Here is a 72089-nt window from a genome sequence, read left to right on the forward strand (position 1 = left end):
AAGGCTGGCTGCATGGGATTTATTTTCATGCGACTCTGCAGCCAATGGCAATGTTAGTTTTAGGTATAATGCCAGGAGCCGCTTGTGAATTTGACAACTCTAACGCAGTTCCACCTCCGACATCGCCAAAACAAGGACATCGCTTTAAAAAGGATGTCGGCTAAAGCAGATGTGATTGAATAGAGCACTAGACTACAGTTTAAAATGTTAGGTTGTCCTGTTGTTGTTGTGAATCTTAAATTCTGTTTCATTCCTGGGATCTAATCACATTTTCTGTTGTTGGCAGACAGGCTTTGTGTCCCGCTTTGGGCAGAAGCAGGACTTGGAGGGCCAGGTGAAGAAGGTGTGTTGCTGGACTCTACTACTATTGGTCACCAGTATCCTGTCCTATTTCCTGTGGAAACGAATAATATCTTAAACAACACCCCCACCTGGTGACCACAATCAGATCGCTCCAAAAGTCCCCTTATTGAATAAATATTTTCCCAAAGCATATATTTTCCAACTGTATCTCAATGTCCCACTATTGTCTATTTTAAACCATTGAGGTGTGCAATCATGCTGGTAAAAACATTACCCCAGTAATAATGTGCCAGGCAGTTATGGGACTTTGCATTAGACATTGACATAAGTTTCAGGGCTCAACAAACATACAATAGGCTCCCAGTATTAACCAGCCAGCTAGTTTACAACTGAATCATAATTCAGTAGAGATAAGCTTTTCACTGTGTCAGGTGTCAGCCAAGGACATTTGCACAACTGAAACCGAAATGCTCTATCCAACAGTTTTATTTTTTTTTGCTGAAAATGCCCCATCCAGGCAGCCAATTCTGATTTTTTTCCCCCTACATCAGATTGCTTTCAGAGCTGATCTGATTGGTCAAGCGACCAATTAGTGAAAGAAAAAGACCAGATATAGGCTGCTTGTGCAAACGCAGACTTGTTTGTCAAGTTCAACCCATGTCATACATAAATGGTGAATGGACAGGCATATTCTAATATTACTCATATACCTTTGACTTTGTCAGCCAAATTAGCAATAAACTTCATGATAGCCTACATGTGTATATTTATGTGTGCGCTAACATCGAAATAAGGAACTAAAGAGGGTTTATGAAACACCACTTTACTTGCCAATTTGGTCTGTCAACATCACGGGATAAAGTCCTTGGATAACTAGCATGGTTATTAGTGCATGTTGTGTCAGACTAAATCATAGCTTGAATGGATAACAATTGCTAATTCAAAACAGCTTTACCACGAGTTTAGCTCGCTAATCAGATTTCAGAGGCATGGCAAAACATGCAAAAACCTGAGCTATGCCTCAGAGAACTAGCACGATTGTGCTGGGGAACACTGTAGCCCCTCATCTTACTATGTCTAGAAAACATACATGAATGCACCAACAGCTGCGCTAGTTATATGAAACTGTGATTACAATACAATAAATGCATGTCATTTGAATGTTTTCACCACTGAAAACTATTGCCTAGTTGAAGAACTGGTTGTTGTCAGAATAATGTGACGTGATTACTGATGCAACCATTACATTGAGGAATACAGCACATTAAACAAAAGAAATTTTATTGACATGTTTCTGTACAGACAAGAAATGACAGGAATAGCAGAGGTGACAAAACAAAAAGGACTGTAATGGAACACTGGAAAGGTCAAGACTGACATGTCAGTGAATTATCCATATATTTTACAAACATTTAGGCCAGCTCCTCTTCTCCCTCCTCTTCAAACTCTCCCTCCTCCTCAGCGGTGGCATCTTGGTACTGCTGGTACTCAGACACCAGGTCATTCATGTTGCTCTCAGCCTCAGTGAACTCCATCTCATCCATACCCTCTCCAGTGTACCAATGGAGGAAAGCCTTACGCCTGAACATGGCTGTGAACTGCTCTGAGATACGCTTGAACAGCTCCTGGATGGCTGTGCTGTTGCCGATGAAGGTAGCAGCCATCTTGAGGCCACGGGGAGGAATGTCGCAGACTGCAGTCTTGACATTGTTGGGGATCCATTCCACAAAGTAGCTGCTGTTCTTGTTCTGCACGTTCAGCATCTGCTCGTCCACCTCCTTCATGGACATGCGTCCACGGAAGATGGCAGCCACTGTAAGGTAGCGTCCGTGGCGGGGGTCGCAGGCGGCCATCATGTTCTTGGCATCGAACATCTGCTGGGTGAGCTCGGGAACAGTGAGGGAGCGGTACTGCTGGCTTCCCCTGCTGGTGAGGGGGGCGAAGCCAGGCATGAAGAAGTGGAGACGGGGGAAGGGCACCATGTTGACGGCCAGCTTACGGAGGTCAGCGTTGAGCTGTCCTGGGAATCGCAGGCAGGTTGTGACACCGCTCATTGTTGCCGACACCAGGTGGTTGAGGTCGCCGTAGGAGGGAGTAGTGAGTTTGAGAGTACGAAAGCAGATGTCGTAGAGAGCCTCGTTGTCAATACAGAAGGTCTCGTCAGTGTTCTCCACTAGCTGGTGGACTGACAGGGTGGCATTGTAGGGCTCCACCACAGTGTCTGATACTTTGGGTGAGGGCACCACGCTGAAGGTGTTCATGATGCGGTCGGGGTACTCTTCACGGATCTTGCTGATGAGCAGGGTGCCCATGCCAGAGCCGGTTCCACCTCCTAGTGAGTGGGTGAGCTGGAAACCTTGCAGACAGTCACAGCTCTCAGCTTCCTTCCTCACAACATCCAGGACTGAGTCCACTAGCTCAGCTCCTTCTGTGTAGTGGCCCTTGGCCCAGTTGTTTCCAGCACCACTCTGGCCTGCAAAACAAGATATTGGATAAATTATTGTAGTCTAGTGCTCTAGCCAGTTCATGTACAGGCAACATTATGAATATGATACAAATACTGTACAAATATGAAGCAAAGAGACCTACCGAACACAAAGTTGTCAGGTCTGAAGATCTGGCCGAAGGGTCCAGATCTCACAGAGTCCATGGTCCCTGGCTCCAAGTCGACAAGCACGGCACGAGGCACGTATTTACCACCTAGACAACCAGGTGAAAAATAAAGATCAATGTCAGAACCACACATAATCAATTGGGAGAGATAAGGAATTTGACAAATGTGGTTATACATTAGACAGAACAAGGCTTACCTGAGGCTTCATTGTAGTAGACGTTGATCCTGTCGAGTTGAAGGTCACTGTCCCCATGGTATGTACCAGTTTGGTCAATGCCATGTTCGTCACTGATCACCTCCCAGAACTGCAAGAAGAGCATTCGGATTTAGTCTACAGCGCAAAATAGAATTCATATCAGGTAGGCTAATATGCCACTCAAAGTGTGATCCGTTAATCAAATGCGTGGTAGGCCTATGCAGTTACTAGATTGTTTCAATATTCCATTTGATTATGTCAATGGATCAATTCGACTATATTGCATGGTTCATTATAGGTACATACAATGTATGGTTAGGTATCTGGAATGAAAATCTCCCTCCCGTAAAATTTCGCGCGCGCGGCATGACCTCCGATTGGCTGAAATCCATTAGCAAAGGTTTTGAAAATGTCGAATACGTCACTTGATGAAACACCGCTCACATCTGCCAAAAACCGGGCGCGGCGCGCTGTCAACGATACGAATGTGGGTCATAATATGGGATTGAACAAATTTTCCATTCCCCCCAAGAAATATGTTTATTACGACAATAACCGAAATGTAGTCGCTATTTAACAGATTACTTGGAATATGGCATTTGGCATGACTGAGGCCTACTTCCCCTTTTGCGCATTGCAGTAGGGCGAGTAAGTTGTGGTTATCCATACCCACATTTAATCGATCAATTTTACATTTAATAAAACAATTTCTTAATACACATTTTCATGTATATGGTCTCACTCACCAGTAGTCTACAGTGTAAGGATCATTCCAGTCCAAATAAAACCGGTCGAATAAAAATAGAGTAGCGCATAAAAATAATACCAATAACACCCCCCCCCCCCCCCAATCAAAACAATAACGGTAATCAATATAGGTTAGGAATATTAATTGCTTGCATTTCCATTAACAATACAGTTCTTTGGGTGTGGTTAACTGAACACGCATACAAAGAAACTGCGATTTTACGCTCAGTTATTTATCGCACGATTTGCATCAAATTAATAAAACAGATGACAAACCTTAGCTCCGATCTGGTTTCCACACTGACCAGCCTGAAGATGCACGATTTCCCTCATTTTTGCTTTGGAGGTAGAACAACTCTTATGCCGATAAAAACCAGAGGCTTGGCTTCCTTTCTTAGAGTGCGCGGAGAGAATGGTCTCCCTGACTATATAGGAAGACTTTGTGCACGCCCCTTAGAATCTATGTCGCCAAATCTGACAAATCTATTGGCTAATATTTCTCAGACCCAATTATTGACACACTTATAGACCAATCATATTCACAAGGAATGATTTTCATTGGCCTCTTCTGACTATCAATTAAATATACGCAAACGTGTGATCCTCACATAATCTTGAAGATTTGTCCTACATCCTTTATGCCGGCTAAAATCATCTCATTTTAAACTATACTTTCTTTACCATATTTTGATCCAATAAACCACATAGAGTACATGATTAAGAGAGGCACCTGTTGACTATTTAAAATATGTGAAACCTTTTCACATAAAATGGTACAACTAAGAACAACCTCACAGATGTCATGTAAATCCACGTGGCTCATTGTTACGTTGTAACCCTTCCTGGCATAATTATTTCAGCTTCTTGGGGGTGAAACATAGCTATTTCGTTTCTCGATTTACATTTTGTCACGTGAAATGTATCCAACATCATGTCACATGTTTTCTGTCAAGAAAGGGATCTAATATGTCATCAAAGATATGTCAGTTGTTTTGTTATCATAACACAACATAGTCTACAGCCTTCGGTACTGTCCCAGAAACCTGCGATTAGATTATATGTACCCAGATTCATTTATATCCCTAATTCTTATCGTTGTTGTTACATATTTCTGAATATGGGCGCCTCCCTTTTTGCGCATTGTAAAACATGGCTGCCTGGGCTGTATCAGGGCTTTACAGACAGACTACTTGACTGCTCCTTTCCCCTTACAGGCCACAGTGAGAACTTCACAACAGGATTATTATATTTTAACTAAATCGAGACGAAATCCTGCATATACATAGTCTATTGTTGTGAATGAATCCATGTCTGATTTATAAAACGTCAATGTATTACCATTTCCAACAGATGACTCTGACCTGGGGCCCCATTGTAACCATCTCCTTGGTATGTATTACTGATCACAACATAGTCCAGTCATGAAGTGACAGACAGTCCAATAAAATGTTTAATCTTCCATGTTCAATTGTATTAATCTTTGTACTGGCATAGTCTTAATTATATAATATGAAACAACACATAAATAGAGCAATGAAACAGCTGAAATCCAATTTAGCATGAGATGGGGAGGTTGGGCTATTGATCTCAACACCAGCGAGACAGACACTGTCTGGAAGGATGAACAAAACAGGGAGGGGTGTGGCAGCAGCAGAGAAAGCAAGTGGGCTTGGGAGGGAAGCAGTGCATGCCTGTTTTAAAGAGTGCTGGAATTAGGGTAGGGGGGTTTATTGATAGTTAATATGTGTGCCAAGGGGAGAATGTGTCTGAGACGCCAGCGCTTGCTTCCTGCATTGGCAAAGTAGCTGTGCGCTGAAGGACAGAGGAGAGACACCCAGCTGATTCTGTTAGTTTGGACCAATAGCCATTGAACAGACCTTTGTGGAGGACCTATAGGGGCTTTACCTTGAGTCTGATGATCCATGCCCATTCAGCTCTTACCACTGTATCCATAACATGCATTTTCATGTAGATTAAACCTATAGAGTTGTCAAGATGTAGGGATAAGAGCTCTGTGTGTGGAATAGCGACACTCAGAAACAAAGGGCCTAGTTTCAATCTCATTACAGCACAGTAAGTGCATACAGTCCATTCTCACAGCATAGGCTGCCTTTGCAGAGACATTGCTGCTGTGTTCACTCTGTAACTGGGTCATCATACAGTGTACTCTCAGTTTGATACAGCACACAATGACAAAATACTAGGAACACCTTCCTATTATTGAGTGGAAGAGCAGGTGTTCCTATTGTTTTGTACATATATACAGAATATACAGAATACTTTTTTAAATTTAACTAGGCAAGGCAGTTATGAACAAATTCTTATTTACAATGACAGCCTAGGAACAGTGGGTTAACTGCCTTGTTCAGGGGCAGAACAACAGATTTTTACCTTGTCAGCTCAGGGATTCGATCTTCCAACCTTCCGGTCACTAGTCCAACGCTCTAACCACTAGGCTACCTGCCGCCCCTTTTTATGTAAAGTGAATGTGGAGCCCTGTCTAACTCTTCCTGACACCTGCATTCTTCCTCCACGGTAGTGTCTAGTCACAGACGACAGGGAAAGGGTGGGTGTGTTAATAGTAACAAAGGGGGAGAGAGTGGGGCTTTCTTGTGAGGACTGGAAGAAGGTGAGCCTGAGGAGAGACAAAAGGAATCATTCACAAATACATTTCCTGAGTAACATCCTATACAGTGGAAGCAGCTCATTAGGGTTTCATACAACACCTTTCCCATACCATCCTCTGTTTGGGCACACACATCCACATTCTATTTCTATCTCAGCCTTTTTAATCTCAAGACAGGACTGGAGGTGTGAGATTTCCTTTTGATTCAAACCATTTTTATCCCTCTGCAGTAAATTAATTATTCATCTAACTTTGAAGGGGAATAGAGTCTGCCTGTACACTAAGTGGTATGATGTCATGTGATGTGAGGCTGAGCGTGTCTACTGCACATCGGCATAAAAACATCTCCGAGTCAAATTGAGGGCATTTGCTGTCCTCGGCTCTTTATGGACTCATTTATGGACATAATGTCACCTCATTATATGCTTACAGTAACTTGCAGCTTGGCTGTCCCACTAGACTAGAGCTCCCCAGAAGGTTGATGGTTAAATTACCCTGCCCTTACTCAGCATCTTCCCTACATCTTCAGTAGACTACTGCATCCTCTGTGTACTGCCAGATAGTGTAGCAGACAGTGGTACACTACACCCATAGAAAAACGATTACAACTGTAGATATAACAGAATCAGTATTATACTGTATCTCTATGACTTGACTACACTATTCTCAGGGTAGAGTGTGAGGAAGAGTTAGACAGAGCTCCACATTCACGTTACATAACAAAGAGACCATGACTGTGCAAAAAAGACACCCTGGCAGAATGCAAATGCTAGCTAGTGTCAGCTACAATAGTTACTGTGTTGCAGTGGGCATGTTGTGATGCTATTCAAGAACTGTGTTTTCTAGCAGCGAGGAACAAGTACACACAAGTCAATTTATAAATGTATGCTGATTTGCAACAAATTGGCAGTAGAATTCTTAAGCACTGTAAAGTACTTGCCACGCCCTGCCCAGTCCAGCATATTGGTACAGACAGATGCCTACTCTCTACAAGAGGGTTCTACGAACAATTATTTGGGCAACATTTGGTTAACATTTAGAATTTCCAGTGAATATCTGACATCTTTGTAAAGTTTAATTGGAGAACAGCAGAAATCAGAGGTGGTCTTCCCTGGCATGGCCTATACAGTAGAATTGTGGGTGAGCGGGGGGAATGGGCGTGTGGTTAATAATGCAGGCCAGGTGTTGGACAGGAACAGCTGTGTCTCACGCTGATTGTGTACTGTACAGTATGTCTGCTGATGGAGCCCAGTGATTCAGACATATCAGGTTACTCTCCTCAGTATTTACATTTACTCTGGAATGCTGTTACAATAAATGGCTGTGTCTGATCCTGATCTCTCATAGCATAGTAAGCTGTGTTTCACCATATCTGTCCCTAATGAAGAGTAACAATCTGTGAGTGAATGGGTGGGATTCACTATTGTAAGTGCGAGAGGGGGAGGGGCACTCCTTCAGTGGTAGGCTAGGCTGCATTGTGAATAATGGAACAGTGCCCAGATGCAGAGAGGGAATACATAATTCTTCCATTGATTTTCCTGAGATTGGCCAAGCATGCTATCCTTCTGTGCTTTTCTCTCTTCTCACTGTCTCCATGGCTGGTCCACTGGGAGAACAGTCAGTCAGGAAGCACAGCTGATGCTAACGCTGCCAGACACTCAGCTCCAGACTATGCAGCACATCCACTGAGCTTATTGATGATGATGATGCATACGCGGAGAACATACAGTCAGCTGTGGCCCGGGGAAGTCCAGACCTCCGCTGTGACACTTATCAACACAGGCTGGCAATATACTATGCTGGTTATGTAGTGGGCTATCACTGCCACTGGCTGAATGACTGAGTGGGATAATGATGGTGGCTGAGATGGAAGATAATTGGTGTGGTAATGGTAGAACAAAATGGGGGATGGGTTTGTATTGATTAAGGATGAGTCACTGGATCAATTTGGATTTATAGCCTTCTGGAGGGGGTGAAGTAATACTACTGCATCACTCATTTAGGGATTTTGAGATGAAAGTAGATGCGTTCTTTGCCAAAAACAATGTAAATACATTTTCAAGATATCTTGTAATAAATACTGGCCCACTAGACAGCACTTAGCGACAGCCTCATAATCTCGTTTTATGGTTGGATGTGACAGAGCATGTTTTGAGATGTTTATGAGATGTTGAGATGGGTCAAATAATTTTGATCAATCCTGGGAGTGTTCATTCATTGATACATTACATTTGCATTCTTTCAAGTGAGTCTTTAATCAAATGAATGTGGTTTACAAATCAAATGTGGTTTTCTCTGTGGTGTTCTTTCCTTTTTTCTAAGAACTGGGATTCTCTCTAAATGGTTTAAATGAGCTCTATAGTAGTGACATTGATTTGAATCAATCAATCAATGATTTCAATAAATACATATTGCCTACCTTTTCTAGTGTTTTATGTAAGCATCTTGGACACTACTACAGTCACCCATAATGAAACAGTCGGTAATGGGATATGGGTAAACCAATCTTGAAACTGTTACCAAAAGATTATAATCTCTGGGACAGCATTCAAACAGATGCTCATTTGGTATGATGATCTTTTTCAGAGGCCTGCTACTGGAGGCAGCTGCTAAGCAGTCCATTGTGTTTTCGACTCCATACCACCCCCTTATTACAGGCCAACTCCCAACACTTCCGGAGAGCAATAACGTTCAAATCATCTACTGCCATCTTCTGGCTGTATTGAAAACCAGTGTCATGTTTATTGATTTTTGGAAAAATACATCCCAGGAGACTGGCGATCTTGTATGAATTCACAATTTCCAATAGATCCATATTTGGGTGTTTTGGTTCGTCAAAACAAACCTTGATGAAGGTCTATTAAAAACTATAATGAGAAATTGAAGAACATGAAATTAACCATGAGTATGATCATGCTGAATCATTTCAATGTGTTAGATGTAGGGTTTTACTTCCTGTTTTCTCTGACTAGCAGTGTCCCTGTTTCCTAGTGACTATCATCTTGTTGCTTAGTGACTATAATGTTGTTGCCTAGTGACTATAATCTTGTTGCCTAGTGACTATCATCTTGGTTTTGAATTAAGTGAACTCCAACTGTCTCAAGAGGGAATATTGTAGGTTTATCTTATGACAGCATTACATTTCAACACAGATATCTTATAAAGCAAAAGCAAACCTTTATTTTTCTATGTAGAATATACAAAACAGTACCCAGTTGTCATAGAGATAAAACACAAGTACAAGATAATTTGTTTTTACAGTGAAAGTGATTGGGAATGATTTGTGTTGATTGGTAGGCCTGTTGTGTAGGGGAGTAGCTGCTACACAACAGTAAATTTAGCCTACGTGCAAGAGCAGCGTGCATACCGACACTTTTCCCCATGACTCTTTACCGTAACAGAGCATGAATGGCATGGTGATATTCAATTCAGGAGAAGATCATTGATTTTGAATTGAAAAAATCCGATCAGTTACCTGCAGTGAGGATGTTATCCTTACAGTATCAGTATCCCTGGGTTGTACTGGCCCAGCAGGAAAATTATCTCCATTAACCCATAAGAGTCTAAGCCAGGGGTGGGGGGTTCTACTAAGCTATATGGAATTGTTTTAAGAAGGTGATACCAAGGATCATTTAGTTATATGATTTTGATTTTAAGACCCCTTGAAGTATCAAAAAAATATAGATGAAAAAATTATTTATTTTTGGCTTTAGCACTATTAACCCATTCAAACGCATTTAATAACAAATTCACTACATGGAACAACAGATAGTCCCTCCAAAAATCTAAATAAAGTTAATTCTGAAGTGTCTGTCCTATATCTGAAAGATATAAGAAAGATCAGAGAACATTTGTTTTTATTTCTATTTTTTACATGTATTTAACCCCTTATTTTCAACTAGTACCTGAGAAAACTAGTACCAACTAGTACCTAAAAACCTGTTTTTGCTTTGTCATTATGGGATATTGTGTATAAATGGATGAGAAAAAACGATTTAATCCATTTTAGAATAAGGCTGTAACGTAACAAAATGTGGAAACAGTCAAGGGGTCTGAATACTTTACGTATGCACTGCACGACTTAAAACCTCCACATTCCTACATAATTCCTCCATGTTCATAAAACAAGAAATACGTTTATACAAACTTAATTGTATTTTTAATAATAAAACATATTACATTAATTTAATTAATTACAACACTTTTAATCAATTTGAGGTCTTCATTCAGCTTTGACATCGCTATCTTGAGATCCTCTTTTTTGCTGCAGCCACATTTCTCCACAAGAGAAAATCAATTATAACTTAAGCCATTACCAATCACCTGCTGACTGTGTTCACATAAGACAACACGGAAAAACATTTGATAAACAATGTTAATCGTACCAACAATGGCCTCCAGTTTTATGTCGAGGTCCTTGACAACAGGTCAAAAGGGGTAAGTAGAATGTGTAAGTATACTAATGTGAAAATACTGTACATGTGCATACTAGTGGTGCACGGGTCAGGTGTTTGTTCACCCACACCCGCCGCAATTGCTAATAACCCATCCGCAACCACCTGACTATATGTGATAAAGTGAAAATCTGAGGCCCGCACCTGATCCTAACCCGCAAATATAGAAAATGTGCTATAGGCTACAGTCAAAGACTGCAGAACAAGGGGTTGCAGGACTTAGATATGTTTCTGCTTATAATTTCTGACATGCTGGTAGGCTATTTGTTAGTCAATTTATCTATAATTAGATACATGTAGCTTTTCTTATGTGTTTCTTTTTGAGTTTGCATCTCAATATTACATTTTATACTGTGTACATCACAGAAGACTGAAATATAACAAAACCAATTGACAGAAACAGGTTTTTTTCAGCTGTTAAAAAAAAGAAGGTTTATAATTTAGGATATTATGGAAAATATTAGTAACATTCCACCCATGAGGTCACTAGAGGGCAATTTGGTCATTTGACTCCAGGATAGGGCTACACGCTTGATGCCATCTCTAGTGTAAAAGCCCCATCAGGCGTGAGCTGCTTGTCTAAATCGTGTCTCACTCTTTGCAAAAGTTAGGCCTATGCGTTTCATTTGATGGAGCAGGCAAGTAAAACAGATTTTTCTGCTACCTTATTGTTGTTTTATTAAGAGACTGACAAGTTATAGCATTTCTGTGTGTAAACAACTACTTTCCCATTTCTGTGCAAGTGAACATAATCTTCAGGCAATCAAAAAATACTGCTGATTTGGCAGATGGGAAAGTACCTTTCTGACCTTAAAATCAGTCTCTGTGTGGGGCATGACAGTGATTAATCAGATGTAAAACGGTTTTATATGAGCTTTGATGAGAACAGAGTTTTTCTAATCAGGTCACAGTTTTAAACTTCTGGAAAAACTCCTGGACCTGTAGGGAGGATGAAACCCCTATCAAACTGCAGCAACCTTGTACTTGTTCATACTAATTCTCTTTTAAAACTTACTGGGGGTTTCAGTTACACAGACACAACTGGAATTTGACAATATAACTAACAGGGATGAGCAAGAGCGTAGAATAACGGATGAATTTACAAACGCCAGTTCAATATTTTAATATGTTTTAAAATGTAACCTTTATTTAACTATGCAAGTCAGTTAAGAACAAATGCTTATTCATAATGACAGCCTACTGGGGAACAGTGGTTTATCTGCCTTGTTCAGAGGCAGAACGGTACATTTTTCCCTTGTCAGCGCAGGGTTTCAATCCAGCAACCTTTCGGTTACTGGCCCAACGCTCTAACCACTAGGCTACCTTCCGCCCAATGATCAGTTAGCAAGTCTGAAATGTCATAATTTCCTAGTTCCGACTAGCACATGAACAAAGTATTCCTCACTTAATTCAATGAGGATTACAGTTGCGTTTGCTATTCATTCTTTACCCTTAACCTAGCGATTACATTACCAAACGTGTGCACTTGAATAGTGATGGGAAACCAAGGCTTTCTGAAGGCTTCAGCACTTTCACCGAAGGTACCACGTTCATCTGTACAGACAATAGTACGCAAGTATAAACACCATGGGACCACACAGCCGTCATACTGCTCAGGAAGGAGACGCGTTCTGTCTCCTAAAGATTAATGTACTTTGATGCGAAAAGTGCAAATCAATCCCCGAACAACAGCAAAGGACCTTGTGAAGATGCTGGAGAAAACGGGTACAAAATGATCTATATCCACAGTAAAACAAGTCCTATATTGACAACCTGAAAGGCTGCACAGCAAGGAAGAAGCCACTTCTCCAAAACCGCCATAAAAAAAGCCATACTGCGGTTTGCAACTGCACATGGGGACAAAGATTGTTCTTTTTGGAGAAATATCCTCTGGTCTGATGAAACAAAAATAGAACTGTTTGGCCATAATGACCATCGTTATGTTTGGAGGAAAAAGGGGGATGCTTGCAAGCCGAAGAACACCATCCCAACCGTGAAGCGTGGGGGTGGCAGCATCATGTTGTGAGGGTGCTTTGCTGCAGGAGGGACTGGTGCACTTCACAAAATAGATGGCGTCATTGTCAGGACCCGGTGTGAGAAAGTCACTAATAATCGGCAGAACCCAGAAGATGAGGCAGACACAGCAGTACTAGAGACGGTAGTTTAATCAAAGGAAAGATCTTCCGTCAAAAATATAAATCCACAACGTCCAAAACAAAAGCCAAGAGACAAAAATAGATATCTTCCAAAATACAAAGAAAATCCACAAAGTGGTAAGAACAGCAAGGGAAAAAACAAACCTCAAAAGACTAATCCAAAATAAACAAGAACAATACCAGAGAACCTCTGGAAACTCCAACAAGAGAAAAAGTTAACAGCAGGGCTGGGGCTGGGTGCTAACGTACAAACACTGAGCAAAGAACTGAGGAACACACAGGGTTTAAATACTAACAAGGGAACGACACACAGGTGCAAACAATAATAGAGCAAGGAAAAAACAAAAGGTTCAAAAAAGGTGCAATGGGGACATCTAGTGACAAAAACCAGAACAGTCCTGGCCAAAACCTGACAGTCATGAGGGAGGAAAATGTGGATATATTGAAGCAACATCTCAAAACATCATTCAGGAAGTTAAAGCTTGGTTGCAAATGGGTCTTCCAAATGGACAGTGACCCCAAGCATACTTCCAAAGTTGAGGCAAAATGGCTTAAGGACAACAATGTCAAGGTATTGGAGTGGCCATCATAAAGCCCTGACCTCAATCCTATAGAAAATTTGTTGGCAGAACTGAAAAAGCGTGTGCGAGCAAGGAGGCCTACAAACCTGACTCGGTTACACCAGCTCTGTCAGGAGGAATGAGCCAAATTTCACCCAACTTATTGTGGGAAGCTTGTGGAAGGCATTTGACCCAAGTTAAACAATTTAAAGGCAATGCTACCAAATACTAATTGAGTGTATGTAAACTTCAAAACCACTGGTAATGTGATGAAATAAATAAAAGCTGAAATAAATCATTCTCTCTACTATTATTCTGACGTTTCACATTCTTAAAATAAAGTGGGGATCCTAACTGACCTAAGACAGGGAATTTTTACTAGGGTTAAATGTCAGGAATTGTGAAAAACTACATTCTTATCACACACATAATATGAAATGACCTAACATACAATCAGAGATGTCATGGCTATCCTACTGTGAACATTAAGATTGTAATCTTTACCTTACAGCTCTCCACACCTGGTACATTTCAGAGCGAGAATAAGCATCAATGGACAGCCAATCAGCAAAGAGCTCTTCACCAAATACTTCTGGGAGGTGTAAGCCCAGTTAAAGGCTACAAAGTTCTTCATAGAGAGTTGAAGAATGAACACTGATGTAGCCCATCACTCTCAAAGGAACTCTCTGACCATTTCTTGTTATGACTGTGTCACTGCACTGATCCTCAATACTCTCATGGAGTTAGTATGCCGGCCTATCTCCGCTTCCTCACGATCCTGGCGTTCCATGTCTTCCTATAGCAGAGGGTAACATTCACATACCCTGTCACATGTACAGTTTGTTTACAAATGTGTGTTTGTTTACAAACGACCAAATCAATTGAGAACAGTTGTAAACCATTCTGAGCAGTATCTTTCTATATAACAGATGGATTTATCTGTAGAGGTTGTGATTTGAAGGGCCTATGACTGTGCAAACATCATCAGGTAATTTTGCTGCATATCATAAAGGCTATATTATCAAAGTCAAACATAAGATTGATTAGTTACAGAATCCGTATTCACGTATTTTTCTTTCTGATATTTGGTGAACAGGAAGCCATGGGTTTGTGGGATCTCCTCCTTAGGAATTGATCAAGTATACTAGGAGACACCATAGAGGAGAAAGCATGTATATTTCAGGTGAGAGTAATGCATGTTGTGTTGTGTGAGGTCAACCTATGAACTGTGTACCTGCCTGTGGCATTATTCTTACTATCTATTTTTTTTTAATTGTTTTATTTAACCTATATTTAACTAGGCAAGTCAGTTAAGAACAAATTCTTATTTACAATGACGGCCTATCCCGGCCAAAACCAGACGACGCTGGGCCAATTGTGCGCCGCCCTATGAGACTCCCAATCACAGCCGGATGTGATACAGCCTGGATTCGAACCAGGGACTGTAGTGACGCCTCTTGCACTTTGATGCAAGATGCAAGTGCCACTCAGTCTGTCTGCAGGGGTGAATGTAGTAGAATAAAGTCCTTTCTCTCCTCAACCAAGGGGTGCCAGCGTTCACTGTGAGGCAGCATACTAGGCCCATGACTTTTCTACCGGACAGAGCCGAAGAGACTGGGGTGAGTCACTGGGGACTTTTCTCATGGCTTTGGCATAAAACTAGTAGATTTGCATTGATTTTGCTATGCATTTATTTGAGTGCGCCCATATTTCACATGCTGAGTTGACCCCCTCTCCCCTGCCTTGTGTAGTGTCCCCTGTGGGTATGTCCAGATCTGGAGCAGTATGAAGTTGGGGCTGACCCTCTGTGTCTAGGCCTGGCTGGACAACAGCAGCGCTGCAATGCATCACTTGCCCTGCAGCACAGCAAGACCTGGCTACACTGCTACCAACAGTCTGGTGTGTGTGTGTGGATGTGTGTGCGTGTGTGTTAGATTAAAACTCGCAAAGTATGACAATGTTATTCTAGCTAGTGTGGGAACGTATTTCTCAAAATAACAGTACACATTCCAATTGTGATGAGGTTCAGTGACTGTGTGCCTCTGCTTACTTGCAGATGACCAGCTCACTACCCCAGTAGTGGAGAACAGGCTGGTCTCCCAGGCAGCAGCCTTTCAGCCCAGCATCATGGTTAAAGGTCAATAGCATATTTTCACCCATGGAACAACCAGATATAAAAATGCCTGAATGTACAAAATAAATAATAATCTATCTCACCCTTCCCACACTTCTCCACTAATTGCCCTCTGTCTCCTCTGTCTCCAGGTCTGATGGCGCAGGCGTAAATCAAAATGCCTGAGCCGGGGGAAGAGACCCTGTAAACTGGAGATTGCGGTTTGACTGACCCCGCTGAGGGTGGTCCTTCCTCAGGCTTTTCTACAGTGGCCTGTATTGGTCAAACGATTGTGGAAAATTGTAAGCTCATATAACTGTAGGAAATAGTTGCATTGCACCAAACATCAGCACGCACCTGAAAACAATGCAGGTGGGTTATCTTCTCTCTCTGGGCTCCTCTGTCAGGGGTTTTAACAGACAAGTCATGCAAATAAATGTTTATTTACTGAAGCATAACTGCCACAATAAATATATGATTACACAAGTTGGAATATTTGTTTTCTTGGCTGTGTAAAAAAACATGCTACCACATTCATTGTCCAGCTCTGAAAAATGTCATAGATGTGTGTGTAGTCCTTTACTCTCTTTGTGTGCTCTGCTCTTTTACAGATCAGCAGAATGTCAATGTGTTGATGGAGAACATGCTCACCCGTTGCCTGGACAACGAGAGCAGCTAGCAGAGCCTGAGTGGGAGAGAGAAGCAGCAGGGATCTGAGTCAGAGCTGCTGATACAGGACAAGTTCCCCCTGCTGGCCAAGACCAGGAGACACACCCCTGCATCCTCAGCGCCCTCCAGTGGATCAGTCAGGGAAAGGACACTGCTGGCTACTGCAGGGAGCCACTATCTCAAATCAAATTGTATTTGTCACGTGTGCCGAATACAACAGGTGCAGCTTACTGTGAAATGCGTACATACAAGCCCTAAAATTAAGCAACAATGCAGTTCAAGAAATAGAGTTAAGAAAATATTTACTAAATAAACTCAAGTGAAAAAATAATAATAATGAATTAATATATATATTTTTTAAAGTAAAAAGTAACAGAAGAAACATAACAATAACGAGGCTATATACAGGGGGTACCAGTACTGAGTCAATGTGCCGGGGGTACAGGTTAGTCGATGTAATTTGTAAAGTGACTATGCATAGCTAATAAACAGCGGGTAGCAGCTGTAAATAGTCCGGGTGACTAATTGTTCAGCAGTCTTCCAGTACAACCCAGTGTCATGGCAAAAGCAGCAGCACTAAGAGAGGCAGCCCACATCTCTGGCCTGGTCACAGGTAGTCTACACTTAGTAGGAGTGGCTCTGAATCACCTGGACCCCTCGCTCGAGTCTTAATGGATTACTGACACAGTGGTTTGGATTCTGTTTGGATCAGTAGTTAGTTTGGATCCGTCTGGCTGTTTTTTATGTAGAACATTGAGATACAGTCAATGTTTGACAGGTATAATATCTGAGGTGTTTACAGCTAAGGGTCATCTTGAATAGAGGTGTGCTCCTTGTCTAGTGCGCTGTACTCAAGTTGCTCTGTCAGTGCAGGATCCCTGAGCTTTTATACTATGAAGTTACAGCTGTTGGCCTACTGTCAGCAAGTAATATTTCTTTCTGATAGAACTTTAAGTTTATTGATTTTCTCAGGGTGATTAACTTCTGATTGAGTTGGATTGTATTTTCTCTTAGAATTATTGTTTTGACTAATGTAAATAACGAAAATGAAAGTACAAATTGTTTCTAAATAGTTTATTTAAAAATGTTATTAATTGTGAGTAAAGATTTATTTTCATGTTCATTTGTACCCTAGCCTAGCACTGACTGTTCATACGTACAGACTGCCACATATTCCCTGACCTTTGCTAGAGTTGCCCTGAAACAGAACAACATGCCTGTCTGTCTCTGTCTGCATGCCCCCTCAGTGAATGAATTCCCTGTAATGTCTTAGGTAAGCTTACAGACAGACACAATCTTAAAAGCTAAATGGAATGCAATATTTTGCCATTAGCTTTACCTTCAAAATATTACAAGAGGAAGTTTGCTCCAATCCCCTTATCCTGTCTGAATCCTTTCATTACTTCAGCATCTGAGGGGGGTATCGCTATGGCCAGGCCCGTGAAAGAAAGGGTTAAAGTGGGATGTTTGTGTGGGTTCAGGGCCCCGCTAGGGGACGAGTGTCTCTCTCTCGCTTATTAGCCTCTCATCAAGATTACCATAGACACAAGGTCATAGGAGAGGAGCTCTACAATCTTAGGAAAAAATGTGCTAACTAGAACCTAAAAACGAATCTTCCTGAACTTTGAATAGAAAATATGATTAGTGGCATTTAATGAAACTGTTCTACGAATCAGTAAACATTTTCATGCTGAGCACAGAGATTTAGCCATACATCCTCTCAGGATATATTGGATATTGCTGCTGGACTGCATGTTACAGTGGATTGAAAGCCCCGGTGACAAGCACATCAAAAGAGCAGAATATACACCAAACACACAATGAAACTAAAAAGACGATCCAATAGTATGTTACATTGAACATATACATTTCAATACATTTAGTCAATAGGATTTCAGAGGCAATAGAGTAATTAGAAAGGCTAGTTCTGATGAGGATATTAGTGTAGCTGCAGCGCCTCTGCTCTCTGAGAAGATTGTACTATTTAGAATTCAATTACAGCAGGGACTCCCATTACAGGTCCCTGACTGAAGCTCTGGGAGTGGTGGGCGGTAAGCAGACCGCAACACTGCAGTTATACTGTCAAAGTAGGGTGTCCAATCCTAAACATATTTTGAGCAATGGGTAAAACAATATATTGTGTAGACAATTCTCTAAGAAAACCAATGGTCCAAACTTAAAGTTATTGGAGTGTTTACCCTTGTAGGATGGCAGAATTAAGGTGACTTAATAATCAATTGAGGCTAGAGAAGAAAAAAAATGGAAAATTGCATGGCGTCAGCTAGGCTGCAAGAATTAACGCTACTGGCTACCTAACAGACTCCCTTTCCCATTGAACTCCTCATCTTTCTCCTCAAATCCGCGGGACATAAAACAATATATAGGTAAGATGGATATCGACTTTGAGTCATGATGTAGTATTTTTCATATTTTAGAATACGCTTTTCATATTAATTCAAAATACCGTTCTTTTTTGAAGATTTAGAATATGGTGTAATTGCAGACCACAATTTGGGGTGTTTATTGATGTGGGTGTTCCCTGATATCAGGAAACGCCCATTGATACACTATATGACCAAAGGTGGAAACCTGCTCGTCGAATTTCTCATTAATATGGAGTTGGTAACCCCTTTGCTGCTATAACAGCCTCCACTCTTCTGGGAAGGCTTTCCACTAGATGTTGGAACATTGCTGTGGGGATTTGCCACAAGAGCAATAGTGATGTCGGGCACTGATGTTGGGCATTTAGGCCTGGCTCGTAGTCGGCGTTCCAATTAATACCAAAGGTGTTTGATGGGGTTGAGGTCAGGGCTCTGTGCAGGCCAGTCAAGTTCTTCCAAACCGATCTCGACAAACCATTTCTGTATGTACCTCGCTTTGTGCACGGGGGCATTGTCATGCTGAAGCACAGAATCGTCTAGAATGTCATTGTATGCTGTAATGTTAAGATTTCCCTTCACTGGAACTAAGGGGCCTAACCCGAACCATGAAAAACAGCCTCAGACCATTATTCCTCCACCAAAATGTACAGTTGGCACTATGCATTGGGGCAGGTAGCGTTTTCCTGACATCCACTAAACTCAGTTTAGTCTGTTGGACTGCCAGATGGTGAAGCGTCATTCATCACTAGAGAACACGTTTCCACTGCTCCAGAGTCCAATGGTGGCAAGCTTTACACCCCTCCAGCCAATGCTTGGTTTGCGCATGGTGATCTTAGGCTTGTGTGCGGCTGCTCAGCCACATAAACCCATTTCATGAAGCTCCCAACAAGCAGTTATTGTGCTGACGTTGCTTCCAGAGGCAGTTTGGAACTCAATAGTGAGTGTTGCAACCGATGACACGATTTTTACGTGCTATTGGTCAGTTCCAATGTTATGAGACTGATGGGTTCTCGACACATATGATTTGTTTACATAGTAGGTTAGGTGAAATAGCGTGGCAGGTTAGGTGAAATAGCGTGGCAGGTTAGGGTGAAATAGCGTGGCAGGTTAGGTGAAATAGCGTGGCAGGTTAGGGTGAAATAGCGTGGCAGGTTAGGGTGAATTAGCATGGCAGGTTAGGTGAAATAGCGTGGCAGGTTAGGGTGAATTAGCATGGCAGGTTAGGTGAATTAGCATGGCAGGTTAGGTGAAATAGCGTGGCAGGTTAGGTGAAATAGCGTGGCAGGTTAGGGTGAATTAGCATGGCAGGTTAGGTGAAAAAGCGTGGCAGGTTAGGTGAAAAAGCGTGGCAGGTTAGGTGAAAAAGCGTGGCAGGTTAGGGTGAATTAGCATGGCAGGTTAGGTGAATTAGCATGGCAGGTTAGGTGAAAAAGCGTGGCAGGTTAGGTGAAATAGCGTGGCAGGTTAGGTGAATTAACGTGGCAGGTTAGGGTGAATTAGCATGGCAGGTTAGGGTGAATTAGCATGGCAGGTTAGGTGAAAAAGCGTGGCAGGTTAGGTGAAAAAGCGTGGCAGGTTAGGTGAAATAGCGTGGCAGGTTAGGGTGAATTAGCATGGCAGGTTAGGTGAATTAGCATGGCAGGTTAGGTGAAAAAGCGTGGCAGGTTAGGTGAAATAGCGTGGCAGGTTAGGTGAAATAGCGTGGCAGGTTAGGTGAAATAGCGTGGCAGGTTAGGGTGAATTAGCATGGCAGGTTAGGGTGAATTAGCATGGCAGGTTCGGAGACTGAGGTTTAGGTTAAGAAAAGGTTTAGGGTTATTATCACAAAAACAAGCGTATCTCTGTGAAATGTCAACGGAGCACTGAGTTACCTACCTGTTAGCCCTGTTACCTTACTGTTTTTATTTATTTACTTTTCTGCTCTTTTGCACACCAGTATCTCTACTTGCACATGATCATCTGAGGATTTATCACTCCAGTGTTAATCTGCTAAATTGTAATTATTCGCTCCTATGGCCTATTTATTGCCTACCTCCTCCTGCCTTTTGCACACAATGTATATAGACTCATTTTTTCCCCCTACTGTGTTATTGACTTGTTTATTGTTTACTCCATGTGTAACTCTGTGTTGTTGTTTGTTCACACTGCTATGCCTTATCTTGGCCAGGTCGAACTTGTTCTCAACTAGCCTACCTGGTTAAATAAAGGTGAAATAAAAAATTTAATAAAAATAAAAGTGTATATCAAGCTTTTTATTTTCAAAGCCTTTTACATGTAATTCTGCTCGTGTCATGTTCATTTAGCTTTTTGCAACCCGCAAACAACTTTGAAGAGGACAACCACGAAAATGTAAAATCCTCAAAAGTTGTTATGAGAAACCAGCACCGCTATGTCAGCAGAATTCTGTGCTTGCTATGTCTTAGGTTACGACATCCGACTTTTTTTTATATAATGTTAATGATATGTTAGAAAAAGACCCCACTGAACGATTGAGAACACAAATAATCATATTTGTCTCGGTAAAATGTATTTTATAACATAAGGAATTGAAATGTCATCTTCTGTGTGGACACCCTAATCAGAGGCTCAGTACTCTGTGAGGTGGCAGCACTGCAACTACTGAAGTAATTTAGGAGAAGAAAATACGATTTTAATGGCGAGAAAACATTCTCCTTCTTCAAAGTGTAGCTGCTGTGGATGTAATCAGATTAATGTGAGACAACAAAGGTAATGTTGGATTATATATCCAATGGGGTCTGAATGCCCTCCAGTCTTCTGCTGTTCCTGCATTCTCTGTTGTTAAAATGAAAAAGAGGAAACTATGAGCCAGTGGAGCTGAGGGTCACAAGGCGTACCGACCTCTTTGAGATGTCAAAATTGTTTAGGGTCAGGCTTGAATTGAAGTTCAGCAACTTTTCTAAGGTCTCCATGTGAATATGTGTGTGTGTGTGTCTGCATGCACGTGTGTGCTTTAGGGAGGACAGTGCAGAGTGTGTGATTGAGCAGGCAGATGAAGATCCAGTCTGGGCCTTTATAAGAAGTCTCATAAATCCTGGGGGTTCCCCATCTCTAAGAAAGGTGGGCAGTGTCAGATGGCACTTGGTCTGTGAAAGCTCAGCCCCAGAGGCCATCACTCTTTCTCTCAGCATCACTCATGCATGCTCTATTCCCTCTCAATGGCAGTAAAAGTGTAGTAAAAGTGTTAATAAATTCAGTGGCATGAGATCATAGCAGAGGGAAGTCGGGGTGCTGAAAAATCTGATTTGTTTTTTAAAATTAATAATAAATAAATACATACCACAAATGTAGTGCACTGGGCATTTAATAGTCCTGTATTAGTGTTATTAGCAGACCGATATAGCTTTCTGCAGTCTGCCCCCCCCCCCCCCCCCCCCCCCCCTTATTTCCATGGCTATGCATGAGATACGCAGCCATAAACCTGTATTATTGCTTAATGACAGAATTAGCATTAGTTGGTCATCACCTCCCCATACTCATCCTTCCACCCCCTGTAAACGACCCACTGTTAAAACCTGCTTGTTATAACAGCAAGCCAGAATTCAGTCACTGGTCTTCCTGTAGATTCTCAATATTACGGTGCCAGTGCCACCCATATCAAGGAACAGCACCTATAAACAGGAAGCCGTCATTGATTCACAACATTTCCATACAATGCTGCTGTAAAGTCAGAGGTGCTTTGGGCTTCCTGTCACAATGGTAATCTCAGAGGCACAGAGCAGAGGGGATGTCATGGTATGCCGTGTCACACGGCATGTGTGTGTTTTAATCAAAGTCTAATGGTCATGTTTGTTTGCTCACAGACCACCTAGTTTAAAAAAGGGGTTTTCTCTCTAAAGCCTCTTCTCGATCACTAGCCCAGCAGCCCAGCCCAGCAGCCCGTATGGTATATGACTGGTAAACTGGAAACTCCATAGTGGGCAGACAGATTTGTTGTGCTGCCAGCACTAATCTGGGTAGTATACTGTTTTATGGTGTAGGATAACTACCCTTATCACGGTTACCCAAATTCCTGGTGGGACTGGGATTAGTGCATATAGCTTTTCCGTAGTACATCACTTCTCTGCAGTAGATCTTGTTTCACTAGTTTATTTTTAGCAGGCTAAACACTGATAAGCTCCTGACTTATCATTCACATAATAAGCTGTTTATGTTGATCAATAACAACATTTAGACCCTATGTATGACCAATTGTTATAGACTTCAGATAATAACTTCATCGACTTTCTATAATTATTATAAACATGTTTCCCGGATTTCAGCAGTTTTATTAAAATTCCTGTCTTTTTACTCAGACTAGGGAAGAAGATTACCTCATCAATCACGTCTGCCCACAGACCCTTGACCACATATAACAAACATTGGTCTGGGGGTGTGTCTATGACTGAGGAGGACCTACCCAGGCACAGCTATAAATCTAATGATAAAGCATGTGGCCAGGGTCCTACAATAACAAACATCCTCTTAGATAAGGCGTTTCACACTAACCTGAAGATTAAACATAAGTAACACAAGTAATTTTATAATAAAGTTTTCAAATGTTCCAATTACCATAAGAACTATTTTAAAAAACGATAATTTTTCAGAGATCTAAAGGGACAATTAGTCTAGTGATCTTGAAATTGTTTCTACTTTACAACATCCACTCTAACAGACCAACTATTCAAATGCTTAAATGCTTCTTCTCATGATTTCTTCATCTTTCTGTGCTCATTACTGAGTTGGCCGAACAACTGACAAACTGGGACTGTCTTTAGGTCCTTCTCTCTCTTTTGTCTTGGTGCTTAATGAAAGCTGCAAGACGTCACTGTGATCCTGCCAGGCAGTAATGCTGAGAGGTGCTCTGCTCTGCAGTGACCCTGTCTGTCACTCTGTCACTCTCAGGCTCCCATACTGCAGGTTGGGTTTGCGTGTCGCTGGGATGAATGGAGCTAGACTTATCTCTGGCCTGCTCTGGTGCCAAGTGTTTCATTAAACTCTGTGTCATTCCAATCCCAGTATGCTGTAGTTAAGCCTGGCCTGGACTTATGGCTGCTCTGGGGTGTGGAGGGGCTACCCAGCTGCCATGGGGGCCTGCTCTGTCCCGCTAGGTGTTAGAGCGCGGTGGGATAAGCCCCCCACTCACAAAGGACCCGGCTAGCCATTGATGGACCCCTCGTACACTCATTAAACCTGGACTGGACCTCTCTCCACTCCAGAGACTGTTGTAAGGCCAGTGCAGGAGGCTATAGTGACATTAAGGTCTGGCTTAACACATTTATAAAAGAGGCAGGGATACTTTTGAGAGAAAAATCTTGTTAAAGTGGGTTCAGTATCATGGTCTACTTTGATTCATATCAACAGGTGCATTTGTTGTTGGTCCACACTGCCATAAAACTACACTGAACAAAAATCTAAACACAACATGTAAAGTGTTGGTCCCATGTTTCATGAGCTGAAGTAAAATATCCCAGAAATGTTCCGTATGCACAAAAAGCTTATTTCTCTCAAATTTGTTTACATCACTGTTAGTGAGCATTTCTAATTTGCCATGATAATCCATCCACCTGACAGGTGTGGCACATCAAGAATCTGATTAAACAGCATAACCATTACACAGGTGCACCTTGTGCTGGGGACAATTAAAGGCCTCTCTAAAATGTGCAATTTTGTCACACAGCACAGTGCCACAGACGTCTAAAGTGTTGAGGGAGCATGCAATTGGCATGCTGACTGCAGGAATGTCCACTAGAGCTGTTGCCAGAAAATGTCAAGTTAATTTCCATACCAACAGCCTCAACGTCGTTTTAGAGAATTTGTCAGTACGTCCAACCGGCCTCCCAACCGCAGACCACGTGTATGGCATTGTGTGGGCGAGCGGTTTGCTGATGTCAATGTTGTGAACATAGTGGCGTGGGGTTATGGTATGGGCAGGCATAAGCTACAGGCAACAAACACAAGACCATTTTATGGATGGCGATTTGATTTGATTTGCAAGTTGAATGCACAAAAATACCATGACGAGATCCTGAGGCCCATTTTTTTTATGTGTCTGTGACCAACAGATGCATATCTGATTAGGGCCAAATGAATTATTCTCCTCATATGAACTGTAACTCAGTCAAATCAATGAAATTGTTGCATGTTGTGTTTATGTTTTGTTTCAGAAAGTGAAATAAAGTGGGAGAGAGGAATGAAGAGAGAGGAGGAAAGAGGACAAAGGGGTGTAGTAGAAAGAGAGAGTGCTAGAGAGAGAAACAGTCCATGTCAGTGAATCCAGGCCATGTTTTCTTTGGCCTCTCTCTGCAGGGTGATTACTCTGCCTTACTCTAGCCAGCCAAGCTCTATCCCCAGAGAGCTCACACACACACTCACACTACTGACTACTGACCAAGCATGGAGAGCCTGCAGCACACTTCCAGCTAACGTCTATTAGAGCAGAGAGTTGATCGGCTGGACCAGTATGCTGGGCGGGGACCCTGTGGAGGAGTGACAGGCAGCAGTTCTCAGGCTGGACGTTACGGAACCCAGTGGGTCCCATCACTGCCATGGAGTTTGGGAGGTTTCTTTTCAAGTCCCAAAGAACTTTGCTGCTCAGCATGATAATGTTCAAACTGGGTAGGACTGTTGATCAACTACTAGGTGTATGAATACTACAATATTCCATGTGTTGTTGTGAGTGTGAATAGTGAGAAGTGTGTGTGCACTTGTATGTGTGAGTATTAATGGAGAAAGTAGTGATGTGGAAATGTGTGTGTGTGTGTGTGTGTGTGTGTGTGTGTGTGTGTGTATATATGTGTGTGTGTGTAGGAGATAGGGACAGGGCTGTAATAGGGCATTAGCAAGGTGGGAAGATGTTACAGGAGGACAAGTGGTTAGAGGCCAGCTGGCAGACAGGTTGTTGTAGTTGATGTTAAGCTGAGTGCAGTCTCCCTTCAATAAGTTATTTATTCTTTAATTATACGGCTGGTCCTATTCATCCTATTTATCCATCTCTTTAAGAGAACCAAGATAGACTTGCCCCAAGAAGAGAGCTATCAAACATTTGTAACATAGCATACATAAAACAAGAATTGTGGTAAAACGTATGTCACTATAATTTATCATCCATTACTATGTAAGACAATTGAAGATATAATTGTCTTGAGCCCTTATCATTAATTAATTCGTCGTTCACAATCAACTAACACAGTGAGATAGTTGGCTTTTGTTATTAATCTCTGATAACCCATGTCTTCTATGATAGAAGCATTAAGATCAGCAGAGAGATGAAGACAGGAGGGATTGTGGGGTGGGATTGGGGTGCCGTTGGGTGGAGGATATTTTGAACCCCACCTAATGATGCGTTGACCCATTTTTCCTGCGGCCCTGTGGGAAGCGTCTGAACCTCGTTAAATTGGACAGACTGACAGGACGGGACGGCTAGAGCGGATTGCATGCAGGGGCCATTGTTACCATCACCATGGTGACGGGTTAAGAGTCTGCACCACTTTTTGTCTAAACTATGAATGGAGAGAGAGGCAATCTTCGGAGAAGTGTGGAAAAACAAACAGTATATTTAGATTTTATGGCTGATGGAAAAGTATCTACAATATTGAATCAACAATTGTTCATATAAGATACTATCTTGACGACAATATGGCTCCTTTAATGTTAAACCCACACGAAACACAAACCTTTAAATCTCTGACTGACATCACAGGATAACTGTGACTAAACGTGTGAGAATTTGTGCTTTTTAAAGCAAAGTGAATCACCACAGTGTAGCCTTTTGAGTATGAATACAGTTTAGGAGAAAGCTCAACACTGGCATGGCTTGGCTAGCAGTCCCCTGTGGTGACCAAATAGAATTCCTCTAACTAGAACTTGTGCTAGAGCCAGGAGCGTCCTCTCACATTAGTCATGGCATCATTGGTCCATATCTCACAGTGTGGGTTTCAATTGACATTTGACTTGGAGTATATGTATGTTATGTATGTTATGTTGGCTAACTATTGTTGGTAACTGTTATCACGGGGCAGGGGAAAGAAGTTCTCCTATATTATAACTATTAATCATCTATTATCTTCCTGCTGCGTTCTCCCACACTGTTAGAGGGATGCTCTGACAGACTCACTCTAGAGTTGGGGCTGGGATCCATCTCTGCACAGACAACTGACAACTCTCTGTTCTTTTACTCTACCTACGTACTAAGTTAGGATGGTCCCATGACAAGTACCTGGCTCTGCTCTGTGTTTATCTTCATTCCTGGGGTCAAGTGCTTGGTGCAGTGCAGTGCCAGAGAACAGTGCCGTAATCTGCCCATAACCATGATTTATGAACTGTTTCATGACACGGGAGGCAGCAATGACATCAACACATTGGAATGTTTCAGGGATGACTGGTCTGGCTGCAGCAGGATAGACCAGTCAGAGACCCCCGCTGTCTAAACCAATCACCACCCCCCACACTACTACTAGTCTGATATGGGGTCCATGTGTACCAGCTACACTACACTACTTAAGCATCTTTAGGTCTTATAAAAGCGCTATATACACTGAGTGCACAAAACATTAGGAAAACCTTCCTGATATTGAGTTGCAGCACCTTTTGCCTTCAGAACAGCCTCAATTCGTCAGGGTCATGGACTCTACAAGGTGTTGAAATTATTCCACAGTGATACTGGCCCATGTTGCTTCCAATGCTTTCCACAGTTGTGTCAAGTTGGCTGGATGTCCTTTGTTCTTAATGTTTTGTATACTCAGTGTATATACGATATTACCTTACTGACATACTGCTCTTCCCCCAGGTATCACTAACGGCACCTTTGAGAGCAATGCTCTGCAGTACACTGCTAACCGCTCGCTATTTGCCTCTGTGACCAGTACCTGCTCCTAATGTTTTGTACACTCAGTGTAAATCCTATGCATTATGATTATGTCTGGAGGAGGAGAGTGTTAACATGTGTGCATGTTAAACACACTCTCTAATATAAAGGGAACACCATGAGTTAAGGGAAGCTTGTGGGTTGATGGGTTGAGAGTAGGAGGAACTGATTAAACTGGGGGCTGACACCAACATTCCAGTGTGTCTGGGGTATCAGGGCATTAGTAGAGATCAGGGAAGGTGTTTCGAACAGACAGATTACAGCAGGGGAAGCAGACTGACTGACAGCAAGTAACTGTGACACATTGCCTTACAGGAGGACATTATCAGTGGTCAGTGGTCTCCAACACTTGTCATGGAGAGCAACAAGTTGTGCTGGCTTTTGCCAATAATCACAAACCTGATCACACACAGCTAATCTGTGTGATGATAAGTTTATTAATTGAATCAGGTGCTGAACTCGATCAAAAGCCTCCCCACCCTGCAGCTCTTCAGCACTATGGGTGGTCACATTATAGTAACAGATAGGTGTTAGGGGTGACAAAGGAACTGTATGTAGACGTGCTAAATGGTATGGGGTGGCAGGTAGCCAAATGGTTAGAGTGTTGGAACGTTGCAAGATCGAATCCCCGAGCTGAGGTAAAAAAAATCTGTCGTTCTTCCCCTGAACAAGGCAGTTAACCCACTGTTCCTAGGCCGTCATTGAAAATATGAATTTGTTCTTAACTGACTTGCTGTAACGGGCGTCCTAGTAGGGATTTGACCAGACGGGCAGTTCAGGCGCCGTTGGGCAGACGGCAGACTCTGGCCGGCTAAGACGCACTGTAGGCCTGGTGCGTGGTGCCGGAACTGGAGGTACCGGGCTAAAGCTACGCACCTTCAGGCTAGTGCGGGGAACAACAACAGGGCACACTGGACTCTCAAAGAGTACTATAGGCCTGGTGCGTGGTACCGGCACTGGTGGTACCGGGCTGAGGGCACGCACATCAGGGCGAGTACGGGGAGAAGGAACAGTGCGTACAGGGCTCTGGAGACGCACAGGAGGCTTGATGCGTGGTGCCGGAACTGGAGGCACTGGGCTGGATACACACACCACAGGGAGAGTGCGTGGAGGAGGAACAAGGCTCTGGAGATGCACTGGAAGCCTTGTGCGTGGTGTAGGCACTGGTGGTACTGGGCTGGAGCGGGGAGGTGGCGCTGGAAATACCAGACCGTGCAGGCGTACTGGCTCCCTTGAGCACTGAGCCTGCCCAACCTTACCTGGTTGTATGCTCCCCATCGCCCGACCAGTGCGGGGAGGTGGAATAATCCGCACCGGGCTATGTAGGCGAACCGGGGACACCATGCATAAGGCTGGTGCCATGTAAGCCGGCCAGAGGAAACGCACTGGTGGCCAGATGTGTAGAGCCGGCTTCATGGCATTTGGCTCAATGCTCAATCTGGCCCGGTCGATACGAGGAGCTGGTGTGTACCGCACCGGGCTGTGCACACGTACAGGAGACACCATGCGCTCTACTGCGTAACACGGTGTCTGCCCGTACTCTCGCTCTCCACGGTAAGTACAGGGAGTGGGCGCAGGTCTCCTACCTGACTTCGCCACTCTCCCTTTTAGCCTCCCCTCCAAAAAATTTGGGGGCTTTACTCACAGGCTTTTCGGGCTTCCAGCCACGTCTCCTTGCTGCCTCCTCAAACCACCGCTCCTGGGCTTTAGCTGCCTCCCTCTCTTCAACAGAGCGGCGATATTCCCCTGTCTGAGCCCAGGGTCCTTTTACGTCCAATATTTCCTCCCATGTCCACGAGTCCTGGTTTCTTTGTTGCGCTCTCCCACGCCGCTTGGTCTTTGGTTGGTGGGTGATTCTGTAACGGGTGTCCTCCTCCTCTTCAGGCGAAGAGGAGGAGTAGGGATTTGACCAAAACGCAGCATTGTGATACGACATGAATATTTATTAAACAAGACGAAAACTAAACATACTTGAGAATATACAAAATAATAAACGAAGTCAAACAGACCCGAACAAACGAACTTACATAACACGAAGAACGCATGAACTGGTACAGACGACACAAACGAACGAACAAACGAAACAGTCCCGTGTGGTGCACAGACACAGACATGGAAGACAATCACCCACAAACAAACAGTGTGAACAGCCTACCTTTATATGGTTCTCAATCAGAGGAAATGTCAAACACCTGTCCCTGATTGAGAACCATATAAGGCTAATTACAAGTGACCTAAACATAGAAACACAAAACATAGAATGCCCACCCCAACTCACGCCCTGACCAACTAAACACATACAAAAATAACAGAAAACCCGGTCAGGAACGTGACACTTGCCTGGCTAAATAAATGTCAGTCGTAGGTGTTACTATGGATAGAGGGATAGGTGTTTATAAGGAGGGGTGACTAACAACCCCCTGGCATACACTGGTTGTTTCCACGCCATTTAAATTAAATTACGTTCAACCAATGTGGAATAGACATTGAATTGACATCTGTGCCCAGTGGGAAGGGACAGAGAAGATAAGCTGTGAGTGACGGAAACTACTCTCATGTAAACATATGTTAAAAATCCCTTCTAATGAACTTTGTTAAATACAATATAAACAATACCAGTATATTGAATAACTCTGATAAGCCAGTCGATACTTTAGTAATCTAATCAAATCAGGATTTAAGACAACATACACATTCCATAAACGTAATGTTTTATGAGGAACACATTATCAGAACTCACACAGCATTTACATTTGACATTTTAGTCATTTAGCAGACACTTTTATCCAAAGCAATCACCTATCTATCTTAAGATAAATGCACATCTTACAGTTAGTGGTTTATCTTAAGATAGATAGATAGATAGATAGATAGATAGATAGATGAGACAACCACATAAGTACATGTTTCTTCAATAAAGCAGCTAACAGCAAAGTCATACTCTTTGAAGAGGTAGTGTTTCAGATGTTTTCGGAAGATGGGAAGGGACTCTAGCTTCAGGGGGAAGCTGGTTCCACCATCCACCAGTTTGACTGGGCTGAGCGGGAGGGGTAGGAGGGCCAAGAGACCAGAGGAGTACTTGGGTTGGGGTGTAGGGTTTGAGTATACCCTGAAGGTAGGGAGGGGCAGTTCCACAGTTTTGTCCTCTTCATATTCAAATATTTTAGCACTGTAAGCTTATTCTTTTCCATAAAGGAAATTCTGCAAAGATAGTGTTTGCTATGTCCTCAACAACTATAGCGGGAAATCGAACCAGGGTCAAACAGTCTGTGATTATTAAACTAGTGAATGACAACCTGATGCATTGTGTATGACGATGGGCCATGCGGTCTGAACCAAGTTAGAGAAGTAGTGGTCAGAGTGAAGGGAACTAAATTGATGAAGTCTCAGGTAACAGCTGCTCACACAATGATTGTGTAATGAAGTTGTGCTGTGTTCACTGTAGAGACTAGAGAGAGAGGGAAGTGGGCTTTTTACTCTTCATTAAGAGAGTGCTCTGTAAGCGCCTCAAAATCAGAGACAAAGGGAGAGGTCAAATGTACTGTAGCTGGTGTATTAGTCTACTAATGAGCTTGTAGGATGTCACGCCTATAAGAACTCTCAGTGCTACTACTTGGTAATCTCATTGGCAATGTTCCCTCCAAAGAATTTAGGCACTGAGCAAATTTCAGGTCTGCTGAGCGCAAACTTGAACCTTGTGAAAATTCTGTGCGACTTCTGGCACGGGTTTATTGTGAACACTAAGGCTGTACCCGCTTTAGGCTACTGTGGCTATTTGATCATAATGTAGGCCTATCAGAGTGGCCTACTATCAAAATCAATGGTTCTATCATTCAGCCTACAGTAGCAGCCGATGTGTGTTGTTCAATGTAGGCCTACATTCCATGAGACCTTTTGAAAAAATATGCAGGGCTTGACATTAACCTGTTTATCCACTTGTCCTTCAGACAAGGAGGTGACTGACAATATGTTGTTTGATGCAAGAAACCACTTTACAAAATAAAGTCCATTATTATCAGATCCACATAGGACAATTTGGACATTTGCATATAGGGATACTGCAGCTCTGATTGGTTATGTCACACTTGTCTTTGGAGTATGGGCTGAGTCATGCCTGTCAATTCAATAGAATCCTACTTTGGTGCTTTCTGCCTACAATAAAATATCTTGTATGGTTAGTTTTGCAACACTAAGTCTTGCATAGTTTGTTTTGTTTCAGTATGTTGCATTGAAAGTGGCTAATATTGTCTATTCCCACTGTAGAGGCAAATGTTGATAGTGTTAACTAAAGGGGAAAACTAGAAAGTTGAGTGTAGTTCAATCTCGTGCTTCTCTGCTGGGGCTGATGTTACTTCTGCACTGCAGTCCCAAGGGAGCTGTGTGCCCACAAGTGCACAGCTTACCAGACTTTACCAGTGATTTTCTCACAGCAGTTTCCTCAAGTCAAACTTTGGAGCTTGATAAGGTCTACTCATTCATGTTAAATACTGAGTCTTTTATTTCTTGCAAACAGGTATACTGTGCACAGCAGCAGACCAGTGTCTGTCATCCCCGTGTCAGAATGGAGGTACGTGTTTGGACTATATGGGTAACTACACGTGTCTCTGCCCCAGCTGGCCAGTCCACTACACGGGGAAGGAGTGTAAGGAGCTGTACGACCCCTGTGTCTACGATGCCCCTTGCACCAACTGTACCAGCACACTGGGCACAGGGGTCTACACCTGCCACTGCCTTGTCGGCTTCGCAGGGACCAACTGCACACTCAACATCAGCAGGTGTTTGAGCAACCCATGTAAAGGGGATGTCAGGTCTCACTGTGTGGACAGGGTGGACGGCTACACCTGCCACTGTCCCCCTGGCTATGGAGGAGAAGAGTGCCAGGAGAGGATCAGGGACTGCTCTGAGGAGCCGTGCCATAACGATGCCACCTGTGTTGGCACACCGGATGGGTACGTGTGCCAGTGTGGCCCGGGTTTCCAGGGGAGGGACTGTGAGGAGAACATAGATGACTGTAAGTCACTCCCCTGTCAGAACGGAGCCATCTGTAAAGACGGCGTCAACGGATACCAGTGCTTCTGTGTGCCTGGTTTCCAAGGCTACCACTGCGACCTGGACATTAACGAGTGTGCGTCACAGCCGTGTTTGAACAACGGGACCTGTGCCAATGAGGTGGACCACTATGAGTGCAACTGTCTTCTTGGATTCAAAGGTGAGACGGTCTCTGTTTAGGTCAGTGCAATACATCCTGCTGTCTTAGAGAGTTAGGGAACTAGCCTTTCTTCTTAATTCAGTGCCTTTAGTTAAGAGTTCACTACTAAACCAACCTCATATAGAAACTACACATGTTTGATACACCATGGTTAATGTTGCTCCAATAGACCTCAGAGCTCAGTTGTTTTCCTCATGGTGAAACACATCATATGAAGCTGTGTCTGTGCTGTGTGTGGCAGGGGTGAACTGTGAAGTGGAGATAGATGACTGTGAAGAGCAGCCCTGCCAGAATGGAGCCAGCTGCCATGACCATGTGGGTCTGTACATATGTGAGTGTGTGTCCGGGTACGAGGGCCATGAATGTGAGCTGGACATTGATGAGTGTGCCAGCGGACCCTGTCTCAACGAGGGCAACTGCACAGACCTGGTGAACAGGTAAGGCGGCTCCTACTCTTTCTCCTCTTATATGCTGAATCAGCTGCTTAACCCCAATGTGTCGGTGAGCAGTATGTCAGCCGAGGGATTCCTTCCAGACACTAAAGTTTAACAGGGCAAGGATAAGGATCAATCCGCTTATTCGGATGGTAATTAATCATGAGGTTGGGAAGTTAGGAAAACCTGATAGAGCTTCATCAGACCTGGGTTGATAAGACAGAGATACGTTAGATTGAACCAATTACATTTGTTAGTCAAAAAATGCCCTAAAGGTGGTCTAAGGAGTTGTAGTGGTCTAAGCTGTTTAGGATCAGGCCCACTGCTGTTTCAACATAATCTCACCTCTATCTTTCCTTTCTACCTTTGTCTTGTCCAATAAAACTAAATAACGCAAGGAGTAGGACTGCCCCACAAAAAAAACTACTTGAGGGGGGAAAGCCTGTAGCTCAGAAATCATATACTAGAATAGAAACTTCACAGCTAAGGCTGTTTAATATCTCTACTGGCTGCGCTGAGACCCCACTGCATTTTTATACATCAAAGCTGTCCCAGTTTCACTGAAATAAGATGGATCTAATTTGCCTCTGTAACTTTCCTCCTCAGCTATGAGTGTCACTGCACTGGGACAGGCTTTACAGGAGAGCAATGTGAAGTGGACATCCCAGAGTGTGCTTCTGACCCCTGCCAGAATGGAGCTACCTGCGTAGAGGGAATCAACCAATATGGCTGTGTCTGCTGGCCAGGTACACACTCTAAATACTCCCGCTGTGTACCCACTTCTCACCAAATGAGGGAGTAGTAACATGTCTGCATAGCTTTCGCTACACTACAGGAAGTACTAAACATGCAGGGATTATTGGACAAGGCAATTTGATCTGCTATCTGACACTAAAACAGCGAGTATATGGGAACATCCTAAGTGTCAGGAGTATGTTGAAATGAGAAACTCCAGGCGCAGTCTTTTAGAGACATTTGAAACCTCTTCTTGGTAAGATTGGGTTATTGGAGTTTCCCAGACGTAAATCAATGAGATAAAGGGTAAAAGGTATGTAGTTTAGAGGACAAGAAGGGGGAGTGGTATGAGACATAGCGAAAAACCTATAATAGTCTGTAATAGTGTAGTACTGTGGTGTTACACCACAGTGCCATCTAGTGCAGAACTGGTGTAGCCGCAGGGACATGAGCAGTAGGAAAACAAAGATGATCCTCAATAATATATCATAATATGGGAGAACACATCATATTGTTGTGTTTTGATGCATAAAGACATGCTGATAGATACTGTATGTGTGTATTGAACAAGGTGGTACTGTGTGGTCTTGTTTTAATAATGGCTGTGTGTAATGCAGGTTATGAAGGGAAGAACTGCCAGGTGGATATAGACGAGTGTGAGCTGGAGCCCTGTGAGAACGGAGGAGAGTGTTTCCAGCGCTCAGAGTTGCCGTACTATGGGGTGCTGTCTGGACTGGAAGACAGGGAGTTCAACTATGAGGATGCAGCTGGGTTCCTCTGCCACTGTCAACCTGGGTTTGCTGGTAAGGCAAAAGACTCATATTCATACTTGGTGACCTCATGATCATTGAATAGGAACAGGATCCTTTAAGAATAAGATCTGGTTGAATTGGAATCCTTTGATATTGTAGTCAATGTTAATTTGAGTTGAGGGTAAGTTATTGAGTAAGTAAGTAATGCGTCCTGTCTCTTGCAGGAGAGAGCTGTGAAGTGAATGTGGACGAGTGTGAGTCCGCCCCGTGTCAGAACGGAGGGAGCTGTGAGGACCTGGTCAACTCATATTGGTGTGTCTGTCTACCTGGGTTTACAGGTAAGACTGTCTCTCTTTTTCACTGTGTAATAATACAGCTCTTTATGTGCAAAGAACCCCTGACCTGCTCTTAATATATTATGAATCCCCCTTGACGGTAGAGAGAAACATGTTTGTTTTAAAGTTAATTTCCTGCAATTCTACAAATTTTGCCAAGGGGCAGAGAGAACACTTTTCTAGTTTTACAGCTAATTTCCTACAATTCTGCACATTTTGTAATGACTTATGCCATCTTAATATGATGTGTGTGTGAGAATGACTAACACAATCAATGGGGGCCCCCTGAAGATCAGGGCCCCTGGGCATGTGCCCTGAGTGCCCGTTCGGTATTTGGCCATGATTACTACAAGTTTCGATAGCTGGCTAGACTAACTACCAATCTAATGCACAACCAAAATTCGAAATTAAACCTGGTGTATTCTACTATTCTTACTCTCAATATTAAGTTGAGGGGCCCTATTTATTGCACTTATGCCTAAACCCGGCCCCGGAAATCCCATAGTGATATCTCTTTGGAGATGCTTGCTGAGCAGTGAGAAAAACAATAATTGGTTAATCCTGCCACTGCTGATCATTCCGGCTGGAACTGGTCTGCTTTGGGCATTAGAAAACTTTAATACCACCATCAGTCAAAACAGAGATAAAACCACGCTGAAAGTTTGACCTTGAGTTTAGTACAAGTGAAGGTGGGAAGGAAAACCACCCATGAATAACTCTGAATATAAAGCAAAGTATATATCCAGTTTCTTGGGTGACCTGCAGGGGTTTGACAGGGCGGGTATTTGAAGCTACTCTTCCTGGTGTCCTCAAAATAACTTTACAAAACAAACACTGATACACTAATAGACATGGATAGTCACAAAGTGAAAATGCAACGATACACAAACAATACAACTAAAAAACAATGTGTGTGTTAGAGTGTGTCTTTGTGTGTGTGTGTCCCCTCACTGTCCCCGCCGTTCCATGAGATGTTGTTAAATCCGTTTTGAAAGGTGATTTTGCTGTTTGCTTTAGTAATTGGAGATGGAAGGGAGTTCCATGCGATCATGGCTCTGTATAATACAGTGCGTTGCCGTGAATTCCTTTTGGACTTGCGGACTGTGAAGAGGGGAGTCCATATGGAGGGGCAAGGCAGTAGAAGAACAACAAAGCCCGTAAAACCTGCTGCCATATGTCAGTAGTCCTGGCTGTGCATTAAACATAGGTCTTTCCTCTAGTTTACCAGGGGAGAGAGAGATTACCACAAAGCTGCTTAAGCCTTATCAACTGCTAATGAATGAAAGCAGGCACGAAGACCCTCTCATCACAAAAACAAAACCTGTTACCAATTAGTACAGAATGCATTGTGATACTCCTAGTCCTAGGCTATTTGCAATTGTAAGCATACTTCCATATATTGTAACCAGGCATCAGCAAAATAGAGGGGACATAACACACACGTGCACAACAAGATAATATGACTGCATATTATCTGTGATTCCATGAGTTTCCTTTGCACGTGCAGATATAATACTCAGGAACTGGATACACAAATGACATAGAGCCCCCCTCATCCCAGCCCACCTTGACCCTCCTTTCCCCCTATGTTATACTGAGCTAAAAAAAAACTGTTAGTCATTTACCAGAAGTTCTTATCCAGAGCGACTTACAGTAAGTAGTGAGTGCATACATTTTCATCTATTTAAAAAAATAAATAATAATTCGTTAGTCAAGCTCAGCCCCTCTACTCACAAGCCCATCTCTTGTGATTAAAATGTCATCTGCCATGAGTGGGCATCCATAATATCAATCAGGAGGGACTGCAGCCCAACATTCCTGTTGTCAGCACTGACAGAAGCCAGCTGGGTGGGAGGCTTAGAGCCCTGGCTGGGCTGGGCTGCCGAGGGAAGGAGGCATGCAGGCAAAAGGGAGGGAGAGAAGGAGGGTGGGCTAGGCTTGTGTAATCACTTCTGCCTGCCTGGTACAGAGGGGAGTGTATGGACTGTGTGTATGTGTGTGTGAGTGTGTGTGTGAGAGAGGGAGAGAAGGGGCACGAGTTGGATCTCTTCTGTTAAGCTATATGTGTGTGTTTACTGCTCTGGGAGAATGAGGGGGCTACTGCTACTACTGCTGCTGGCTGTGTGGTGTGGGTCACGGGGACAGACAGGTAAACACCTCCGATTTACAGTACAGGGAAGGGCTGCTAGGACAGGCTGTGTGTTTCTGTGGGGGAGGTATGGGGCTGGAGGAGGGCGCATGGAGCATTGTTATTGTTTTTAATTGTGTGGAGAGGAGTTTTAGTAGGTTTTGCTGATGCATAAACTTTCTGGGCTCATTTCTTACCAAGTGTATTAAAGTCCCATTGATTTACTATATATAGACTGTAAATAATCAAGCACTATTCTTCACAGTGTTTTTTTACTGTGATTTGGCTGGAATGCAGAAAGAAAAGGAGCAACTGGGCTCACATCCCTACTGATATTTCAACTGTCAGATCAATTCAATTAACGTCCCAGTCATTACTTTCATTGTGTAAGGCTACCTTCATCATTCATTTCATCATTAGTAAACTGTCATAGTCTAATCAAGTGCTTCCTGGAAAGTCTCATGCGTGCCAGTGTACTTAGTTCCATATTAATTAACTTATTGGTTTGGTTAGGGAGACTCTGATTAACTCATTTGGTTTGGTTAGGGAGACTCTGATTAACTTATTTGGTTTGGTTAGGGAGACTCTGATTAACTCATTTGGTTTGGTTAGGGAGACTCTGATTAACTTATTTGGTTTGGTTAGGGAGACTCTGATTAACTTATTTGGTTTGGTTAGGGAGACTCTGATTAACTTATTGGTTTGGTTAGGGAGACTCTGATTAACTTATTGGTTTGGTTAGGGAGACTGATTAACTTATTTGGTTTGGTTAGGGAGACTCTGATTAACTTATTGGTTTGGTTAGGGAGACTCTGATTAACTCATTTGGTTTGGTTAGGGAGACTCTGATTAACTTATTGGTTTGGTTAGGGAGACTCTGATTAACTTATTGGTTTGGTTAGGGAGACTCTGATTAACTCATTTGGTTTGGTTAGGGAGACTCTGATTAACTTATTGGTTTGGTTAGGGAGACTTTGACTAACTTATTGGTTTGGTTAGGGAGACTCTGATTAACTTATTGGTTTGGTTAGGGAGACTCTGATTAACTTATTGGTTTGGTTAGGGAGACTCTGATTAACTTATTGGTTTGGTTAGGGAGACTCTGATTAACTTATTGGTTTGGTTAGGGAGACTTTGATTAACTTATTGGTTTGGTTAGGGAGACTTTGATTAACTTATTGGTTTGGTTAGGGAGACCCTTATGCTCCTGTTGAATCTGTCTGTGTGGCTGAGGGACAGTGCTGTTTGGCAGAGAACGACATGACAAAACCCTTCAGCCAGATACATGTATAACATGAAGAACTAGTGGTGTGTTATGTTTTCGTTCCAGGTGTGCACTGCGAGGTAGACATCGACGAGTGTGAGAGCGAGCCTTGTCAGAACGGAGGGTCCTGCCACGACGACGCCAACGCCTACACCTGCCACTGTGTGAAGGCGGAGCCAGGGGAGGAGCCGTGGGGCGGCCATAACTGTGACGTCCGTCTGATTGGCTGCAGGGAACACCTGTGTGAGAACGGAGCCCCGTGTGTGCCTATCCTAAGCCAAGAAGAGGATGGTAATGAGGACAGTGATGGGGATGGGGATGAACAAGAGCATGGCCACACCTGCCTTTGTCCCCCGGGCTTCACTGGGAAGCACTGCGGCATCCCCACCACCTTCTCCTTCAACACAGAGGGCTATATCCTCATTCAGCTCCCTCCTACAGCTAACAGGAGTAGGACAGAAGTAGAACCCCATCACCACCATGTCCAGCTGCGCTTCAGGACCACTCTGCCTGACATGCTTCTGTTCTACGGAGGGGCTGAGCACTACTTTGTGTCCCTGGAGATCGTGGGGAGCCTCCTCAAGGCTAGCGCTGGATCAGGGAAGGAGCTACAGGCCACCTACCATCTCCCAGTCAACGACGGAGACTGGCATGAGGCCAAAGTGACCATGGATGAGAAGCTGGTACTGATGGTCAAAGGACCAGTCTGTGACAATGACGAGGGATGCACAGTGGAGAACGAAGGACACAACCAACTGGTCTTCTTCCAACATGGATCATTCCCAGAAGTCTATGTGGGTGGGGCCCCCCAGAAGTATCTGGACAACACAAAGAGTAGGAAGGGTTTCATTGGCTGCATGGAGGATCTACAGGTTGACCACCAGCGTGTTCTGCCACAGGATTTCTCTCTAGAGCACGTCCAAGACATGGAGCTGGGCTGCAACAAGACTGACTGGTGTCATCCTGACCCCTGCCATCATCGTGGGCAGTGTATTGACCTGTGGACTAGCTTCAGCTGTGAGTGTCATCGACCCTATCATGGCTCCCTGTGTGAAGAAGGTAAGAACTGTTATAGCTTTTAAAAAATTACTACTTGACTTTTTAGTTTTCAAATATTGCTTTTAAAATTATGTAAAAACTATACAATAAACTGTAAACACCAGGCGTTGGCACTATACGGTCATTTAAAGAGGGTTACTCAGCTTACAACCAGTTTCCTTCAACAACACTGGTTTGTACAGGTTTTGTCATTCACACTGAAAGCATTGCTTTTTGTTGCTTGCCTCAGAATACCCCTCATGGACATTCAGTAATGAAGAAACAGTGAGCTATGCTGCCTTCAACATCAACACAACTGATGGTGAGAACTTCAACATCTCCTTCTTCCTCCGCTCTCTGAATCCCAGCGGCCTGCTCCTCCAGCTGCGGAGAGGGAGGAGGGCCTACCTCATCCTGTACCTGCGGGAGGGAACCCTGGTCTTCAACAGCCCCCCCACCACTCTGTTCTCTAACAATACCTACTTCACCAGCGGACAGAGGGAGCTGGTTACTGTGACGATACGCCAGGGTCAGGTAGGGTTCAGACAGGCTGGTACACAGCTCTCCCTGGGGAGGGTGAGGATGGAACGGGGGGATGTGGTGTACATCGGGGGTCTGCCACCGGGGGAGTCCACTGCCCCCTGGGGAGGTCACTTCAAAGGCTGCCTGCAGGACATCACTCTGGACCACATGCAGCTGTATCCCAACCACACAAAGGAGGAGTGCCACACCCACGAAGCGTACCAGTGCTACTTCCCAAACAAAGCTGAGAATGTGTTGGATGGCTGTGTCAGTGATGAGGCATGCAAGGTACAGTAACATCAATGGAAACTTTAATCTTTAGAGATGTATTACTGTAACTGCAGGAGTGGGTGTAACTGTTCAAGGATACTTGGTACAAGCGCTGACTCGATTTGTCAGGTTAGGGTCCCGATAAAGACTTTTGAGTTCAGTCTTTGTAACAGACACTAATTTCTAAGTTCTCCTCAGACTGGTCCCTGTCAGAATGGAGGAACGTGCATGGTCACCTGGAATGAATTTGAGTGCACCTGTCCCATGAACTTCTCTGGCAGGCGATGTGATACACGCGTGTGGTGTGTCAGTGACCCCTGTGTCATGGGCAGCCAGTGTGTGGATCTAGTTGACGGTTATGAGTGTAAGTGGACATTTTTGATACATTATCTCACTCCCTCACTCCCTTTCTGACAGTCTCAGTCTCTTGCTCTCTTTCAGCCATAAACATGCACACAAAATAACAAATAGCAGATAATACTGAATATTACATATTGAAAGGTATGACTAAAAAGACCTTCCTAATATGGAGTTGCACCCTCTTTTGCCCTCAGAACAGCTTAAATTCGTCAGGGCATGAACACTACAAGGTGTCGAAAGCGTTCCACAGGGATGCTGGCCCATGTTGACTCCAATGCTTCCGACAGTTGTGTCAAGTTGGCTGGATGTCCTTTGGGTGGTGGACCATTCTTGATACACACGGGAAACTGTTGAAAAACCCAGCAGCTTTGTGGTTCTTGACACAAACCGGTGCGCCTGACACCTACTACCATACCCGTTCAAAGGCACTTAAATATTTTGTCTTACCAATTCACCCTCTGAATGGCACACACACAATCCATGTCTCAATTGTCTCAAGGCTTAAAAATACTTCTTTATCCTGTCTCCTCCCCTTCATCCACACTGATTGAAGTGGATTTAACAAGTGACATCAATAAGGGATCATAGCTTTCACCTGGATTCACCTGGCCAGTCTGTGACATGGAAAGAGCAGGTGTTCTTAATGTTTTGCATACTCAGTGTATATACGATACTGCTCTTCCCCCAGGTCTCACTAACGCCACCTTTGAGAGCAACGCTCTGCAGTTCACTGCTAACGGCTCGCTAGTCGCCTCGGTGACCAGTGTCTCCGTGGACATACGTACGCGGAAGGAGAACGGCGTGCTGCTGCGGGCCACTAACGGAGCAGAGGTCTTCTGTCTGGGTCTACTCAACTCCTCCCTGCTAGTCAAACTACTGAGCGGCAACAGTCTGGAGTTGCAGGCATTCACCAGTGACCTGCCCATCTCAGATGGGGCCTGGCACCATCTCCACCTTGCCATGGCCGACCCCTTGCAACCTGTGTCCCGCTGGCGCCTCACTGTGGACGGGCGCAGGGTGGGCAGCACCATGGGCACAGCCGGGAATCTCAACTTTCTCAACGACACCACTGTGTGGATGGCAGAGAACTACACAGGCTGTCTGGGGGAGTTGAGGGTGGGAGGAGTCTACCTACCCCTGGTGGACGACCAGGATTCCCCCCAGGCAGCCCGGTTTATCAGGCAGGGAGGCCAGGAGCCCAAGATGGGGTGTGTTGGCGCCGATGTGTGCCAGTCCCAGCCTTGCCTCAACCAGGGCTTCTGCCAGGACCTCTGGAACCTGTTAAACTGCAGCTGTGCCCCAGGCTGGGAAGGACAGTTCTGCCAGAGGGACACAGATGAGTGTGCCTCAGGCCTCTGTGCCCATGGCACCTGCACAGACCTGCTGGCAGACTACCGGTGTGAGTGTCACAAAGGCTGGGGGGGCAGAGACTGTGATGAGGAGGTGGATGACTGCCTGGAACACAGCTGTTTGAACGGAGGCTCCTGTCTGGACGGGACGAGCAAGTACCACTGCGTCTGCCTCCCTGGATACAGCGGCCGCCGCTGTCAGTGAGTACCACAAACTTGTGCATGCTTCTGACTGGAAAAATCACAACACTGTGTGTGTGTGTTTAGTTTGTGTAGAAGTTGTAATGACTCTATTATATGTGTGTTCGGTAGGCGGAGATTCCCTCCACAGCAGTGTGATGAGGATACGCAGTGTGACAACAGTGGAGTCTGCATGGATGGGATCTGGGGTGCCAACTGCACCTGCAAGCCTGGATACACTGGGGACTGGTGAGATCCCAAACCTATCATTTCATGCATTTCACATTTTCGTGGACTTAAATGCATGCTCAATGGACTAGGCTTAAAGGTAAACTGCCTCTTAGAACCAACTTCTCTAGTTTTAAACGGCCTATGTGGCATCGATATGAGTCAGCAACATTCATTTTAGTGATTTTAGATTTTAGATTTTATGGATCATGCCCACTTGCCTAGTGCCCCCTAACATGAGAGAAGCAGCTGTGCTGATTGCGCTTTCTCAGCTGCACACGCTCTATATAACCATAGCATCCAGAACATCCAGACAATGAAACACGCTTTTTGTTGTTGCATGGCATGGTGATTGAATGTGGCAGCCGGTGTGGCCATGAGCTGGGGGTAAGATGGCGGACAGGAAAAAAATAAGAAAAATGTAACATATTATAAGTAAATATGGAATGGGGAATGCACAAGCCTTCTGGAAGATCTGATGAAGGAGAAGATGGCGGACAGGAAAAAATGAAAAGGAGAAAAGTGGAACATGTTTTGAGTGAATATGGAATGGTGGATCACACAGAACTTTTGGAAGAGCTACAGAAAGAAATTGAATGTGAAAAGAGTGAGGATGAATTCACTGCGGTGGCAGGTGAGGTAAAAAGCGCCTAGTTTGAGCCTTGTCCTGATGATGATAAAGATGATTCTGGCCCAGTGGGAGTGAGATTTTTGGAAAGGCTAGATTCTTGCCTTCTGGCAGATTCATATGTGGTGTCAGGTTGGGTGGAGAAGAGGTTGGGGACTGTTGAATTGGTGAAAGTAACTCAAAGTGGACTCGTGATGATTTTTTGCGTTTCTTCTGTCCAGCGGGAGCGGGCGTTCCAGACCACACAACTAGGGACAAGAGCTGTGACTTGCTTTGCTCTCTGGAGCAAGGCGCTGTTGAAAGGAATGATAACGGGGGTGGCGTTAAGTGTGGAGGAGGATCAACTGAAATTGAAGATTCCCGGTGTCTGTGACTCCTGCCATTTGGTGCGACACAGATCTGGTGAAGAGTGTGGTGAAACAGAGAGGATACTGTCTTTCCTGCAGAGTTTCCTGCTGAGTCTTTCCCGACAAGGTCAAGTTAGGATGTATAATTTATCCCATGAGAGATTTAGTCCCAAACCCATTACAGTGTTTTAGGTGCCAAGCTTATGGTCATGTTGCAGCAGTGTGTAGGAGGGAGATTCCTAGATGTGAGAAGTCAGCAGGAGGGCATGAGACAAAGGAATGTGTAGTATCGGTGGAAAGAGTTGTGTGTGTTAACTGTGGGGGTGCCCATGGTGCTGGAGATCGGAGGTGTTTGCGAACCGTCATAATACGATAGAAGAAGAAGAAGACAGTGAAACAGACCTGCCCATTATGCAGCGCCTCAGACTTGTTTCCATAAGACAACACATCGCCAATGTTATGTTGAAATAACCCTTGGCCCTAAGCCTTTTATGGAGTTTGCTGTAATATACAGTGCCAGTCAAAAGTTTGGACACACCTACTCATTCAAGGGTTTTTCTATATTTTTTACTATTTTCTACATTTTAGAATAATAGTGAAGACATCAAACTATAAAATAACACATATGGAATCATGTAGTAACCAAAAAAGTGTAAAACAAATCAAAATATATTTTATATTTGAGATTCTTCGAAGTAGCCACCCTTTGCATTGATGACAGCTTTGCACACTCTTGGCATTCTCTCAACCAGCTTCATGACAAATGTGTAACAATTGCTTAACACTATGGGCACTATGTTTAAGCGTAAACTCTATTGGACCAGTTAGGTTCACTACTGGAGCAGTAGGGAGAAATGAAAACCACATAACTGAATCATTTAGGAAAAGAATGCCGGCTTGTATTTTGTAAATAAAAAATACTTACAAAAACTGAATCACCTTGAGTAAATATTAATATGTGAAATTTGTACAATGAGCTCAATATGAATGAAATACATCAATAGTACAATAGACTTAGATTTCGGCCATATATCCTGCCTATAGTTTACTAGGGTGCACCCAACTCTATTTTAATCTGAGGGTCTCTCAGATTTCAATGTTCAAAGTTCAATAGCAATACAAAAAACATGAATCCACAGAAAACACAACCCAATTCACAAATACTGACTTATAAAACACTAAGACATGGAATCAAATGTGAGTGACTGTGCCTATCAATAAACACTGTAAGGTGTTTAAGTGTAGCATGTGCTTATAATAACAATCCCACTGCAATGAATGATGCAATGATGTTTTGCAAGAAATATCCTACCACACCGTAGTATGGCAGTGCAAATTTGGTGTTCTCCAAGGAAATTAAATCTTTGGATGCAAATCTTCTTATCAATGTCCTGGGTTCGGGCTGCTCGCCATCCTTGGTGGAACTGAAACCATACTCAAAAAACCTGACCTGTTTTACAAACAGGATCACACAATATATACACCATGAGTACTTTCATATAACCATTATTATAGTGCTTAGCTTTAATCTCTTACAGGACTAAGAAAATAAAACTTAGTCAAAATGCTTTACACTTTCACTACTGCACTAGGCTCACGTGGACTGAACAATAGACAAGTCCGGGCAAATGAAAAGTACTAGTGCTTACACCTACATGTCATTTCTTATAAAGTAATCTAAAACATAACAGTGTACCAAAATGGATTATGATACTAGCTAATCACATTTTATAAAAGTATGAAAACTAAAATAGTTGGCCATGCATGATTAGCATGATCACTAACGTTTGCTATTTCAATTGATTGATAACTGAGCTAGCCTAAATGTTAACGGCTTGTGCGTATGCTTGGTTCAGTATGTACACACACAAAATGCTAGCAATAGCTTAGCTACACTAAATGCTAGCAGCTCGTTCTCCACACCAAAACTCACCAAATCCTGGCGTCAATCTTTCCCTAAATCCCTTCACAGCATGTTTGTATAGATAAGTTAATGTTAACATCCAGTTCTCTCTTCTTAGTTCAGTTTTATACAACTTCTCAACATTTTGAAACATAGTTTTTCTTAGCTTTTCACGTTCCATTCTAGCTCTTTTTTAGCATGTTGGCGCCAACTGGTGTATAACGTGAAGTTAGGAGAGGGACTAAGAGATTATTGAGTTTTGATTGGCTCAAAATAAACTGCTCGTCATGCAGCTTCTGACAGCTGATTTGTAATAGCTGTCACATTAAACATATCAATAGCAATATATGATTGGTTACTGGAATCTCACTTGTAACGATAAGTATTCAACATTAGTTGACCTGCGTTACAAATGCTTTTCCAAAAGTCTTGAAGGAGTTCCCACATATGCTGAGCACTTGTTGGCTGCTTTTCCTTCACTCTGCGGTCTAATTTATCCCAAACCCTCTCAATTGGGTTGAGGTCGGGTGATTGTGGTTGTTTAACACTTTTTTGGTTACTATATGATTCCGTATGTCTTATTTCATAGATGTCTTCACTATTACTGCACAATGTAGAAAATAGAAAAAAATAAGAAAAACCCTTGAATGTGTAGGTGTGTCCAAACTTTTGACTGCTACTGTATATAAATTCAATCAAATAGTCTAGTACACACACCAACACTTTTCAAATGTTCAAATCAAAAGGCTATTGTACGGAAAAACGTGGACAGTCGTGTGCATCGCAAATTCAGAACCGCTGGACAGCAACATAATAAACTAAAACCTTAATCATTGGGAAAGAAATAAGAATGACTGCTAAGGCTTGATCCAAAAATGTAATAACTAAATAGGTAGCCTACAAAACTAAAACAATCTATATGTTCAAATCAAAAGGCCTAAATAACATGACATCATTAAAGCAGCCACATCCTGAGTCTGCCGACACATTCAGAAATAAAAAGATGTTTGTGTATTTAGTTTTAAAGCTCTGACGAAGGCCAAGAGAACGAGAAACACTTTTCAATGAGAGAGAACAAGTAACACTTTTCAATGAGAAAACAGAAATCCACTTTGGGTAAAAGTCAAAACTGGTGATCATTTTAATTAAGGAGAACAAAAACTACTTAGCTACATTTGAACACCACCACAGAAGCTTCGTTATTCGGCATCTTCATAATAGTTTTGTTGTTTGGCTACTTGAAGAGAACTAGGGCCTATCCCTCGCAGCCCACCTCTTTGTAGAAAAGTGTGCAGCGAATTCTACTAAATGAAGAGAGGAAATGAGTATAACATCCTGGCCTTTAAACCATCCGATTTTTCGAAAATTCCTATTCATATGTAAACCTTTTTTTTCACATACTGAGATTGCATTGTTTCCCACTATTGTTGATTCGGTAGCACATCCCCAATATCTAATTGATCAGCTGCCAGAAGGAGAATGACATCCTGGCATTTAAAGTATACTAGATTTTTTAAATGTGGCATATTATTAAACTTACTCAAACGGCCGACAATTTAGGATGCAAGTGTGGGTAATCGGACACAGTTCGAACTTAGCTAGCTAGCAAGTGATTTGGGGCACTGACAAACAATGTAAAATTGTGTGACTAAGACCTCCCACATCAAACCACACTCCCAAGACAACTCTCATTTGGCTTCATTCATGTCCGCTAGCATTTCTTAATGAGCAATCTTCAAAACGAGGCCAAAATAGGAAGTGCAGTCACCATTTAACCTGTGTCCAGTAAACCAGCCCTATATGTCTAAGGTAAAAATGCTGTCTATGTCAATGGCTGGACAGTGCAAGGTTCCTGTTGTAATTACAGCGAGCTGTGGGACTGCTGGTGTGTCAGTGTTGTGTTGAACCCCTGAAGTTCTTTCCCAGGTGTGAGGCAGAGACAGATGAGTGTGAGTCCAGTCCCTGTCTCAACGGTGCTACCTGCCTGGACCGACTCAACAGCTTCCAGTGTATGTGTATGCCGGGCTTCAGCGGCACACAGTGTGAAAACAATGTAGGTGACCACATACTGTATCTCCCCATATCGCACTCAATAACTGACAGTCTGCATGTAACCAGTACATAGTGTAGGTGTATATGTTACAGTAGTCTAGTATGTAATGCTAATGTGTGTTGAGTATCAAAAGCTTATACATAGACCAGATTGGATCAAAAGAGCTGATGTATTAAACTATTTAAACTGTAGTTCCTCTAATCTCAGTTTGAGTGAGAAGTAAGGCCTGTTGTCCTGCTCTGTCCCCTCTGTAGAGACAGGAGCAGAGGGAGCGTGTGCCCTGGCTAGTGGTGGCCATCCCTCTGGCCAGCCTGTGTGTGCTGCTGGCTGTGGTGGCCCTGGTCTTCATGGTGCTGACCGCCCGCAAGAAGCGCCAGTCAGAGGGCACCTATAGTCCCAGTGCCCAGGAGGTGGCAGGGGCACGGCTGGAGATGGGTAGCGTGCTCAAAGTGCCCCCTGAGGAGAGGCTCATATGAGCCCTACACACAACAGAAACACACACTTCCTTTGCTTGGCTGCATACACCTACACTCTCTGGTTCAGACACACAAACAGACAGGCGAGGACTGGTCAGACTCATTAAGAGGTGTCCAAGGGGTGAAAGGCCACCAGTGGTGTGGACATATGCCCTTACAGTGGTGCCCCCGCCACACTGCTGCTGCTGGGTCATGGTGGTGGGGGTGGTTAAACCCAGAGCTCATCCCTCTATGGAAAGAAGTGACATGATCTGTCAGAGCCTCAGAGAAAGACAGGATAGAGACGGTCTTCTTCCCAAGACTCGAGAAATGCTGTCGGGTTGAGTCTCCTCGGCTAATCCCTTCTCTGGAGTGATGAACCATACTTGATTCCAGTGTCTTTCTATAAAATACCTACCTGTGAACATTCTGTACCCCACAATGATTATGTGTGAGTTCACACGAATGACGACTTTGATGGTAAAACATTGTATTTTTCTCGGGATGTGCACTATGTAAGTTAACAGGCTATACCAACAATGTAAATAATGATCTATTTCTAAATATTTGCTGTGTTTTTGTTCATGTCACTGTCTTATGTAAATGTACGAGGTGCTCCTAAAAGTCCTAGAAAGTGGATTGAGACCATGTTAATGTTATCAGCTAACTTCAACTCTGATGCCACAGTCTTCAGACAGGTTGCTTTTACCCAAACCTACACTCCTGTCTCTTAGTCTTTGCTCACCAGTGCCACTAACTTAACCAGCCAAGTGATCAATGGATGTTTTCGCTCTCTGTAACTATGGATGTTGTACCACATTTATACCGTAACTGAGCTGAATGAAAATAAGGCACTATATTTTTCTATCAAATTAGCTAGATATGAAGATCATGCAGACCCTACTAAAGGCAAATAATTGAAAGATAAGTATTTGTTATGAATTGACTTCTAAATTACTTTATGAATGAGTTGTTTGTATGTGCCTTCCTAACAGAATGGATGGAATGCTGACAAACCCAACATTTTACTCCTGTATATTGTATCTATATGTTCGATGAAGCCATGTATTGTCTCAAAGGGAAACTCACTGTGATGATTTTATTGATGTCTTTGTGGAATGCTGTAGAGCAGTATGACAGACAGATAGACAAAGCATGCTGCCTGTTCTAGCTCTGTTGGGCCTCCTCCTCTTATTCCTGCATGGCTGGATTATATTTTACTGGGAGACATGTTACTGTGTATACATTGACATCATCTCTGCTCCAGTGCTGGATTTCACAGAATACATGCCAGGGTTGGGTTCAATTCAGTTTTCAATAAAGTCAATTCAGGAAGTGAACATAGCCCATTGCTTTCTATGGGGATTTTTCAATTCACAAAGTCAATTGTCAATTGAAAACTGATTTGACCCCAATCCTGGTACACCCTGGATTAATCTACAACAGGGGATAGACTGGACTGACCTGTATTTCAGCACTGAACAGTATGGTAGGAGCCTTCACTGGACGCATCTCTACTCACGCAGTACAAAGTACAGTGTACTCAACAGTATGGGATGCTGGGTAGGCTACACTGGTATATACAAGGAGTATTCTGTGATTCTGTAAAATGTGATTGGATAGTAACACTGTAACATGATGTAATTGTATATAATGTGATTTATTGAAAACGTAAACGTTTCTGTTGGATTTCAACGGTTAAACTGCTGCAAAAGAGCTGATATAAAAGAAGGATAATAAAAACATCATGAAGTAAGGGACCTGCTGTGTACGTTTCTGTTTGTAACTATCTTATAAGTCAACAGTTATCCTATAAGGCACGTGTCAAACTCATTCCACGGAGGGATGGATGTCTGCAGGTTTTTGCTCCACCCTTGTACTTGATTGATGAATTAAGGTCACTGATTAGTAAGGAACTCCTCTCACCTGGTTGTCTAGGTCTTAATTGAAAGGAAAAATCAAAAACCTGCAGACACTCGGCCCTCTGTGGAATGAGTTTGACATCCCTGCTATAAGGGTTTGACTATCTATTTGTTAAATAGAATTTGCAATTCAGTGCCTATGGTTTGTGTCTTTTAAATGAATGCAATGCTCCTGAATGGATCCCCTCTCTCAGTGCTGTAGCAAAATAAGGGAATCGTGGAGGGAGCAGAGCGGCACAATGCATGTTTGTAACGCCTAATAACGCCTTCATTGAAAAATAAATGATATAGAAATACAGTCTCTCACAAGCACAGGTCTGTTTCTTCTCATAAAGTAACAGACCTGGAAATTGTCTGTTATAACAAAGTAAGAAAGGACCCTTCAGACACGACACAGTAATCTTCTCTCGCTCATCCCAAATGAAACGAAGAGTATGATTCCAGATTTAAAATTAGCTCACTGATCCAAGAGAATGGGAACTGGCCTATGATTTTGAAATGGAGGGGCCCATCCGGTCCAAGAAAATAATTCTAAATTAAATCTTCTCTGCTGACATAATATGAGAACAACTGAGGGAACTACAATGATTTCACTCAAGTAAACCAAGAGGGAGAGGGACACAGCCAGGATAAGGGCCAGACAGAGATGTGAAGCCTGATCCACACAAGCAAGAGGAACCCACAGGAGGGAGTGCTGAGCTTAGAAGAAACATTTGGGAAGGACTATTATTACACTTTACAGTAATGCTGACAAAGGTGCTTACATTTAAAGGTTATGATATGTGAAAAAGTTAGAACAATGATGTTGGCTGAATATCCTGAGGGATCATTCAATTTATAGAAAAATCCTTTATCATCACAGTCTCCATCTTATCTCCTCCTCTTTCTCTCTCTTTCTCTCTCCTCTCACTCTGCACCATCCCTCCTTCCTCACTCTCTGGCCTCTTTGAAGAGCTCATGGTGAATTCCTTTGTGTCTTTATCATAACTTCCACCCTCAGAGCAGTGCAGTGGTGGTCAGTGCTTCTCACCCTCCCTAATGAACAGAACTGTAGAGGAAAGGATCGCTGGCTGGCTTCTTCCCTGATCCACAGCGTGGGGGCAGAGGAGGCAGGAATGCTGGGCTGGAATCTACACACCCACGTATACACACACACACACACACACACACACACACACACACACACACACACACACACACACACACACTGGGCATCTCAAATTCCAATACCCCTCCCAGCCATAAAAGAAGGTATAAAATATTCCTTATCTAGATATGATGTAATCTACTGTACAATGTAGAACATATTTACTTTTCTATTACTTTACTATCTTACCACAACCTTCCAGGTATCTGACACCTTACAGTAGATATATCATAAAAGCTTTCACAGACTCCAACACAATTTATACACAATGTTCTCAGCTTAGGTAAGCCTGATGAAGACAATTTAAAGCTGTGAATGCTACACTATTTTTGTGAAAAAAAGATGATTGGTCTCATCTAATAAACTACATTTTCCTTGATCTGGGTACTCAGAATACACTAAGTATAGATAAGGAGGGAGGAAGGGAGATAAATAAAAATAGACACAGTCAATAGAAAACTAGGACAAAGACAATCCAGCACCCAGCCTTGCACTGATCTCCAACACCCCTCCTCCCTCCCCCTTCTCCTCCTGAGCCCTGAGAGATGGGTGCCTGGTGTGCAGGGGCCCGCTCCCCCAGCGCTGTTGTGTGACAGCCCTGACAGACGAGGGCTGTTCCTGGGTAAGTATCATGTCAGGAGGAGGTGGCGCTCGCCAGTGTCAGCCATCATGATGCCAGCTCTCGCTCTAATGAGGGAGACGGCCGTCTCCTGCTCTCTCCCACGTGTCAGGAATCGCCGACAAAATCAGAGGAGCGTCACGCCGGCCACAAATGATACGTTGACAAATGCAGATATTTCACTTTTAATTGACACTAAGAGATGGAGATGATCCCGCTGCCAGGACTTCTGAGGAGACAATGACACGGAGAGAGAGGGAGGAAGAGAGAGAGGGACGGGGGGGAAGAGTGAGAGAGGAAATAAAAAAATAGGGGAAAGCAGAGATGTAAAAAGCTCCAGAGAAAAAATGATGTATGAATACGCTGGAAGGATGTTTAATATTTGTACAGTGTGTCATTCTCCCTGTATTCTCCACACGTGTGGTTGAGGACGAGATTAAAAGCAGGCTAAGATTAGATGTGTGTTTCTGAGGCTTGTCAGCCCGCCGTGACAGCCTTGCGTGGGGAACGTCTGCGCTGCATTGATACAGCAGCATTGAGGTTTACAGCTGATGGACTGTACTGTCACTGTACCAAACCCTGCCAATCATGAACTAGTCACTAGTTAGCCAGGTGTGCCTTAAGTACACACATGTCACAAAGCTCTGGCAGACACAGGGTGAATTATGGATTCACTTGATATGGTAATAACTGCCTGTGTTTACACTCATAATAGACTCAACAAACATTTGGCTCTTCAGCCGGTAATAACAGGTGCACAATACTACAGAAATCATGCATTTGATTTCCAGACATATTGCCTGAGATGTCTTTAATTGAGCAGTATAGCTGTAAATTCAGATCATTGTGCAGAATTACACAATTAAATCCCATTTGGTCTAATTGTTTGCAACAGACAGATTTCTCAACTCATATCTATGACCCTGGCCTGCTGGGTCAGTTTATTCATGAGCTGCAATTCCCTTTTTTCACCATTAGAGAGCAAGAGCGAGCTGCAGGCCTGTACTGAGGAGGAGGGGGGCAGGAGGAGAGGAGAATACAATAAGAGGGGTTTGTTCATCAGATCCGTTTAAATGGAGAAACCTCAATATCTTCGCCAGTTCTCCTGAATAAAGCTGTGGCCCAGAGTGCAGCTCACCCTGTCTCTGGCACCATGCAGACTCCCAGTGTCTCTGAAGCTCCACACGCACGCACGCACACACACGCACGCACGCACGCACGCACGCACGCACGCACGCACGCACGCACGCACGCACGCACGCACGCACACGCACACACACACACACACACACACACACACACACACACACACACACACACACACACACACACACACACACACACACACACACACACACACACACACACACACACACAGTAGTCTCCCCTCCAGTGCTAATAGTCACTATTGGTCACTATTCACTATTGAACATAATTACATATATAGCTGTCATGCAGACTCTTGGATATGAAATTGGACTAATGGGTGTGAACTATACAGCCAAATAATGCATACTGTGTGATCTGTGAAAACCTTGTTCCTTCTCACCTTAAAGTGTCTATTCAAATTGAAGCAACCAATACCTCCGAATTCCTTTGAGTTCAGCCTGAATCGCTTGACTTGAGGGTCTTTTTCTCACGGAAGCAGGAGGAGTTTAAGAGGACTAAGTTTCATGCAGCGGCTTGGGTGTATATTTACTCTGCTGATGAGTACGTCTTAATTGTTAGCATTGATGTAGCACAATGTGAATGGAATGTTAATGTGTACCCTAGGGTACCATAGCTCATTACTGAGAGCATCCCCCGAACAGCCCAGGAACAGCTCCAGCAACATTATTTTTCTCTCTAAATCATTATACACCTTATGCATTGCCTAACCACCGCTAAAACATTGCATCCCAATCGCCCTAAAGTGCCTGAAGGGTACATATCACTCACGCTACATTGTCCAAAATCCCCTTTTCTTCCACATCACTCTGAGGTTCACTGCTCAAAGGCAGAAATCATTGTGGCAGCCAGAGTGCCTGGTGGTGATTGGGTTAAGTTGTAGTACCAGACCAGACCCAGAGTGGTAGACAGACCAGAGGTCAGGGGTCACAGCCTCCACACAGAGGTCATCACCAGGGGTCACATCTGGGCCATGGTGGGCCCTATACCTGTGGCTGGAGGGGTGGGGGAGGTGGGGGAAGTGGGATTAAAGCCTGGTGCTGTTTGTCTGAACTTGAAACAGGGGGATCTTGGGAGGAGGAGAACAACACAGCTAATTAGGAGAAAGAAGAGGAGAGGAGCTGACAGAGCCCAGCCAAATGGCTTGGTGCCAGCAAACAAAGGCAGCAGCGTGGCGTGGCATGGCGTGGCGTGGCGTGGCACGGCCACGATGGATGGGGGAGAGCGCTTCATTGAATTCCGACAGGAGCTGAGGAAGGGAGGAATAGAAGGAGGGAGGGAGGGAGGAAGGGAGGGAGGAAGGGAGGGAGGGTGTAAGGGAAGGAGGAAGGAGGAAGTAAGCGATGTAAAGTGGAAGGAAGTAGAGAAGGAGACAGAGAGAGTGGGAGGAAGGGAGACAGGCAGAAAGGGAGAGAGATAGGGAAGAAGACAGGCAGAGTGGGAGGGAGGGAGGGAGGGTGGGAGAGTGGGGGTAGAGTAGAAGGGACACATGCAGGAGGACAAAATGAAAGTGTGTTTAATTAAACTGAGGCTGGAGGGCCAGTTGAACCAGTCTGTCAGTGTGCTGTGAATACTTCTCTGGAGTGCCTGTAAAAAAAGAACATTCCACCAGCCAGCCCCATCTGAACGGACTACTGTGTGTGTGTGTCTTACATGCATGTGTTATGACTGTAATCAGTCTGGTATTTACAAGGCTAGCAGTACATATCTTGTATGCAGAAACCTGTTAATTTAGTGACCACATTGACCAGAGCTTTGTATCTGATGGCACCTTCCTCATTTAAGATTACACTCATGCTCAGTCTTGGGGGAATTTTTCATAGTGCAAAAACAATGTGCTGTGCAAAAGTTACTGTAAACTTCATTATAATCTGTTAGCATGTTAGACAGCATTCTGCTGGATGGTCTACAGGTTAAGTCATAATGAGGTTTACAGTAACTTTTGCACTTTATATATCTACCTAATCTGTAGGCCATCCAGCAGAACACTGTCTGTTCCTTCCTTCCTTCCTTCCTTCCTTCCTTCCTTCCTTCCTTCCTTCCTTCCTTCCTTCCTTCCTTCCTTCCTTCCTTCCTTCCTTCCGTGCTTCCTTCCGTGCTTCCTTCCGTGCTTCCTCCCTCCCTCCCTCTCTCCCTCTTTCTCTCCCTCTCTCCCTCTCTCCCTCTTTCTCTCCCTCTCTCTCTCTGACTCTGTGAAAGTGCTCCTTCCTCCTCTCCTCTCACCTGCTGAGGCAGACAAAGAGCCAGTGCTCTGAACATGAAAGGGTTCATACATATTGAAACCACAGCAGGTCTGTTTCTGCCCTCATTCATAATCCATATTCCCCAAGAGCTCCTAGAACAAAATGCCTATTAGAGTTTTGCCTTTTATTTTAATTACAATGCATATTCTGCCGAGCCTGGTCCATACAACGTACCGGAATAAAGCAATGACTATTGCCACCCATTAACTATGGGAATAATCAAATGAACTTCTCTAAATTGGAGGTAATGCATCTAGCCTCCAGGGAAGCTTTGGGTCAGTGAATCACTCTCCACCATGCAGACAAAGGAGAGGGACTTCAATGTGAATAGCAACACAACAGTTTTTTTCATATCCTTCTTATGAGGAACGAAGAAAGACAAGAGTTTTAGCAATCAGGCTTTCCCATAATGATATATCCAATAAAAATATCCAATAAAATGTTATTTGTCACATACTTCGTAAACAACAGGTGTAGACCAACAGGGAAATGCTTTTCCAACAATGCAGAGTTAAACATAAAAATATATAAATAGTGAATAAAATACACAGTGAATAACGAATACAAATAATGAGTAAAAATAACATGGCAATATACAGGGAGCAGGGGAGGCTGCTGAGGGGAGGACGGCTCATAATAACGTCTGGAAAGGAGCGAACGGAATGGTATAAAACACATGGAACCCATGTTTGATGTATTTGATACCATTACACTATTCCGCTCCAGCCATTACCACAAGCCTGTTCTCCCCAATTAAGGTGCCATCAACCTCCTGTGACAGGGAGTAACAGTACCCAGTTGATGTGCAGGTGTACGTGGTAATTAAGGTAGCCATGCACATATACATTGCTTTCAGAAAGTATTCACACCCCTTGACTTATTCCACATTTTGTCGTGTTACAGACAGAATTAAAAATGTATTAAATTAAAAAATGTGTGATTGGCGGACACACAATACCGCATAATGTCAAAATTAAATGTTGTTTTTTTAAATGTTTACAAATTAATAAAAAATGAAAAGCTGAAATGTCTTTAGTCAATAAGTATTCAACCCCTTTGTTATGGAAAGCCTAAATAAGTTCAGGAGTAAAAATGTGCTTAACTAGTCACATAATTGTCACGTCCACTCCCGCTCCCCAACTCCGACGTTCAACATCACCGGTCTACTAACCACCAGTCCTGGCAACCCATCTTAATGCACACCTGGCAACCATCATTACGTACACCTGCTTCTCAGCATCAGTCACACCTGGACTTCATTACTCCCTTGATTACCTACCCTTTATATAGCACTCTTTACCCTCTTGCTCTTTTGCACCCCAGTATCTCTACTTGCACATCATCATCTGCACATCTATCACTCCAGTGTTAATGCTAAATTGCAATTATTTCACCTCTGTGGCCTATTTATTGCCTTACCTCCCTACCCTTCTACATTTGTACACACTGTACATAGATTTTTCTATTGTGTTTTCGACTGTACGTCTGTTTATGTGTAATTCTGTGTTGTTGTTTTTGTCGCACTGCTTTGCTTTATCTTGGCCAGGTCGAAGTTGTAAATGAGATCTTGCTCTCAACTGGCCTACCTGGTTAAATAAGGTGAAAAAAAACCGAGTTGTCAGTCATCAGGTAGTATTGTTTGTTTCCATGTCAGATGCTTATAGAGACAAGTAGAGTCGCAATTCAACGGCTCAGACACAAGAGGTATGTGTCATGGTCTACAGTCAATCACGGATTACAAAAAGAAAACCAGCCCCGTCGCGGACCAGGATGTCTTGCTCCCAGACAGATTAAACAACTTCTTTGCTCGCTTTGAGGACAATACAGTGCCACTGACATGGCCCGCTACCAACACCTGTGGACTCTCCTTCACTGCAGCCGACGTGAGTAAAACATTTAAATGTGTTAACCCTCGCAAGGCTGCAGGCCCAGACGGCATCCCCAGCCGCGTCCTCAGAGCATGAGCAGACCAGCTGACTGGTGTGTTTACGGACATATTCAATCAATTCTTATCCCAGTCTGCTGTTCTCACATGCTTCAAGAGGGCCACCATTGTTCCTGTTCGCAAGAAAGCTAAGGTAACTGAGCTAAACGACTACCGCCCCGTAGCACTCACTTCCGTCATCATGAAGTGCTTTGAGAGACTAGTCAAGGACCATATCACCTCCACCCTACCTGACACCCTAGACCCACTCCAATTTGCTTACCGCCCCAATAGGTTCACAGACAACGCAAGCGCAACCACACTGCACAGTGCCCTAACTCATCTGGACAAGAGGAATACCTATGTGAGAATGCTGTTCATCGACTACAGCTCAGCATTTAACACCATAGTACCCTCCAAACTCGTCATCAAGCTCGAGACCCTGGGTCTCGACCCCACCCTGTGCAACAGGGTACTGGACTTCCTGACGGCCCGCCCCCAGGTGGTGAGAGTAGGTAACAACATCTCCACCCCGCTGATCCTCAACACTGGGGCCCCACAAGGGTGCGTTCTGAGCCCTCTCCTGTATTCCCTGTTCATCCACGACTGCGTGGCCATGCACGCCTCCAACTCAATCATCAAGTTTGCAGACGACACTACAGTGGTAGGCTTGATTACCAACAACGATGAGACGGCCTACAGGGAGGAGGTGAGGGCCCTCGGAGTGTGGTGTCAGGAAAACAACCTCACACTCACACTCAACGTCAACAAAACAAAGGAGATGATCGTGGACTTCAGGAAACAGCAGAGGGAGCACCCCCCTATCCACATCGACGGGACAGTAGTGGAGAGGGTAGAAAGTTTTAAGTTCCTCGGCGTACACATCACGGACAAACTGAATTGGTCCACCCACACAGACAGCATGGTGAAGAAGGCACAGCAGCGCCTCTTCAACCTCAGGAGGCTGAAGAAATTTGGCTTGTCACCAAAAGCACTCACAAACCTTTACAGATGCACAATCGAGAGCATCCTGTCAGGCTGTATCACCGCCTTGTACGGCAACTGCTCCGCCCACAACCGTAAGGCTCTCCAGAGGGTAGTGAGGTCTGCACAGCGCATCACCGGGGGCAAACTACCTGCCCTCCAGGACACCTACACCACCTGATGTCACAGGAAGGCCATAAAGACCATCAAGGACAACAACCACCCGAGCCACTGCCTGTTCACCCCGCTATCATCCAGAAGGCGAGGTCAGTACAGGTGCATCAAAGCTGGGACCGAGAGACTGAAAAACAGCTTCTATCTCAAGGCCATCAGACTGTTAAACAGCCACCACTAACATTGAGTGGCTGCTGCCAACATACTGACTCAACTCCAGCCACTTTAATAATGGAAAAATGTATGTAAAAAATGTATCACTAGCCACTTTAAACAATGCCACTTAATATAATGTTTACATACCCTACATTACTCATCTCATATGTATATACTGTACTCTATACCATCTACACTTGTGTGTATAAGGTAGTTGTTGTGAAATTGTTAGGTTAGATTACTCATTGGTTATTAATGCATTGTCGGAACTAGAAACACAAGCATTTCGCTACACTCGCATTAACATCTGCTAACCATGTGTATGTGATAAATTCATTTGTCACATACACATACACACAAATTCAAATTTTATTTTATTTTATTTGTATCGGTGGTTAAACGCACTAACTGCACCTGTTTCCTGACTCCTTGCATCTATGTTACGATAATAAGTTGCCTAGACTCACTCTGTGTGCAATAAAAGTGTTTAACATGATTTTTGAATGTTTAACTCATCTCTGTACCCCACACATACAATTATCTGTAAGAGAGAGGACTAAGCACACACCCCTGAGGGGCCCCGTGTTGATGGTCAACGAGGCACATGTGTTGTTGCCTACCCTCATCACCTGGGGTTGGCCCATCAGAAAGTCCAGTTGCAGAGGGAGATGTTCAATCCCAGGGTCCTGAGCTTGAGCTGTACTCAATGAAGAGCATTCTCAAATAGGTCTTGGTCACGGAAACAGAGGCAAAGGCTGTGATACTATCTTATCATACAATTTAATCATGTTTTCCAGTATTTATTTATTAATTTAACCTTTATTTAACTAGGCAAGTCAGTTAAGAACAAATTATTATTTACAATGACAGCCTACCGGGGAACAGTGGGTTAACTGCCTTGTTCAGGGGCAGAACGACAGATTTGTACTTTGTCAGCTCAGGGACTCGATCCAGCAACCTTTTGGATACTGGCCCAACACTCTAACCACTAGGCTACATGCCACTCCGAAATCGTAGAAAAGAAGTGTCAGAACTTGAATGATTGAACAATGCCATAGATCAATGGCATCTACAGGAGAATTACAGTGTATGCTTCTAACTTCTGTAAGAGACATAAAGTCACAAGCAAACAGAGGAAAAAGGAGGAAAAAGGAGCTCACAGAAGAGAAAGGATTAAAGAGACAGGCCCGAGGCATCACCCCCCCCCCTTTCCCTCTCTCCCCCATCTCTCTTCCCACTCTCTATCCCTCCTCCCCTCTCTCTCCCCTTTTCTCTCAACCACTCTCTCTCTCCCCCTCTCCACCACCTACTCGCTATGTAGAATCTGTCAGGTTTGGGAGAGGAGACGTCTCAGGACAGCTGTGTGTGTGTGTGTGTGTGTGTGTGTGTGTGTGTGTGTGTGTGTGCGTGTGATGGAGAGCTGATTAACAGAGCAGCGCGGCGAGGAGAGGAGTGCGGAACGAGATGCATGCAGCCCAAACAGAAACACACTCCATGCAAATATGCTTGTCACTCTGACAGTATGTCTCAATTAAGGCCCAGAGCCGAGCTGAAAGTCCCTCCTCACCAAGGCTTCTGTCTGCGAGCTGCCTGCTTCACTGACCCCCCCTACTCACTTCCTTTAAGGGTGGAGAACAAATGAAAAGAACAAAGAAGAAAGGGAAGAATAGAAAGAAAGGAGAAGAAAATCTTTCAACCGCCTGACAGCAGGAGAAATTCTTGAGAAGCCCTAGAAAATTGACAACTCCTGTAACACTGAGGTAAGACAGTAATGATAAGAGTGGTCAGAGCAACGCGGCGATGCTAGCTTTAGCTATAATGACAACAACGATGGAAAAACAATCAAACTAAATCCCAGATAAACCCCCACTGTCATCACCCACTCTGGAGACTGCTGCTGCTGCGTTTGACGTCTGCTGTGGCGGATTTCGCTACCGGAGCGGGATTTGCCCAGGAGAGAGAGAGAGATAGAGATAGAGATAGAGAGAGAGAGAGAGACACACACACACACACACACACACACACACACACACACACACACACACACACACACACACACACACACACACACACACACACACACACACACACACACACACACACACACACACACACACACACACACACACACACCCCATTTTAGCAGGTCTGGAGGTAGATTTGGGCAGGGCTGATGGGTGATGTGGCGGTGCTGCCTGGGTACAGGTGTTTAATTAATCTCCAGACATGTCAGAGGGAGAGGGGACAGCTGAGTTGAGTGGGCTCCCCACGGCAGGCAGACAGGCAGAGAGAGGGAGTGGGACAGAGATGCTATTGCGGACTGCAGGGGTGTCTGTGTAGCACCCAGAGGACAGAAATGACACCTCATGTGATCTCCACACAGTAGGACTCCGTAAGCCTGTTACACGCCTATCAGACAGGCCCTATAGGGTGAGCACAGAGAAGACTCACACGTTCTCATAGGGTATGTGTTGTGTTGTATATGTGGGAGTAGGGCTGGGGGATGAGAATGGGTTTTTAGGAGCTGGAGGTGTATGGGGAGGAGGGGTGGTTGAGTTTGCTGTCTAGTCTCTGTGTGGGTGGTTTCACCATGTTGCTCAGAGCTCAAGTGGGTAGTCCTGTCAGAGCAGAGTGGTAACTGGAATAGAGACCTCACCTGCTGTCTCACCTGCTGCCAAAACCTCTATGTCAAAGCCTCTGTGCCAAAACCTCTGTGCCAAAGCCTCCCTGTCTCAACTTCCCTGTCTCCACCGCCCTGTCTCCACCTCCCTGTTTCCACCTCCCTGTCTACACCTCCCTGTCTACACCTCCCTGTCTCCACCGCCCTGTCTCCACATCCCTGTCTCCATCTTCCTGTCTCCACCACCTCCCTGTCTCCACCTCCCTGTCTCCACCGCCCTGTCTCCACCTCCCTGTCTCCACCTACCTGTCTCCACCGCCCTGTCTCCACCTCCCTGTCTCCACCTCCCTGTCTCCACCTACCTGTCTCCACCTACCTGTCTCCACCGCCCTGTCTCCACCTCCCTGTCTCCACCACCCTGTCTCCACCTCCCTGTCTCCACCTACCTGTCTCCACTGCCCTGTCTACACCTCCCGGTCTCCACCTCCCGGTCTCCACCTACCTGTCTCCACCGCCCTGTCTCCACCTCCCTGTCTCCACCTCCCTGTCTCCACAACCCTGTCTCCACCTCCCTGTCTCCACCTCCCTGTTTCCACCTCCCTGTCTCCACCTCCCTGTCTCCACCACCCTGTCTACACCTCCCTGTCTCCACCTCCCTGTCTCCACCTCCCTGTCTCCACCTCCCTGTCTACACCTCCCTGTCTCCACCTTCCTGTCTCCACCTCCCTGTCTCCACCTCCCTGTCTCCACCGCCCTGTCTACACCGCCCTGTCTCCACCTCCCTGTCTCCACCTCCCTATCTCCACCTCCCTGTCTCCACCTACCCGTCTCCACCTACCCGTCTCCACCTACCTGTCTCCACCGCCCTGTCTCCACCGCCCTGTCTCCACCTCCCTGTCTACACCTCCCTGTCTCCACCGCCCTGTCTCCACCTCCCTGTCTCCACCTCCCTGTCTCCACCTCCCTGTCTCCACCTCCCTGTCTCCACCTCCCTGTCTCTACCTCCCTGTCTCCATCTTCCTGTCTCCACCACCTCTCTGTCTCCACCGCCCTGTCTCCACCGCCCTGTCTCCAACTCCCTGTCTCTACCTCCCTGTCTCCACCTCCCTGTCTCCACCTCCCTGTCTCCACCTCCCTGTCTCCACCTCCCTGTCTCCACCTCCCTGTCTCCACCTCCCTGTCTCTACCTCCCTGTCTCCATCTCTCTGTCTCCACCACCTTCCTGTATCCACCTCCCTTTCTGCACCTCCCTGTCCGCACCTCCCTGTCTGCATCTCCCTCTATGGGGGGATTCTATAGCTTAGACCTCACACACACTGCACAACAGCACAGAACGGATGTATTGCAGACTAAAATACAAATGGAAGCCACAGCCATGACCAAGGACAAAGACAGAAAAGCAGCCTTTACCTTTATGATCCTCAGACACACACACATCTCAGGTAACCTGTTAAGGGCAATAGACTGCAACAAGGCTCAAGATTCAAGGCCTGGTTATTCTGCATGTTCATGAATGTTGCATTTTACCACAAGCGGCTGGTGGCACCTTGATTGGGGAGGACAGGCTCATAGTAATGGCTGGGACGGAATGAATGGAATGTTATTGACTCATCGAACACGTGGTTTCCTTCAGTTTGATACCACTCCATTCCAACCATCAATATGAGCCATCCTCCCCTCACCATCCTCCTGTTCATTTGACCTAATGAAACCCATAGCGGGTGGTAGCTGAAACAAAAGGCCTACACATTTAAGAGATTACATGTTACCCCAGGAAACCCATTGCGGTTGATAACTGTAAAAAGTCTATACTTTACCCCAGGATACCCATTACGGGCGGTAACTATAGAAACAAGATTGCTATTCTCAGGTAAAGGGAATTTAGTGGAAAGTGTTTGCAACGCACCTCTTTGTTTCCATTTTCGTTTTCATGTTTTAGTCTTGCATTCAGTAGTGTCTATGAATCACATGGTTATGAATGTATAAATGTATGAAAGCGTGTATTCTTATTTGAAGTTTGGCCACACCTACGAATTCAAGGTTTGTTCCTTATTTTTACTATTTTACTAAAAAATATAAAGACAAACCCTTGAATGAGTAGATTTGTCCAAACTGTTGACTGGTACTGTACATAGATATACATGTATTTACAGTATAAATCATACTTGATTGTTAGTATATAAAACATGCCCATGGCACTGGTCTCTCCCTCCTCAGAGTACAGGGCGAACCATAGAGATCCAGCCGACACAAATAAACCCAGTGATGATGTCTTCTGCCATTAGATATTCACGCACACGTTCACACACTTCTCCAGTAATCTGCTTCCCCCAACAGTGTGTTGTGGTAACTGGGCAGCTGCGGCAGTCGATTGATTGAGTGAAGAGAAGGAGAGAAGGAGGAGGAGGAGAAGGAGCCGCAGGCCATGCACAGCTGAGGAGGAGACCTATCGGAAATCACCGGATTCTGAACAGGACTGCCCCAGCTGGGCACACACGAGCCCAGGCACCCGCTATTCTCAGCCAGATACAAACAGTTAGCCAGAAACAGCCAGCTCCGATTCCACACTGAGGCTGGGAAGTACACTGTTTAGTACACTCTAAGGCAGCAGAGTGAGTGTATAGCACTATCAGTCCACACAGATATTCTTAACAACATGCTAGCAGTACTGTGAGTCCATAATATACAGCAGCCCAGAGTCCATGCAGCAGAGTAGGATGATGTGTCTGTAGCAGGGCAGCACTGGGACTGTATATGCTACAAAACAGCAGCACTGGGACTATATATGCTAAAAAACAGCAGCACTGGGACTGTATATGTTACATAACAGCAGCACTGGGACTATATATGCTACAAAACAGCAGCACTGGGACTGTATATGCTACATAACAGCAGCACTGGGACTATATATGCTAAAAAACAGCAGCACTGGGACTATATATGCTAAAAAACAGCAGCACTGGGACTATATATGCTAAAAAACAGCAGCACTGGGACTGTATATGCTACAAAACAGCAGCACTGGGACTGTATATGCTACAAAACAGCAGCACTGGGACTGTATATGCTACAAAACAGCAGCACTGGGACTATATATGCTAAAAAACAGCAGCACTGGGACTGTATATGCTACAAAACAGCAGCACTGGGACTGTATATGCTACAAAACAGCAGTACTGGGACTGTATATGCTACAAAACAGCAGCACTGGGACTATATATGCTAAAAAACAGCAGCACTGGGACTGTATATGCTACAAAACAGCAGCACTGGGACTGTATATGCTACAAAACAGCAGCATTGGGACTGTATATGCTAAAAAACAGCAGCACTGGGACTGTATATGCTACATAACAGCAGCACTGGGACTGTATATGCTACAAAACAGCAGCATTGGGACTGTATATGCTACAAAACAGCAGCACTGGGACTGTATATGCTACATAACAGCAGCACTGGGACTGTTTAGGCTATAAAACAGCAGCACTGAGACTGTATATGCTACATAACAGCAGCACTGGGACTATATATGCTATAAACCAGCAGCACTGGGACTGTAAATGTTACATAACAGCAGCACTGGGACTGTATATGCTATAAACCAGCAGCACTGGGACTGTAAATGTTACATAACAGCAGCACTGGGACTGTATATGCTACATAACAGCAGCACTGGGACTGTATATGTTACATAACAGCAGCACTGGGACTGTATATGCTTTAAAACAGCAGCACTGGGACTGTATATGCTACATAACAGCAGCACTGGGACTATATATGCTATAAACCAGCAGCACTGGGACTGTAAATGTTACATAACAGCAGCACTGGGACTGTATATGCTACAAAACAGCAGCACTGGGACTGTATATGTTACATAACAGCAGCACTGGGACTGTATATGCTAAAAAAGAGCAGCACTGGGACTATATATGCTATAAACCAGCAGCACTGGGACTGTAAATGTTACATAACAGCAGCACTGGGACTGTATATGCTACAAAACAGCAGCACTGGGACTGTATATGTTACATAACAGCAGCACTGGGACTGTATATGCTAAAAAAGAGCAGCACTGGGACTGTATATGCTTTAAAACAGCAGCACTGGGACTATATATGCTAAAAAAAGAGCAGCACTGGGACTATATATGCTATAAACCAGTAGCACTGGGACTGTAAATGTTACATAACAGCAGCACTGGGACTGTATATGCTATAAACCAGCAGCACTGGGACTGTATATGGTACATAACAGCAGCACCGGGACTGTATATGCTACAAAACAGCAGCACTGGGACTGTATATGCTATAAAACAGCAGCACTGGGACTGTATATGCTACAAAACAGCAGCACTGGGACTATATATGCTACAAAACAGCAGCACTGGGACTGTATATGCTACAAAACAGCAGCACTGGGACTGTATATGCTACAAAACAGCAGCACTGGAACTGTATATGGCACATAACAGCAGCACTGGGACTGTATATGCTATAAACCAGCAGCACTGGGACTGTATCTGCTACAAAACAGCAGCACTGGAACTGTATATGGCACATAACAGCAGCACTGGGACTGTATATGCTATAAACCAGCAGCACTGGGACTGTATCTGCTACAAAACAGCAGCACTGGGACTGTATATGCTACAAACCAGCAGCACTGGGACTGTATCTGCGACAAAACAGCATCACTGGGACTGTATATGCTGTAAAAGAGCAGCATGGGGAATGTATATGATTTAAAACAGCAGCACTGTGACTGTATATGTTACAAAAAAGCAGCACTGGGACTGTATATGCTACATAACAGCAGCACTTGGACTGTATATGATTTTAAACAGCAGCACTGGGACTGTATATGCTACAAAATAGCAGCACTGGGACTGTATATGTTACATAACAGCAGCACTGGGACTGTATATGCTACAAAACAGCAGCCCTGGGACTGTATATGATATAAAAGAACAGACTGGGACTATATATGCTACAAAACAGCAGCACTTGGACTGTATATGATATAAAACAGCAGCACTGGGACTATATATGCTACAAAACAGCAGCATTTGGACTGTATATGGTACATAACAGCAGCACTGGGAATATATATGCTACAAAACAGCAGCACGGGGACTGTATATGCTAAAAAACAGCACCACTGGGCCTGTATATGTTACATAACAGCAGCACTGGGACTGTATATGCTACAAAACAGCACCACTGGGCCTGTATATGCTACATAACAGCAGCACTGGGACTGTATATGCTACAAAACAGCAACACGGGGACTGTTTATGCTATAAAACAGCAGCACTGAGACTGTATATGCTACATAACAGCAGCCCTGGGACTGTATATGGTACATAACAGCAGCACTGGGACTGTATATGCTACAAAACAGCAGCACTGGGCCTGTATATGCTACAAAACAGCAGCCCTGGGACTGTATATGGTACATAACAGCAGCACTGGGACTGTATATGCTACAAAACAGCAGCACTGGGCCTGTATATGCTACATAACAGCAGCACTGGGACTGTTTATGCTGTAAAAGAGCAGCACGGGGAATGTATATGATTTAAAACAGCAGCACTGTGACTGTATATGTTACAAAAAAAGCAGCACTGGGACTGTATATGCTACAAAACAGCAGCCCTGGGACTGTATATGCTACAAAACAGCAGCCCTGGGACTGTATATGCTACAAAACAGCAGCCCTGGGACGGTATATGCTACAAAACAGCAGCACTTGGACTGTATATGATATAAAACAGCAGCACTGGGACTGTATATGCTACAAAACAGCAGCCCTGGGACTGTATATGCTACAAAACAGCAGCACTTGGACTGTATATGATATAAAACAGCAGCACTGGGACTGTATATGATATAAAACAGCAGCACTGGGACTGTATATGCTACAAAACAGCAGCACTGGTTCTGTATATGCTACAAAACAGCAGCCCTGGGACTGTATATGGTACATAACAGCAGCACTGGGACTGTATATGCTACAAAACAGCAGCACTGGGCCTTTATATGCTACATAACAGCAGCCCTGGGACTGTATATGCTACAAAACAGCAGCACTGGGACTGTATATGCTGTAAAAGAGCAGCACGGGGAATGTATATGATTTAAAACAGCAGCACTGTGACTGTATATGTTACAAAAATAGCAGCACTGGGACTGTATATGCTACAAAACAGCAGCCCTGGGACTGTATATGCTACAAAACAGCAGCCCTGGGACTGTATATGCTACAAAACAGCAGCCCTGGGACTGTATATGCTACAAAACAGCAGCACTTGGACTGTATATGATATAAAACAGCAGCACTGGGACTGTATATGCTACAAAACAGCAGCCCTGGGACTGTATATGCTACAAAACAGCAGCACTTGGACTGTATATGATATAAAACAGCAGCACTGGGACTGTATATGATATAAAACAGCAGCACTGGGACTGTATATGCTACAAAACAGCAGCACTTGGACTGTATATGCTACAAAACAGCAGCCCTGGGACTGTATATGCTACAAAACAGCAGCCCTGGGACTGTATATGCTACATAACAGCAGCACTGGGACTGTATATGCTACATAACAGCAGCACTGGGACTATATATGCTACAAAACAGCACCACTGGGCCTGTATATGTTACATAACAGCAGCCCTGGGACTGTATATGCTAAATAACAGCAGCACTGGGACTGTATATGCTACATAACAGCAGCACTGGGACTGTATATGCTACAAAACAGCAGCACTGGGACTGTATATGATATAAAACAGCAGCACTGGGACTGTATATGCTACAAAACAGCAGCCCTGGGACTGTATATCCTAAAAAAGAACAGACTGGGACTATATATGCTACAAAACAGCAGCACCTGGACTGTATATGTTACATAACAGCAGCACTGGGACTGTATATGCTACAAAACAGCAGCACTGGGCCTGTATATGCTACATAACAGCAGCACTGGGACTGTATATGTTACATAACAGCAGCACTGGGACTGTATATGCTATAAAACAGCAGCACTGGGACTGTATATTGTACCTAACAGCAGCACTGGGACTATATATGCTATAAAACAGCAGCACTGGGACTGTATATTGTACATAACAGCAGCACTGGGACTGTATATGCTACAAAACAGCATCACTGGGACTGTATATGCTACAAAACAGCAGCACTGGGACTGTATATGCTACAAAACAGCAGCACTGGGACTGTATATGTTACATAACAGCAGCACTGGGACTATATATGCTATAAAACAGCAGCACTGGGACTGTATATGTTACATAACAGCAGCACTGGGACTGTATATGCTACAAAACAGCAGCACTGGGACTGTATATGCTATAAAACAGCAGCACTGGGACTGTATATGTTACATAACAGCAGCACTGGGACTGTATATGCTACAAAACAGCAGCACTGGGACTGTATATGCTATAAAACAGCAGCACTGGGACTATATATGCTATAAACCAGCAGCACTGGGACTGTATATGGTACATAACAGCAGCACCGGGACTGTATATGTTACATAACAGCTGCACTGGGACTGTATATGTTACATAACAGCAGCACCGGGACTGTATATGTTACATAACAGCAGCACTGGGACTGTATATGGTACATAACAGCAGCACTGGGACTGTATATGCTACAAAACAGCAGCACTGGGACTGTGTATGTTACATAACAGCAGCACTGGGACTGTATATGCTACAAAACAGCAGCACTGGGACTGTATATGTTACATAACAGCAGCACTGGGACTGTATATGTTACATAACAGCAGGACTGGGACTTTGTATGTTACATAACAGCAGCACTGGGACTGTATATGTTACATAACAGCAGCACTGGGACTGTATATGTTACATAACAGCAGCACTGGGACTGTATATGTTACATAACAGCTGCACTGGGACTGTATATGTTACATAACAGCTGCACTGGGACTGTATATGTTACATAACAGCAGCACTGGGACTGTATATGTTACATAACAGCTGCACTGGGACTGTATATGTTACATAACAGCAGCACTGGGACTGTATATGTTACATAACAGCAGCACTGGGACTGTATATGTTACATAACAGCTGCACTGGGACTGTATATGATATAAAACAGCAGCACATCAAGTCAATACAGCACGGACTTTATCCCTGCCCAGTGTTATTAATTTATCCTTAAAACAAGCATGTATTTGTACCTGCACAACATCACAATGAGGAGGAGGGTACTACAGAGAAAAGTATAAATGTCAAACAACTTTCTCAAAGCAATTAATTATTTATTTAAAGACAGTACGCCAACATGACTGTGTGGGTGGAGTACTGCATTTGGCCTCTAGGTGACAGTGTGGTGTCAGTAACATGAAGAGCAGAGAGAAGGCAGGGAGGAGAGGAAAGGATGATTGGAGCGACAGAGAAGTAAAACAGCAAGTGGAGGAAAGGAGGAGCTCACTTTCTCAAACGACTTCCTGGATCTTCTTTCTCTCTCTCTCTCTCCCTCTCTCTCTCCATCTCTCCATCTCTCTCTCTCTTTCTCACTGTCTTCTGCTGGCTCCTCTTCCTCCCAGTTCCTCTCGAGAATATATGTCTGTGTGTGTGTGTGTGTCTGTCTGTGTGTATGTCTGTGTGTATGTGTTTCTGTGTGTGTATGTCTGTGTGTCTGTGTGTATGTCTGTGTGTATGTGTGTCTGTGTGTGTATGTCTGTCTGTGTGTCCGTGTGTATACCTCTATGTGACTCTGTGTGTCTGTTTGTGTGAGCCCACTAGGTGTGTGTGTGTGTGTGTGTGTGTGTGTGTGTGTGTGTGTGTGTGTGTGTGTGTGTGTGTGTGTGTGTGTGTGTGTGTGTGTATGGGTGTGTGTGTGTATATGTGTGCTCGCTTGTTTTTGCTTGCTTGAGTGTGTGTACTGTACATTAGTGTGAGAGACTGTTTGTGTACAAATGTGTTAGAGTGTGTGTGGTCCTCCCCTGGGGCGTGGAGCAGACTACTGGGGCTGGTGCAGGAACAGAGCTGGGATCATGGAGGCAGCACTGCAGGCATCTGCCCCCAGGAAAAAGCACCAGCCCTGCACAGCTGGCCCCCCCATCCCTCCCCCCCCCCACACACACACACTCTCTATGGGAAGTTCATCACTGTAAGCTCATCTCAAACAAATGAACATCATGATTCATTCTAAGAAAAGGTTGTTTTTCCAAAGAGGTGTGTGTTGTTCTCTATATTGTGAAAGGTAATTATTACACAGTGGTGGAAGACATTTCAGACTACTGCACACTGCCACATACAGCGGTTTTTGGGGGGGTGGGGGGCTGTTTTCACTCTTCAAATCATCTTATGAGACAGCTTACATGGTGCTAAAATGTGTTAATCTTTCAACAACATTGCCTTGCTATGGGGAGTTTATTTATGACATGAATTATGTTCAATTTATCATGTAACACCAAGCAACTCAAAAATATACAGCATACATTACATTGCCTTCAATGCATTTACATACAAAATACTCTGGGGGATCAAAGCATGGAATCATTTGACAATTCCACAGCCCCCTATGTTGAAAGACTTGAATTCCCCAAAGACTATGGTAGATATGAAATGTATACATGTCTGCCTGCTCCTTGGATTTATGTAAAATCAATCTGATTTAGTCAAATCAAATCATATTGTATTGGTCACATACACATATTTAGCAGTTTGTATTGCAGGTGTAGCAAAATGCTTGTCTGCCTAGCTCCAACAGTGCAGTAGTATCTAACAATTCACAACAATACACACAAATCTAAAAGTAAAAGAATGGAATTAAGAAATATATAAATATTAGGACGAGCAATGTTGGAGTGACAGACTAAAATACAGTAGAATAGAATACAGTATATACATATGAGATGAGTAAAGCAGTATGTAAACATTATTAAAGTCACTAGTGTTCCATTATTAAAGTGGCCAGTGACTCCGTGTCTATGTATATAGGGTAGCAGCCTCTAAGGTGCAGGGTTGAGTAACCGGGTGGTAGCCGGCTCGTGATGGCTATTTAACAGTTTGATGGCCTTGAGATAGAAGCTGTTTTTCAGTCTCTCGGTCCCAGCTTTGATGCACCAGTACTGATTTCACCTTCTGGATGATAGCGGGGTGAACAGGCCGTGGCTCGGGTGGTTGATGTCCTTGATGATCTTTTTGGCCTTCCTGTGACATCGGGTGCTGTAGGTGTTCTGGAGGGTAGGCAGTGTGCCCCTGGTGATGAGTTGGGCAGATCGCACCACCCTCTGGAGAGCCCTGCGGTTGCGGACGGTGCAGTTGCCGTACCAGGCGGTGATACAGCCCGACAGGGTGCTCTCAATTGTGCATCTGTAAAAGTTTTTTGAGGGTCTTATGGGACAAGACAAATTTGTTCAGCCTCCTGAGGTTCAAGAGGCGCTGTTGCTCCTTCTTCACCACACTGTCTGTGTGAGTGGACCATTTCAGATTGTCAGTGATGTGTACACAGAGGAACTTGAAACTTTTCACCTTCTCTACTGCGTTCCTGTCGTTGTGGGTAGGGGTGTGCTCCCTCTGCTGTTTCCTGAAATCCACGATCATCTCCTTTGTTTTGTTGACGTTGAAGTAAAGGTTATTCTCCTGCCATCACTCGCCCAGGGCCCTCACATCCTCCCTGTAGGCTGTCTCGTCATTGTTGGTAATCAGGCCTACTACTGTTCTGCAAACATCTGCAAACTGGAGGCGTGCGTGGCCACACAGTCGTTGGTGAACAGGGATTACAGGAGGGTGCTGAGCACGCACCCTTATGGGGCCCCTGTGTTGAGGATCAGCGAAATGGAGGTGTTGTTTGGGGACGGCCTGTCAGGAAGTCCAGGACCCAGTTGCACATGCGGGGCTCAGACCCAGGGCCCCGAGCTTAATGGTGAGCTTGGAGGGTACTATGGTGTTGAAGGCTGAGCTATAGTCATTGAACAGCATTCTTAGTGTGTGAGAGACTGTGTTTGTGTGTGTGAGCATGTGTGCATGTGCGTGTGTCTCTGAGTAAAGTATTTAAGTAGACCGTGACATTCATAGGACAGAAACAGTGTGAGCACTGATCAGACTACAGCATGTCAACATGTTCCGTTGGGCAGACTGACTGTCCATCAGCACCACACAGAACAGAGAACCAGCCGTAAGAGAGACAAGCCCTCACGTTGGATTACCTCCCCAGCTGAGGAGCCCTGCTCTGGGCCTGGCCGC

At 44.2% G+C, this 72089-nt stretch overlaps 3 protein-coding genes and 1 pseudogene across 4 annotated transcripts in view; 3 read left to right on the forward strand and 1 right to left on the reverse strand.

The window, feature by feature from the left end:
- Nucleotides 1-999, forward strand: part of bcl2l16 (BCL2 like 16) — a 2439-nt gene extending 1440 nt beyond the window's left edge. The window contains exon 3 of the mRNA XM_055919226.1: nucleotides 287-999. Within this exon, the coding sequence (XP_055775201.1) occupies nucleotides 287-418 (132 nt within the window). The 3' untranslated portion in view covers nucleotides 419-999. The remainder of the gene's footprint in view (nucleotides 1-286) is intronic.
- Nucleotides 1000-1567: 568 nt separating this feature from the next.
- LOC129853317 (tubulin beta-1 chain-like) lies at nucleotides 1568-4271 on the reverse strand. Its single transcript, XM_055919222.1, has 4 exons — nucleotides 4137-4271; nucleotides 3114-3222; nucleotides 2893-3003; nucleotides 1568-2776 (listed from the first exon to the last, which is right to left on the reverse strand). The coding sequence occupies exons 1-4, from the start codon at nucleotides 4191-4193 to the stop codon at nucleotides 1716-1718; spliced, it is 1338 nt and encodes a 445-aa protein (XP_055775197.1). The 5' UTR covers nucleotides 4194-4271; the 3' UTR covers nucleotides 1568-1715.
- A 9882-nt stretch (nucleotides 4272-14153) lies between these two features.
- LOC129852826 (folylpolyglutamate synthase, mitochondrial-like) lies at nucleotides 14154-16448 on the forward strand (annotated as a pseudogene).
- An 8713-nt stretch (nucleotides 16449-25161) lies between these two features.
- Nucleotides 25162-49632, forward strand: LOC129853308 (protein crumbs homolog 2-like). Of its 2 annotated transcripts, XM_055919205.1 has the most exons (13): nucleotides 25162-25434; nucleotides 32196-32891; nucleotides 33133-33328; nucleotides 33932-34071; nucleotides 34678-34863; nucleotides 35037-35150; nucleotides 38606-39598; nucleotides 39828-40387; nucleotides 40568-40733; nucleotides 41418-42279; nucleotides 42391-42507; nucleotides 47291-47417; nucleotides 47672-49632. In XM_055919205.1, exons 1-13 carry the CDS (start codon nucleotides 25365-25367, stop codon nucleotides 47891-47893), a joined length of 4449 nt encoding a protein of 1482 aa, XP_055775180.1. In that variant the 5' UTR covers nucleotides 25162-25364; the 3' UTR covers nucleotides 47894-49632. The 2 variants fall into 2 exon arrangements, with proteins under 2 accessions (XP_055775180.1, XP_055775181.1); XM_055919206.1 differs by lacking the exons at nucleotides 47291-47417; nucleotides 47672-49632 and adding an exon at nucleotides 43336-47284.
- Nucleotides 49633-72089: the final 22457 nt, after the last annotated feature.

The sequence above is a fragment of the Salvelinus fontinalis genome, chromosome 4 (genome assembly GCF_029448725.1).
Source record: "Salvelinus fontinalis isolate EN_2023a chromosome 4, ASM2944872v1, whole genome shotgun sequence".
In the NCBI taxonomy this organism is placed as follows: Eukaryota; Metazoa; Chordata; class Actinopteri; order Salmoniformes; family Salmonidae; genus Salvelinus; species Salvelinus fontinalis.

Excerpts from the sequence above, each read along its gene's own strand:
- LOC129853317 (XM_055919222.1), bottom strand. The coding sequence starts at position 4,193 with ATGAGGGAAATCGTGCATCTTCAGGCTGGTCAGTGTGGAAACCAGATC. Across the intron at positions 3,223-4,136 it reads GAAACCAGATCGGAGCTAAG|TTCTGGGAGGTGATCAGTGA; the intron begins GTTTGTCATCTG and ends CTCTTCTTGCAG. Across the intron at positions 3,004-3,113 it reads CTACTACAATGAAGCCTCAG|GTGGTAAATACGTGCCTCGT; the intron begins GTAAGCCTTGTT and ends CTGGTTGTCTAG.
- LOC129853308 (XM_055919205.1), top strand. The coding sequence starts at position 25,365 with ATGGAGTTTGGGAGGTTTCTTTTCAAGTCCCAAAGAACTTTGCTGCTC. Across the intron at positions 40,388-40,567 it reads TCAGTGATGAGGCATGCAAG|ACTGGTCCCTGTCAGAATGG; the intron begins GTACAGTAACAT and ends AGTTCTCCTCAG. Across the intron at positions 47,418-47,671 it reads GCACACAGTGTGAAAACAAT|AGACAGGAGCAGAGGGAGCG; the intron begins GTAGGTGACCAC and ends TCCCCTCTGTAG.